Source organism: Micromys minutus (genome assembly GCF_963924665.1).
Source record: "Micromys minutus genome assembly, chromosome: 25".
Taxonomy (NCBI): Eukaryota; Metazoa; Chordata; class Mammalia; order Rodentia; family Muridae; genus Micromys; species Micromys minutus.
The window spans coordinates 1,953,754-2,007,763 of record NC_137960.1 but is presented as its reverse complement, the minus strand read 5'-3'; the positions used below and the strand labels follow the sequence as shown (position 1 = coordinate 2,007,763).

General features: G+C 48.6%; 2 protein-coding genes and 3 pseudogenes across 6 annotated transcripts; 4 read left to right on the top strand and 1 right to left on the bottom strand.

Annotated features, from left to right (window-relative positions):
- The first annotated feature begins 407 nt into the window (after positions 1-407).
- Positions 408-4,257, top strand: LOC308437027 (H-2 class I histocompatibility antigen, D-B alpha chain-like; annotated as a pseudogene). Its single transcript has 7 exons — positions 408-471; positions 588-941; positions 1,126-1,401; positions 2,920-3,195; positions 3,323-3,439; positions 3,617-3,649; positions 4,031-4,257. The product of its transcript is annotated as an H-2 class I histocompatibility antigen, D-B alpha chain-like (transcript).
- A 10,344-nt stretch (positions 4,258-14,601) lies between these two features.
- Positions 14,602-18,405, top strand: LOC308437028 (H-2 class I histocompatibility antigen, D-D alpha chain-like; the record flags this gene model as incomplete). Of its 2 annotated transcripts, none has more annotated exons than XM_080938072.1 (7): positions 14,602-14,705; positions 14,906-15,175; positions 15,389-15,664; positions 17,195-17,470; positions 17,598-17,714; positions 17,893-17,925; positions 18,298-18,405. In XM_080938072.1, the coding sequence occupies 7 exons, from the start codon at positions 14,633-14,635 to the stop codon at positions 18,300-18,302; spliced, it is 1,050 nt and encodes a 349-aa protein (XP_080794198.1). In that variant the 3' UTR covers positions 18,303-18,405. The 2 variants fall into 2 exon arrangements, with proteins under 2 accessions (XP_080794198.1, XP_080794197.1); XM_080938071.1 differs by having other exon boundaries at positions 14,642-14,705; positions 14,846-15,175.
- Positions 18,406-19,113: 708 nt separating this feature from the next.
- On the bottom strand, positions 19,114-19,722 carry LOC308437052 (cytochrome c oxidase subunit 5A, mitochondrial-like; annotated as a pseudogene). Its single transcript has one exon. The product of its transcript is annotated as a cytochrome c oxidase subunit 5A, mitochondrial-like (transcript).
- A 16,264-nt stretch (positions 19,723-35,986) lies between these two features.
- On the top strand, positions 35,987-39,123 carry LOC308437037 (H-2 class I histocompatibility antigen, Q10 alpha chain-like; annotated as a pseudogene). Its single transcript, XR_013975674.1, has 5 exons — positions 35,987-36,176; positions 36,378-36,647; positions 36,847-37,122; positions 38,626-38,901; positions 39,028-39,123. The product of XR_013975674.1 is annotated as an H-2 class I histocompatibility antigen, Q10 alpha chain-like (transcript).
- An 8,553-nt stretch (positions 39,124-47,676) lies between these two features.
- On the top strand, positions 47,677-51,535 carry LOC308437023 (H-2 class I histocompatibility antigen, D-K alpha chain-like; the record flags this gene model as incomplete). Its single annotated transcript, XM_080938067.1, has 8 exons — positions 47,677-47,749; positions 47,950-48,219; positions 48,444-48,719; positions 50,227-50,502; positions 50,630-50,746; positions 50,924-50,956; positions 51,139-51,186; positions 51,320-51,535. The coding sequence occupies 8 exons, from the start codon at positions 47,677-47,679 to the stop codon at positions 51,322-51,324; spliced, it is 1,098 nt and encodes a 365-aa protein (XP_080794193.1). The 3' UTR covers positions 51,325-51,535.
- Positions 51,536-54,010: the final 2,475 nt, after the last annotated feature.

Sequence of the window (54,010 nt, the reverse complement as noted above, 5' to 3'; positions counted from 1 at the left end):
CTTCAGTTCCTACCTCTAGAGTCCTGCCTCAAAGTCCTGCCCCGAATCACTTCCATGACAGACTGTGATGCGGAAGTGTAAACATAAAGAAATCCTTTCTTTCTCATGTTGTTTTTGGTCACAGCCATGGAAACCATCACTAAGACGCCTCACTCTGCTCCTCAGACACCACCTTCTCCTGCAGCTCAGTCCTGTCCTTTCCTTGTCCTGGAGCAGCACCCACAAGGCTGCACAGAGCCACCTATACAGCTCCTGGGGCTCTGATGCCCTCTCTGACCTCCTAAGGAAGCAGGTCTCAGGTACATTGGGCGGTGCTCTCAGGGAACCAATCAGTATCTCCGCGGGCCATGGTTATAAAGTCCAAGCAGCACTTGTGACTCAGATTCTCCTAATCTCAGATGGGGGCGATGGCACCGTGCACGCTGCTGCTGCTGCTGGCGGCCGCCCTGGCTCCCACCCAGACCCGCGCTGGTGAGTGCGGGGTCAGAAGGGAAAAGGCCTCTGCAGGGAGGGGCGGGGGCGGCACCGGGGAAGCCGCGTCCCTGCGTCGCCCACCTGACCCTCCGCCCTTCTCCACCCGCGTCCAGACCCCGCGCCCTGCTCCCCTCCCGGCCCGCGCACCCGCCCGGGGTCCCGGGAGGAGGTCCGATCTCACCGCGCGCCGCCCCCAGGCTCACACTCGCTGCGGTATTTCAAAACTGTTGTGTCCCGGCCCGGCCTCGGGGAGCCCCGGTACATCGCTGTCGGCTACGTGGACGACACGGAGTTCGTGCGCTTCGACAGCGACGCGGAGAATCCGAGATACGAGCCGCGCGCGCGGTGGATGGAGCAGGTGGAGCCGGAGTATTGGGAGCGGGGCACAGGGAGAGCCAAGGGCAAACAGCAGTGGTACCGAGTGGGTCTGAGGACGCTGCTCGGCTACTACAACCAGAGCGAGGGCGGTGAGTGACCCCGGGTCGCAGGTCACGACCCCTCCTCTTCTTGACATCCTGGACAGAGTCGTCTCAGATCCCAAGTCCTCGGTTCTTCAGGAGAACCTATCTGGACCGGTTTCCCTTTCAGTTTGCTAGAGTCCTTGGTGGGCGGGGCCGGGTGGTGGGCGGGGCTGACCGTGGGGTCCCGCAGGCTCTCACACCATACAAAAGATGTCTGGCTGCGACCTGGGGTCAGAAGGGAGTTTCCTCCGCGGATATAATCAGTTTGCCTACGACGGTCGCGATTACATCGCCCTGAACGAAGACCTGAAAACGTGGACGGCGGCGGACACGGCGGCGCTCATCACCCGACACAAGTGGAAGCAGGCTGGTTATGCAGATTATTACAAGGCCTACCTGGAGGGCGACTGCATGCAGTGGCTCCGCAGATACCTGGAGCTCGGGAAGGAGCTGCTGCTGCGCTCAGGTGCTGGGGCCGCGGGCAGCTCCTCCCTCTGCCCTTGGGCTGGGGCTCAGTCTTGGGGAAGAAGAAACCCTCAGCTGGGGTGATGCCCCTGTCTCAGAGGGAAAGAGTGTCCCTGGGTCTCCTGATCCCTCCTCTCAGTGACTGCACTGACTCCCAGGGCTCAGCCTTCTCTCTGCAGAGTTCAAGTCTGTCTCATGAGTGCGGTGGTGGTGGAGGAGAGAGTTTCCTACCTAAAGACAGGGGCTTCCTAATGTCAGCCATGGCCTCTCACTGACCAACTTCTCTCCCCACAGCAGTCTGTGGACACTGACTCCTGTCCTGCTGAGTGTGTCAGCCCTCACACCTCAGGACCGGAAGTCTCCTTTCCCTGATAGGAGAGATGGGCTCCACTACACTAGGCTGGTTTCCCCAGTTTCTAGAACTTTCCAAGGAATACATTCTTGCAGATTTTCCCCTGTCTCTGAGGATTACATTTCTTCAACACCCCATTACTATCCACTGTGGTGGTGAATGGTTACATGAGCTCTTATGGGGTACCTGGAGGAATATAAATTGCGGAATTTCTTTTTCTTTTATTTTCTTCTCTTATTTTTTATTTAATTTTTTAATTTTGTTTTTTGAAGGTGTTATTTTGCTTCTAGCCTGTTTTTGTCTGAACTGCATTGATCCAGTTTCTCCACGCCCTTGTATTAGCATTGGTATCATTCTCCCATGTGCCGTGGTTAACTGCTAACCTGGATAATTAGACAAGTTCAATCAGGGTTCTCATTAAAGAAGAGATTCTTGTGAACTTAGATTGTTTCCTGTCAGAACTAAACATCCAGAAGCCTCCTGCTCTTCCTCTGCCCCCACAAGTCACAGTTCTCCCCACAGTGAATCAGGAATTGGACTTTCTGAGTGACAGGGTCTTTTACAATCCAGGGCTGGAGTGAGAGGGAGGATCCACACACCCTGTGAGCCCACTGTGTTCCAGTGAGTGCTGCACTGGGTCCACAGCACACTCCAGGGATCCTGTGTGACACCTGTACATTCTCACTCCAGAGTCAGGATCTGGGAGTCATTTTCTCTGGCTGAGTGTCAGAGTTCACCAAATTTCTACTACACACTTTTTGATGGTTGATCACTTGGACCAACAGTTAATGCCCATCAGCAAAATGACCACAGTGTTAGACTCTCAGTGGTGGCAGCCTTCCAGCAGCACATGGCCCTATTTTGTAATTTTAATATGAACTCAAACATATTAAATTATTTATTTTCCATTCATCTTCCATTTGGGCTCCCTGTCTCATGCTATAGAGCATCACATGAGGACGGCCATGTTGATCCACTGGCTCCTGTGGATTCCCTCTTAGCTTCTGAGTCCCTCAGGAAAATGTGCAGTTCTGTGCTGAGGGACCAGCTGTACCTGCAGGTCACTAGTGTGATGACAGTCGAAGAGTCATCGTTGATTTAACCTGTGTCTTGTGTAGATCTCAGTTGATCTTATTAACTGTGTGACTTCTTGAATCTTCCACACAGATCCCCCAAAGGCCCATGTGACCCATCACCCATGACCTGAAGGTGAAGTCACCCTGAGGTGCTGGGCCCTGGGCTTCTACCCTGCTGACATCACCCTGACCTGGCAGTTGAATGGGGAGGACCTGACCCAGGACATGGAGCTTGTGGAGACCAGGCCCTCAGGGGATGGAACCTTCCAGAAGTGGGCATCTGTGGTGGTGCCTTCTGGGAAGGAACAGAGATACACATGCCATGTGGAACATGAGGGGCTGCCTGAGCCCCTCACCCTGAGATGGGGTAAGGAGGCTGTATGTGCAGAGCTGGGGTCAGGAAAAGCTAGAACCTTCTGCAGACCCTGAGCTTGTCAGGACTGAGAGCTGTGGTCATGACCCTCACCTTCCTTTCCTGTACCTGTCCTTCCCAGAGCCTCCTCCATCCACTGACTCTAACATGGTGATCATTGCTGCTCTGGTTGTCCTTGGAGCTGTGGCCACCATTGGAGCTGTGGTGGCTGTTGTGATGAAGAGGAGGAGAAACACAGGTAGGAAAGGGAGGGTCTGAGTTTTCTCTCAGCCTCCTTTAGAAGAGTGCTCTGCTCATTTATGGGAAACACAGCCACACCCACATCACTACTGTCTCCAAGTGGGTCTGATGTCAGTTCTGGAAACTTCCCAGTGTCTAGATCTTCCTTGAAGTCTCACAGCTTTTCTTCTCACAGGTGGAAGAGGAGGAGACTACACTCCAGCCCCAGGTGAGTGTGGGGGTGAGATTGTCCTGAGGCCAACGGAGTGAGGTTGGAGGTTTTGGGAATTTTGGAATTCATAAAGACTCCTCCACTGAAATCTTCAGGGGCCTGAGTTTCACCTTTGTAGGAATACATACATATACACAGATACATCCACATTAATATACACATACATATATGTATAAATTTGTTTTGTTTTACCATAGGCAGGGACAGCCCCCAGAGCTCTGATGTGTCTCTCCCAGATTATAAAGGTGACACTGTGGGACCTGAATGGGGAGGGGAAATGTGGACATGATTGGGTTTCAGGATCTCCCAGAATCCCCTGTGAGTGGTAAGTTGTTGGGATGCTGACTTCACACTGATGGTTCGTGACTCTTTCTTTAGCATGAAGACAGCTGCCTGCAGGGGACACAGTGACAGACGCTGTGTTCAGGTCTCTCCTGTGACATCCAGAGCCCTCAGTTTTCTTAGACAACCTTGTCTGATGTTCCCTGTGAGCCTATGGGCTCAGTGTGAAGAAATATGGAGCCTAGTCTGCCCTGCCCACCAGGACCCTGTCCCTGCACTGCCTGTGTTCCCTTCCTCAGCCAACCTTCCTGGTCCTCCAAACACTGGGGACATCTGTATCCTGTGAGCTCCATGCTGCCATGAGCTGCAGCTCCTCACTTCACACCAGAACAAAACTCTGAATGTGAACTTGATTGTTAACATCTTTGGCCTGAGGGTTGATTGATTGTTAAATTAATGGATTAAGAATAGATTTTTTTTTTTTGGTGTGTGTGGTGATTTCTGCTTTTTTTCAGTGTTGCTGCTCTGCATTGTGGATGGCTCTGTATTACAGGAGAGAAAAGTCCTGCTCATAGGCCTGTGACCATTTAAATCATCTCATATTTAAAGGAATAAAGACACAGGGTCAGAAACTGAGGAAAAATCTGCAGCTCAGCGAGGAAACTCTATTTCCTTAACTATATCTGAGATATCTATTCATAAGCGTGAAACTACAACTCAACTGGCAGCTCTTTAGAAATCCTTTCTCTGTGTCAGTCTTCTGAGCTAGTCTGCGTATCTCTTGTCCTCCTCCAAATATTAGATGGCTCCTCAGCTCTCTTTCCTAGATTTCTGTTTTACCTGTGTCCTGTGAGATGCTTCTCTGTGGTTCCTGCAAGGGCTGAGAGGAACTGCCATCACTTACCTGGAGCCCCTTCCATAGAGTCTCTTTAAAGATGAGGAGGGAGAGGGAGAAAGAGAGAGTGCTCTGTCCAAGGTCCAATTGTTTATAAGGAAGTCCAGCTCCGACTATACACCCTAGGCAGGCTGAACCATGACACTGTTATGGGGTTTTTCTGTTCAGGGATTGGTGGCTTTTTTCATGTTTTTTTCCTTGGCATCAAGCCCATGGATTAGTGTGGGTCATCCTTCCCAGATGCAGCTGGCTTTTGCTGAGGTTCCATTTCTATGAGGACTGGAGGGGACTGGAGAGGTGTCACCACTGAGGACAGCTCCTGAGGTGTTTCACCAAGGCAGCAGGCTGAAGCAGGAAAGAAGTTTCCCACCATGGACAGCTCCTGCGATGTCTGCAGGCTGAGGAGATGTCATGGAGCTGCTATTTCAACAGGAGCCCCTGTTTGGACAGCTCCTGTGGAACATTTTACTGAAGTGGTCCATAGGCTGGAACAGGAAGGAAGGGCCTGCCGCCACTTTGAGGGATTTAGCATTAGAGACCACAGTGAGCCAGGATAAGCCCTTTGTCCCTGAGCTGTGTCTTGTCAGATATTGAACCACAGTGATGAAAATGGAACTCTATTAGTTACTTTGTGTTGCTGTGATAAAACACATGTCCAAGGAACCTTATAGAAGGTTCATCTGGGTATTAGGGTCCCAAAGAGTTAAGAGTCCATCAGCATCATGACAGCAGACACAGACATGACAGCAGCAACGCTGAGAGCTCACACCTCCAACCATGTCCCCCAGCGACACACTTCCACCAGCAAAGCCACACATCCTAAGCTTGCCCCAACAGAGCCGACTGGGAACTAAGTATTCAAATGACGAAGAATATGGGGATCATCTTATTCAAAGGACCACAGTAACTAATACAGTGACCCCCAAGCTCGCAGTGCAAACATGGGATCTTCCAGGTGTAGTGCCAGGGAAATGTTAGTGATCCCCCAAAACCAGTCAGGAGCTGATCTGATGTGATCTCAGTAGAGCCTTTTTATTTGATCTAGCTTGGGCTTATCAGGGCACTGCAATCATGCAGTACTGTTTTAGTGATGAGGAACCGTGAATATGTATCTGGGAAGGCTTTATAGTAAGCAGCAAGTTGGGGTGAGTGTGCAAACATCTAATTGGGAATTTACTACGGCCTTTAATATAACTGGCTGGTGCTGGGAGTCATATCATAAACTTAATTTCTGTTTCCCTCTGTATTGGTGGTCATTAGACAGGGTTGGGCTTGTAATCTGGAGTGCAGATTGGTTGGAAGTATAACCAGGAGATGTAAGTCCTGTTGTGGGTTAGTCTAGAGACTGGAACTAGGCTCAGGTTTTGTTGGGAGGTAACTTGAGAACTAATGCTCAGAACCTCTCTGTTAGTTTGCCTGATTTCAGTTCTCTAAAATGAAGTCTGAATTTAAAAGCTTTGACCTCTCATGGGCAGCAGCTGGCTGACACTACCACAGGTCGGACCTGAGCAGGAAGGCTTGGTTCTCCAGAGTCACCCAAGGCAATGCTGGCACCTATCTGACCAGTAAATGCTTTTTCTAATGTCATGGTGGGTACCTCTTGACTGTGCCAAGTCCAGGAATGAAGAAGCTTTTTAAAGGATACATCCAAACAAACCCAGTGTTCTGGTAACCATTGAGATGGCTCAGAGTGTAAACGTTCTTGCCACCAGGCCTGGCTCCCTTAGTTTGATCCACTGAAGCCTCATGGTGAAAGGAGAGACCTGACTCCCGTAAGTTCTCCTCTGAGCCTCACACGGCATCACACACATCCCTACACATAACTATTAAATCAGTGCAATAAAAATAAAAAGGAACCATGATGGCTTCATGTTGAAGGACACAAAAACAAATATGTATAAATTTGCCTCCTGACTTTCCAGGGTGCAAATTTTCCTATGTTCAAACCCACATTGTGATGAGAAGCTTTTGGAATGATTGAAGGGCAAACCATGCAAGGATAAGCACAGTATTTAAAACTATTTCATGTGTTGTGAATTTAAATTATCGCTGTATGTGTACAGTGTGTGAAGGAGGGCACTCCCCAGCTGCGGTGTGTGTGTTGGGGCAGAGGGAGTCAGAAGACAACATTGGGGATCCAGTTCTCTCTTTCCATGAGGAGTCACCTCACTATCCTGGCCTGTGTGCCACTGCCCTGATTATGGAGGTGTTGAGAATTTGAACCCAGGGCCTGTGGTGTACAAGTTGAGAATTCTAGTCACCGAGCCACATTTCCAATGTTTGAAAACCATTCAGTAGACAAAGGATTTCTGTTATTTCAAAGGCCAGCACTAAAGCTTTTATCTAGAGATGAAATTAGAGACTAGCTGTTAGAGACAGACATGGGTGGACTACAAGAAGAGCTTTAGTAATGCAGCCAGCTGGTCTGAGGACCTAATCTTGGAATACCAGGCCTGAATTGGAAATTTCTGGATTCCTTGGAGACTCAGTTGTGCCGTGTGATGTTTTTCTGGAAACTGTCTTATGAGATAATGTATTTGCTGAAGCAGACACATGAAGTTGTCTGGAAGCTGCCTGGAAAAGGGGGAATGTGATGCTTTGCTAGAGTTTGAGAGATGTCCTCTTGAGAAAACACATTATATTTGGAAAAGGTTTAAATATAACCCAGCAGAGCGCTGACGATGCTGTGTGGCATTGGTTCACCTTGCCTTCTTTGCTGCTCTTCCTTGGGCTTTGCTGAGGCTGGTCTTCGCTGGTGATGCCCAGGCATTGGTCAGCCTTGCCTTCTTTGCTGATAGTTTGTCTTGACTTTGTAGAAAGAAATGAATCAAAGAACTTCTGGTGGTGTTCCAGCAGCTTCCTTCTGTTCCTGCAGACTGAGGCCAGTTGGTAGAGCTTCAGAGTTGCTTCTGGATTGAAAGACCATTGCTCACAATCATGTGAACTCGTTTACTGATATCCTGACAATACAGATTGGACTCTCTCCAAAGGACTATTTCTATACAGGTCCGCATCTTCCTTTGCCCCCATTAACCTTTCCTTTTACTACTTCTGTTGGGCGGTGAGCTAGAAAAGAAGTTAAAACATTTAAGTAAGCTTATTAAAGTAGGTTTTCTAAATATAAACTCACACAGGGCATCTGGACTGTTCTGTGTGTGGGTTATGTGACCAGTGCTGCATTGGTGCTGGAGGACATCCGATGTTGGATAGACTGAGCACTGTGGGAACAGATTGGGAAGCTCCTTCTCTTGGACTCTGCGACCCTGAGGAACCCAGGGATTCTCCTGTTCAAACTTTCTTTGCGGGTTAGTTAGGAGGCTCAGGCTTGAGTGAGGTCCTGTGCCGCAGAGAAAAAAATCACACAGAGCCAAAGCATGAAAATAAAAATGGTGTCAATTCCGAGTAAAATATGGATCTGGAGAAATTGTTCAGAGGTAAAGAATGCTTACTGCTGTCCCAGAGGACCTGGGCTCAGTTCCCAGCTCTCACCCACGTGTAACTCCATCTCAGAGGGGATAGGGCGCCCTCTTCTGGCCGCCTGGGTCACTCCATGCACGTGGTGAACACACACACACATGGAGGCAAAATATCCATATATATAAAAATATTTTTTAAAAGAACAAAATAAAATGGAGGTAAATAAGATTTCTTTAAAGAAAGAGATCCCTGAACAATATTGGGAATCACTACTGCAGGCAGGAATACCTCCTAACCTTAGTGCAGGATGCTAAGGTCCTACGCACTAGATTTACACACTGATCTTTGGGATTCAGCAATGAAAGAGAAAATCTACCAAATTCCCCTAACAAGTGGCCCCTAATGCTACTGCTCAATGATGACTATATGTTTGTTCATTTATACTGTTTGTGTTGTTATGTCTTGTTTTAGTTCATGTTGACCTTGAATTCTTTTTTTTAAAGATTTATTATCTACAGTGTTCTGACTGTATATGTGCATGTCCGCCGGAAGATGGCGCCAGATCTTGTTATAGATGGTTGTGAGCCACCATGTGATGTCTGAGAATTCAATAACTCAGGACTTAAAGAAGAGCAAGTTAGTACTCTCAACCTCTGAGTGATCTCTCCAGTACTGACCTTGAATCTTTGATCCTCCTGCCTCACCTCAGCATGCCAAGTACCACAATCACATTATTAGTGTGTGTGTGTGTGTGTGTGTGTGTGTGTGTGTGTGTGTGTGTCACAGTGACTGGAGAGTGTGGTGTTGAGTATGAAGAGAGCATAGGCGAAAGAAACCCTGCCTTCCCCAGAATTCAAAGCTCACAGCCCCTTAGGTGATCCTGAACCAGACCGGCTCCTACTCCTGTGTCCTGCTGCCCCCTGGCGGCCTTCAGCGGTATCGCGGCTCCCAGGGGTCGTGAGGACAGACTGGGCTGTGTCAAATGTCCCTCCAAGACTGCAGACTGTGGAGTCCAGGAACTGCTGGCCGGCTTCACATGCCCCGGAAACTGTCCGGGTCACACAGAAGGGCCACACTGAGGAACCGCGAATCCCCTGCACAGCCCCCCACATCGGAGCGTTGGTTTCTTTTACTTTTGTTGTTGCTGTTGGATCCAGACTCTGGTTATCTGGTGGCTTTGATGGCTCACTCTGGAGCCTGAGCCTGAGAAGCTGGAGGGTTCTCCAAGTTCCCCATCCCGTCTTACTGTGGCCATGATATCTCCTGAGCCTGCAGCCATCTCATCAGGTGTCTATGGTTGGGAATTGCCTGTCCTGCCTCTAAGTCATGTGGGCTTCTTTCCAGGCTTCTCGGCTTTGTTTCTAGCTCTTAAAGGTGCTAAACAACCTTCTTCTAAGAGTGTATCTTCACATCAAACCTGTTCTTGTAGAGCAGCACATAGGACCTATCAAACGACCTGTGCTGTGTTCCTTCCCCTCCCTCTGTGCTGTTCCAAATCCCTGGCTTCTTCTGTCATGGCAGCCATTGCAATTTAGGACCAGCCTGGAGATCAGCTGTTACCAACCCTCCTCAGTCCTGGGAAATAATTCTATTATGAGGAGTCTAATTATTTAGAGTTTGATTCACATAGGGCGAGTGCATCCCATAAGACACCATTGCCTCTTCCAAATGCCTTACATCCACCATTTCTATAGCACCCCATCCTATGTTGTCAGAACCCTGTGGATCATCTCCATTAGTGGGCATAAGCTGTGTCACTCCTTGGAATGCTGTTGGTGATTCTGTGACCCAGGACAGCCTGTCTCCAAAAGGTGCTGTGGGTTTATCTCTGTCTCCTGAACATGGCTGTCTCATCCAACCCGCCTCCCATTCCCCATTTTGGCCTGACTGCCCTCTGACCCAATTTCTCCCCCTCTTTTTCCCTAGGGAAAACTCTCTCTGTGTGTGTCTCTTTCTGTCTCTCTCTGTCTCTGTCTCTCTCTCTCTCTCTCTCTCTCTCTCTCTCTCTCTCTCTCTCTCTCTCTCTCTCAGTCACTGGGAATGAGCATATTTGTTCTCCATTTCCTGACATTTCACAAACTTGTCTGCCTCTGTGCTAGTTTCTCTAGCTGCACAACCGGCTCTGTTACTTTCTCAGAAAGCAGAGAGAGGAACGAATTCTCTTCTTTTCCATTTTTCTTCATGTTTTGATTCACAAGCTTCTCCATTTCTCCCTGTATTTATTCCAGTTGCTCAGTCAAGTCCTTTTCATAAACAAAGTAGCCAATGTGAGTGAAAGTGGAAAGAAAACTGCAGCTGAAACCCTTGTGGGGTGTGGCCCAAGAAAAGCCTTAATAAACACTTTGTTTGCTTTTTTTTTTTTTTTTTTTTTTTTGAAACAAAGTATCCATCCTTCCTTTTCCTGCCTTTTGTTCTATGCTACTGGAAATCAAATCTCCCTTTGTAATGCCCAGGTAGGACAACAATTGTAAAGTGTGTGTGTGTGTGTGTGTGTGTGTGTGTGTGTGTGTGTGTGTGTGTGTGTATTTTCAACAGTAACCCGTTTTCTTAACTGACTTCCAGCCCTCCTCTCAGTTTCAAGCCCAGCCTCTTCTAACATTTCTCGCCATCATTCCTCCCTCAGTCCCCAACAGTCTTCTTAAACACTCCCTTATCCCAGTGTTCCCAGTACCAACAGCTCCAAATGGTAACCTGTAGTTCTTAAGCAGCGCACTGCAAAACCCTTCAGAGCTAGATGCTTCCTGAAATTAGATTTCATGCACCTGAAGAGGAAGGTCGTGATGCCTGGATTTGCAGGAATAATCTAGTGAGCATGAAAGAACAAAAGCCAAAAGAATTAGAGACTTGGAACTCACATTTGGAGATTCTGAACCAAAGATACCAGCTGTCCGGTTTTGGACTTCTTGTTATTTAGGAAAGAAAAAAGATCTTTTTTAATGCATGTATACTTGAATTCATTTATTAAGTATAGCTGAAAAATCCATTAAAATGTAGCCTTTAAAGTCAAGGTAACCTTACAGCCATCAGTTATTAAATATCAGTTACAACCTTGTGTGAAGTCATGGACTCTAGCAGAAAGCCTACCATTACCATTTCTAACTACATATTCTTACATGCACAGAAAATGAGGTTTGCGCACCTCACCAAAGAAACTTCTTTTTGCAGAAGATGGAGACTCTTATAGAAACTCAACAATCAGTCAAAAATACAAAGAGCATCTGCTTATGATGTGTTCAGCACCAACACATATGTTTACAAGACAACTCCCGCACTTAAGACTCAGGGAACACTGGTCTAATAGAGGACATAAAAAGTCTAAGGGACAGAGGACCAGAATGTCTGCTGTAAGGTATTTCCTTCTACAGGGATACAGATTGTATAAGCATTAGATGTAAAACCCAACAAACAAACAACAGACCTTTATTACCTAATTAAGACTTGCATGGTGGAAACACCAGTTGACATTTCAGCACGGATCAGGGAACTCTTGCAAGGTCCCATCATAAGCAACAAGTAATTAATGTCTGCTGAGAAAGAGAGAATAAATCTCTTCCAAAGATAAGCCGATCACTGTTTTTCTGATCATCCCTAAAGTTTTGAGCAATATTATTGTAAAGGGTATAATAATGACAATGACTAAGGAGGAGCTGATGAGCCTGAGAGGATGTTGGAGGCACAGAAGGATTTGGAGGGGAGAAGGAATGAAAGTGATGTAAAGACTCATATTTAAAATTCTCAAAATGCAAATTAAAATAAAATACACATTTGGTTGTGTTCATGGAAGGGAACTATTTATAGGTTCTTGAAGCAAATTCTGCAGCGATGACCATTTCTTACTCTCTGAACTATTAAAAACTCTTAATACTGTTTTCCATATCAATAAAGGTGACAATGAGAAACAAAAAAATAAAATAAAATAAAAAATAAAGAAAGAAAGAACTGTATTCCATCTTCCTGGTCCTAACACACCTGAAAGAACCATCTAATCTATATTCAGACGACACTTATGTGGTCAACTTCCTCCCGTGCCTAGCCTGCTCCCATGTCAGACTTGGTGGGAACCATCTTTCCCTATTATTCAATAAGATTTCAAAAATACTATATACTAGAACATATCCATTTTTAATCAACCATGTGCAGTCACACTCATCCTTCATCAGACTCCTCTCTGATGGCAACACATCAGCCAGTAAGACCGCTAACGAACTCCCATCAGCTGACCCATGTTAACCTGAAAATAAGACTGCTAACGAACTCCCATCCACTGACCCATGTTAACCTGAAAGTAAGACCGCTAAGGAACTCCCATCCACTGACCCATGTTAACCTGAAAGTAAGACCGCTAAGGAACTCCCATCAGCTGACCCATATTTACCTGAAAGGCCTTCAGCTCAATTCCCCAATACCTCCATAAAATAACTCAAACGTACCCTCAGAACTTGCTCCTTCTCTGCCTCTCTAATTCCCACCCCTGCTATAAAATTGGATACCAAACCCAGAGGCCATAAGGCTAATGCCCCCTTCCAAGAATAATGTCACCCACATCCCATCATTTGGTACACAAAAATTTGTATTTGTAACCATTGGTACCTATTCCAAAAAAATTAATTAATTGCACTTTCCACTTTGCTATCATGGGGGTCCCTCTTCATAGCAAAACTAATACTAGGCCAACATTCAAGGGCCATCTATTATAAAATTTCTTCAAGACGTGGAAAATTGTCCACCATAATGGTGTTCCTTACATCTTTAGGGCCAAGCTGTTATTGAAAGAAGAAGTCAAACACCTAAAAAAAGTACTTAAACACAAGGATCCCACCACCAAATACTGGATTAAACCTGGTACTATTTACACTGAATGTGTTCAACTTCTATGCCCAAGACAAACCTCCCCTTGTCTATCACTGGAGTCCACCACCACATATACCAATACAAACCCATTTGACAGGTACAGGAGGGGACAGATACCCTATTGTATACAGGAAGGGAATTTGAATGTATCTTTTCACAGGTCCAACGTCACACTGTCTGGGTCCCTGCCTGCAATGTCCGATGAGACCCCTCCAGTCAGAAAGATGGAGCACCTGGGGATCACAGAGAAAACAAAGAGGAGACCACGCAGACACCCGAGGGCACACAACCAGATCACCTGGAAGGACACTCCTGTCCTCATGGATACAGCTCGATGTAGCTGTTCCCCCTCAACCCCCCAGAGGCTCCTTCTCCACCATTCTCATGACTGTTGTAACCCTGCTGACCTCCATGGCTAGCCGCACCCCTCCTGATACTTGTTTAATGTCAGGGAAACCTCCTGGGAGGAACCAGATCCTCGGGGATGGAGACTGACTGCTCACTAGCAGATGTGAGAAACCCATCATGACTCCTGTGCACGAATGCCACTGCTGATTCCTTTGCTTGTTTCCTTGACAACCAGACCCGCCATGCCTTAGGAACGTTAATACCTATGAAGGATGTCCCTATTGGTCAGGTAGGTTAAAGGGGGGGCATGGGACATACCACAGGACAGATGTACACAACCCTACAGTTCCTGATGGTAACCACGTTTGGATAAACAGTGGAGAACCTTGGGACAAACTGTGGAGAATGGGGGGGATTCATAAAATTTATGTTCCCGTTGATACCAAATCCTCTTCCCAGAAGACAAGGGGGTCTACGGTGCAGAGACAATGACCCAAGTCCACACAGACAATCTCAGGACCGGGAATGAAGATCCTTGTAAATCAAACACCCATCTGGAGCTACAGAAGCTTCTTCTGTGAATAAACAGGAGTCTGGGTCTTAGCCCGAGGGTGAGAAGACAGATCCTGGGGGAAGAGGCAAAGTCTCCTCTTTACAGATGAGAGTCCTGCACTCAGGCTTGGCAGTGTGAACCGCCCTCTGAGGAGAACAGAGCCTGGTCTCTGTAGGGTCCTTGTGGGGCTTGTGTAGCCATGGTATACCCGGAAGTGGCTTTTCTTCTAGAAGACTCCAGGGTCTGACTCTGAAGAGAAGAAGGAAGAGGAAGGGTGGAGGAGAGGACAGTGAGAGTCTGGCCTGCAGGTCTCTCCTGTCGTCTGACAGATTCTGGATTAGAAAGACAGACACCATGACAAACAGCGCTCTGTCCACAGCACAGGATTCAGGCAAAGTGTCAGTCCCCAGGCAGTGAGGTCTGGGCAGGGAAGCCCAGGGCTGGGGATTCCCCATCTCCCCAGTTTCACTTCACCTCCTAACCTGTGTCAAGTCCTTCTGCCCGGACACTGATGACGCGCCGGCGGATCTCATTCCTATTGGGTGGCGAGATCCCGGGAAACCAATCAGCATCTCCGCGGGCACTGACTCTACAGTCCCCGCAGCCCGCGGGACTCAGACGCCGGTGATCACCGATGGGGGTGATGGCGCCGCGCTCGCTGCTCCTGCTGCTGGCGGCCGCCCTGGCCCCGACCCAGACCCGCGCGGGTGAGTGCGGGGTCGGGAGGGAAACGGCCTCTGCGGGGAGGGGCGGGGGCGGCAAGGGGAAGCCGCGTCCCCGCGTCGCCCACCTTACTTTCCGCCCTTCTCCACCCGCGTCCCGACCCCGCGCCCTGCTCCCCTCACGACCCGCGCACCCGCCCGGGGTCCCGGGAGGAGGTCGGGGTCTCACCGCGCGCCGCCCCCAGGCTCACACTCGATGCGGAATTTCCACACCGCCGTGTCCCGGCCCGGCCACGGGGAGCCCCGGTTTATCGCTGTCGGCTACGTGGATGACACGGAGTTCGTGCGCTTCGACAGCGACGCGGAGAATCCGAAAGCCGAGCCGCGCGCGCGGTGGATGGAGCAGGTGGAGCCGGAGTTTTGGGAGGAGCAGACACGGAGAGCCAAGAGCAATGAGCAGAGTTTCCGAGGGAGTCTGAGGACCGCGCTCTGCTACTACAACCAGAGCGAGGGCGGTAAGTGACCCCGGGTCGGAGGTCACGACCCCTCCACGTCCCAACACTCAGGACGGAGACGTCCGGGGTCCCAAGTCCGAGGTTCAAGAGTAGAACCGACCCGGACCGGTTTCCTTTTGGTTTACCAAAGTTGGCGGGCGTGGCCGGGGCGGGTGGGCGGGGTTGTGACCGAGGCCGGGGCGGGTGGGCGGGGCTGACCTCGGGGTCCCACAGGCTCTCACACCTTCCAGTGGATGTATGGCTGCGAGTTGGGGTCAGACGGGCGTTTCCTCCGCGGGTATAATCAGCACGCCTACGACGGCCTCGATTACATCGCACTGAACGGAGACCTGAAAACGTGGACGGCGGCGGACACGGCGGCGCTCATCACCCGACGCAAGTGGGAGCAGGCTGGTGCTGCAGACAGATTCAGGGCCTACCTGGAGGGCGAGTGCATGCAGTGGCTCCGCAGATACCTGGAGCTCGGGAAGGAGACGCTGCTGCGCTCAGGTGCTGGGGCCGCGGGCAGCTCCTCCCTCTGCCCTCGGGCTGGGGCTCAGTCCTGGGGAAGAAGAAACCCTCAGCTGGGTGATGCCCCTGTCTCAGAGGGAAAGAGTGTCCCTGGGTCTCCTGATCCCTCCTCTCAGTGACTGCACTGACTCCCAGGGCTCAGCCTTCTCTCTGCAGAGTTCAAGTCTGTCTCAGGGGGAAGGAGAGTGTTTCCTGACAGAACAGCGGGGGCTCCCTGCTGTCAGCCATGGTCTGTCTCAGGCAGCTTCTCTCTCCACAGCTGTGTGTGGACACTGACTCCTGTCCTGCTGAGTGTGTTACACCTCAGGACCAGAAGTCTCCTTTCTCTGATAGGAGACATGGGCTGCACTACATAAGACTGTTTTCTCCAGTTTCTCGAACTTTGCAGAGAATACATTCTTGCAGATCCTTCCCTGTCTTTGGGGATTGCATTTCTTCCATGCCCCATTTCTCTCCATACAGTGGAGAATGGTCACATGAACCCTTTTGGGGTACCGGTGATAATATAAATTGTGGAATTAAAATTTTTTAAAAATTTTTTTCCTCTCATTTATTACTTTCCTTTTTATTTACTTTTTTTTTTTTGAATGTCTCATTTAGGGTCTACTCAGTTTTTGTCTGAACTGCATTGATCCAGTTTCTCCCCACCCTTGTATTAGCTTTGGTATCAGTCTCCCATGTGCCAGGGTTAACTGCTAATCTGGATAATTAGACAAGTTCAATCAGGGTTCTCATTAAAGGAGAGATTCTTGTGAACTTAGATTGTTTCCTGTCAGAACTAAACATCCAGAAGCCTCCTGCTCTTCCTCTGCCCCCACAAGTCACAGTGCTCCCCACAGTGAATCAGGAATTGGACTTTCTGAGTGACAGGGTCTTCTACAATCCAGGGCTGGAGTGAGAGGGAAGATCCACAGTCCCTGTGAGCCCACTGTGTTCCAGTGAGTGCTGCACTGGGTTCCACAGCACACTCCAGGGATCCTGTGTGACACACATGTACCTTGTCACTCCAGAGTCAGGATCTGGGAGTCATTTTCTCGGGCTAAGTGTCAGAGTTCACCACATTTCTGCTACACACTTCCTGATGGTTGATCACTTGGACCAACAGTTAATGCTGGTCAGCAAGATGACCACAGTGTTAGACTCTCAGTAGTGGCAGCCTTCCAGTAGCACATGGCCCTAATTTCTAATTTTAATGTGAACTCAAACACATATTAAATTATTTATTTTCTATTCCATATTCCATTTTGGGCTCCCTGTCTCATGCTATAGAGCATCACATGAGGACGGCCATGTTGATCCACTGGCTCCTGTGGATTCCCTCTTAGCCTCTGAGTCCCTCAGGAAAATGTGCAGTTCTGTGCTGAGGGACCAGCTGTACCTGCAGGTCACTAGTGTGATGACAGTTGAAGTGTGAGACACACAATTCAGTGTCATCATTGATTTAACTGTGTCTTATGTAGATCTCAATTGATCTTATTAACGATGTGACTTCTTAAATCTTCCACACAGATCCCCCAAAGGCCCATGTAGCCCATCACCCCAGATCTGAAGGTGAAGTCACCCTGAGGTGCTGGGCCCTGAGCTTCTACCCTGCTGACATCACCCTGACCTGGCAGTTGAATGGGGAGGACCTGACCCAGGACATGGAGCTTGTGGAGACCAGGCCCTCAGGGGATGGAACCTTCCAGAAGTGGGCATCTGTGGTGGTGCCTTCTGGGAAGGAGCAGAATTACACATGCCATGTGGAACATGAGGGGCTGCCTCAGCCCCTCACCCTGAGATGGGGTAAGGAGGGCGTGGGTACAGAGCTGGGGTCAGGGAAAGCTGGAGCCTTCTGCAGACCCTGAGCTGGTCAGGGCTGAGAGCTGGGGTCATGACCCTCACCTTCCTTTTCTGTACCTGTCCTTCCCAGAGCCTCCTGCATCCACTGACTCTAACATGGTGATCATTGCTGCTCTGGCTGTCCTTGGAGCTGTGGTCGCCATTGGAGCTGTGGTGGCTGTTTTGATTAAGAGGAGGAGAAACACAGGTAGGAAAGGGAGGGTCTGAGTTTTCTCTCAGCCTCCTTTAGAACAGTGCTCTGCACATTTATGGGAAACACAGCCACACCCCACATTGCTACTGTCTCCAATTGAGTCTGATGTCAGTTCTGGAGACTTCCCAGTGTCAAAATCTTCCTTGAACTCTCACAGCTTTTCTTCTCACAGGTGGAAAAGGAGGAGACTACTCTCCAGCTCCAGGTGAGTGTGGGGGTGAGGACATTGGAGTGAAGCTGGAGGTTTTGGGAATTTGGGAATTCATAAAGGATCCTCCACAGAAATATTCAAGGGCCTGAGTTTCACCTTGCTAGGAATACATAAATATACACAGATACATCCACATTAATATACACATACATATATGTATACATTTGTTTTGTTTTACCCTAGGCAGGGACAGCCCCCAGAGCTCTGATGTGTCTCTCCTAGATTCTAATGGTGACACTGTGGGACCTGACTGGGGAGGGGCAATGTGGACATGATTGGGTTTCAGGAACTCCCAGAATCCCCTGTGAGTGGTGAGTTGTTGGGATGCTGACTTCACACTGATGGTTCGTGACTCTCTTTCTCTAGCATGAAGACAGCTGCCTGCAGGGGACAAAGTGACAGACAGTGTGTTCAGGTCTCTCCTGTGACATCCAGAGCCCTCAGTTTTCTGAGACAACCTTGTCTGATGTTTCCTGTGAGCCTATGGGCTCAGCATGAAGAAATACGGAGCCTAGTCTACCCTGCCCAACAGGACCCTGTCCCTGCACTGCCTGTGTTCCCTTCCTGGTCCTCCAAACACTGGGGACATCTGTATCCTGTGAGCTCCATGCTGCCCTGAGCTGCAGCTCCTCACTTCACACCAGAACAAAACTCTGAATGTGAACTTGATTGTTAACGTCTTTGGCCTGAGGGTTGATTGATTGTTAAATTAATGGATTGAGAATAGATTTTTTTTTTGGTGTGTGTGGTGATTTCTGCTTTTTTTTTCAGTGATGTTGCTCTGCATTGTGGATGGCTCTGTATTACAGGAGAGCAACATCCTGCTCATATGCCTGTAACCATTTAAATCATCTCATATTTAAAGGAATAAAGACACAGGGTCATAAACTGAGGAAAAATCTGCTGCTCGGCGAGGAAACGTTATTTCCTTAACTCTATCTGAGATATCTATTCATAAGCCCGAAGCTACAACTCAACTGCCAGCTCTTTAGAAATCCTTTCTCTGTGTCAATCTCCTGAGCTAGTCTGAGTTTCTCTTGACCTCCTCCAAATCTAAGATGGCTCCTCAGCTCTCTTTTCTAGATTTCTGTTGTACCTGTGTCCTGTCAGATGCTTCTCTGTGGTTCCTGCAAGGACTGAGAGGAACTGTCATCACTTACCTGGAGCTTCTTCTATAGAGTCTTTTTTTTTTTTTTTTCAGGTCAAACTCATTTCCCTTTATTAAAGTCCAAGTTACTATTACATGGTTTGATACTCAAAGGAAAATTTGTTCAAATAAAACATTTTCAGGCAACTGTTTCAATCAAGTAGCAATAGCAGTTAAGTCCTTGGGAAGCCCATCAAAGGGAGTTTACACTTTGTCAAGGCCCAGTTCCTCTGGAGTGGAGATTCCCAATTCATTTAAAGTTGGTCTAAGTTCCTGGATGACATAGGGGTAGATTTCCTTATGAGGTCCTGCTTTGTCTTTAACAACGTCCAAGATGCGAACAGCACTAACAAAATCATTTAACCATCTACATGCCCACAAGGCAGCATCAATGATTTTGGGATCAGGAACCAGATCATAGCCAACAAGTGTATTCATCCCTTTACAAATTCCCAGGGATCAATGTCTGGCTTGTTGAAGTATGTCACCCAGCGAGCATCAAACTTCTCATCTGTCTCGTGTGACCCATGAGAATAGCAGCGAATGGAAGAGACAGCAGCGGCAGGGCTGGGACCCGAGACCGGGTGCTGGAGGCCTCGGGTGGCTGCGGCTAGGGTACAGCGACGGAGGGCAGCGGAGAGCATGACAGCAACAGCAGCGCTCTGGCTGGGGCCGAAAAGAAGCCGGTTATAGAGTCTCTTTAAAGCAGAGGAGAGAGAGAGAGAGAGAGAGAGAGAGAGAGAGAGAGAGAGAGAGAGAGAGAGAGAGAGTGCTCTGTCCAAGGTTCAATTCTTTATAAAGAAGTCTAGCTCCGACTATACACCCTAGGCAGGCTGAGCCATGACACTGCTATGGGATTTTTCTGTTCAGGGATTGGTGGCTTTTCTCACCTCCTTTCCCCTGGCATTGGGCCCATGGATTAGAGTGGGTCATCCTTTCCAGATGCAGCTGGCCTTTGCTGAGGTTCCATTTCTGTGAGGACTGGAGGGGACTGGAGAGGTGTCACCACTGTGGACATCTCCTGATGTGTTTCAGCAAGGCAGCAGGCTGAAGCAGGAAAGAATTTTCCCACCATGGACAGTTCCTGGGATGTCTGCAGCCTGAGGAGATGTCATTGAGCTGCTATTTTAACAGGATCCCATTTTGGACAGCTCCTGTGGGACATTTTACTGAAGTGGTCCATAGGCTGGAGCAGGAAGGAAGGGCCTGCCGCCACTTTGAGGGATTTAGCATTAGAGACCACAGTGAGCCAGGATAAGCCCTTTGTCCCCGAGCTGTGTCTTGTCAGATATTGAGCCACAGTGATGAAAATGGAACTGTATTGGTTACTTTGTGTTGTTGTGATAAAACACATGTCCAAGGAACCTTATAGAAGGTTCATCTGGGGATTAGGGTCCCAAAGAGTTAAGAGTTCATCAGCATCATGACAGCAGACACCGGGCATGACAGCAGCAACAGCTGAGAGCTCACACTGCCAACCATGTCCCCCAGTGACACACTTCCTCCAGCAAGGCCACACAACCTAAGCTCGGCCAAACAGGGCCAACTGGGAACTAAGTATTCAAATGACCAAGAATACAGGGTTCATCTTATGCAAAGGAGCACAGTAACTAATACAGTGACCCCCAAGCTCTCAGTGCAAACATGGGATCTTCCAGGTGTAGTGCCAGGGAAATGTTAGTGATCCCCCAAACCAGTCAGGAGCTGATCTGATGTGATCTCAGTAGGGTGTTTTTATTTGAGTTAGCTGGGGCCCATTAATGCACCACAGTCATACACGTCTGTTTTATTGATGAGGATTCCTGAATATGTATCGGGAAGGATTTATCGTAAGCAGCAGTTGAGGGGTAGAGTGTGCAAGCATCTTATTAAAAAAGTTGCTACGGCCTTTAACATAATTGGCTGGTGCAGGGAGTCATATCATAAACATAATTTCTGTTTCCCTCTGAATTGGTGGTCATTAGGCAGGGGTGGGCTTGTAACCTTGGGGCACAAGTTTGTCATGGGTGTAACTTGGAGATGCAGGTCCTGTTGTGGGTTAGCCTAGAGACTGGAGCTAGGCTCAGGTTTTGTTGGGAGATAACCTGGGAACTAACACTTGGAACCTGTTAGTTTGCCTGAAATCAGTTCTCTGGAATGGAGTCTGAATTTAAAAGCTTTGGCCTCTCACAGGCAGCAGCTGGCTGGCAGTGCCACAGGTGGGACCTGGGCAGGAAGACTTGGTTCTCCAGAGTCACCCAAGGCAATGCTGGCACCATTCTGACCAGTAAATGCTTTTTCTAATGTTATGGTGGGCACCCCTTGTCTGTGTCAAGTCCAGGAATGAAGGAACTTACCAAAAAAAAACATTCAACCCCAATTGTCTCCAGGATGACCATCAAGATGTCTCAGAGTGTAAACGTTTTTGCCAACAACCTTGATTCCCTGAGTTTGATCCACAGAAGCCACATGGTGAATGGAGAGACCTGACTCCCGTAAGTTCTCCTCTGAGCCTCACACGGGCATCACGCACATCCCTACACATAATTATTAAATCGTTGTAATAAAAATAAAAAGGAACCATGATGGTCCCATGTTGAAGGACACAGAAACACATACATGTAAGTTGTGTTCAATTTGCCTCCAGATTTTCCAGAGAGTGAAATTTCCTGTGTCCAAAACCCACATTGTGATGAGAAGCTTCCGGAAAGATTGAAGGGCAACTTGTGAGAGGATAATCACAAGATTTTTAATTATTTTACATGTTACATATTTAAACTATCGCTGTATGTGTGTAGTGTGTGAGAGGGCACTCCCCAGCTGTGTGGTGTGTGTTGGGGCAGAGGGAGTCAGAAATACTTTGGCCATGCAGCCAGCTGATCTGCGGACCTAATCTGGCCTGAAATGGAAATTTCTGTTTTTTTTTTTTTTTTTTTTTTTTTTTTTTTTTGAGACTCAGTTGAGTTCTGTGATATTTTCATGGAAACTGTCTTATGAGGGGATGTTTCTGCTCTATGAGGACTGTGTGTTCGTTCACTTATGCTGTTTGTGTGGTTATGTGTTGTAGCTCAGGTTGGCCTTGAATTCTTTTTTTAAAGATTTATTTATTAAATACAGTGTTCTGACTGCATATGTGGTTGCTGCCAGTAGAGGGCGTAAGATCTCATTATAGATGGTTGAGCACCGCCATGTGATCTCTGAGAATTCAGTTCAGGACCTAAGGAAGAACAGTTAGTGCTCTCCACCTCTGAGTCATCTCTCCAGTCCTGACCTTGAGTTCTTATCCTCCTGCCTCACCTCAGCATGCCAAGTGCCGGGATCACTTTGTTGGTGTGTGTGTGTGTGTGTGTGTGTGTGTGTGTCTGTGTGTGTCTATGTCACAGTGACTGGAGAGTGTGGTGTCGAGTAATAATCAGGGAAGAAGCCTGAGGTGTAATCTCACTCAGAAGTTGTGTTTCAGCCCGAAGATCAGAGGGACCCGTGAAAACCGCAGAACAGAGGATTTGGGGCTGAAGGGAAAATCCCTGGCTGCTTCGGTATGAAGAGGGCAGAGAAGAAACTCCCTGCCTTCCCCAGCAGTCAAAGCTCACAGCCCCTTAGGTGATCCTGAACCTGACCGGCTGCGACTCCTGTGTCCTGCTGCCCCCTGGCGGCCCTCAGCGGTATCGCGGTAGACAAGGGTTGTGAGGACAGACTGGGCTGTGTCCAATGTCCCTCCAGACTGCAGACTGCAGAGTCCAGGAATTGCTGGCCGGCTTCACGTGTCCTGAACCTGTCCGGGTCACACTGAAGAAAGGCCACAAAAAAAAAAGAGGGAATCCCCGCAAAGGCCCCACATCGGAGCGTTAGTTTCTTTTACTGTAGTTGTTGCTGTTCCATCCAGAGTTACCTGGTGGCTCCACTGGCACAGGCCAGAACTGGAGCCTGAGAGGCTGGAGCGTCCTCCAGGCCGTCCCCGCCCACTCCCCTCCCCCATACTGTGGCTCTCTGAAGCCTGCAAGCACAAACCAAACCTAAAGCAAAACTGAAACAGAAAAGGTAGATTGAGGAGACACAGACAACCTCCCATTAAGTTACGAACCTCATTGAGATTTTACAACTGATTCTTTCCAATGTGTACACTCTGGGTTGAATTTTTGTTGGCTTATTTTATAATGCAAATGGTGAACAGAATATCCTGTATGTTTCTTCAGAAGCAATCTGCAAACCTCAACAAGGCAAATTTGTTTTAGTTTTTCACCAAACATTTTTCCTAAAGTATCTGCATCAGAATCAGCCACCAACATATCATCCGTGTAGTGGTAAATAATGAATTGAAGAAATTGCCTACAAAGTATTTCTAATAGTTGTTGCATTAAATACTGACACGGTGTTGGAGTGTTTGACATTCTCCGTGAAGAAATTTCCACTGGTACCATTTTACAGGTTGAGCATTATTATATATATGTAGTATGAAGACAAGCTTTCCTTAGTTGAGGCTTTTCTGCTTGTTTCTTATTACTTAACTGACCTGAGGCAAACAGCTCATACTTTTTGCTATAAGGTCTCAAGTTGGTCCCATTTTTTTTTCTGTTGACAAGAAATTGCCTTGGATATCTCTCTTGGACCTACACTCATTGGTCCAGTGGCAGCCCTTCTCACAGAGCCTGCACAGCCCTGGAAGCCTAGGCCTTCTTTCTGGTTTATATTCAGAAAATCCATTGCACTTCGAGATGCCTTGTTCACAATTTTGTTTCAGATGAGCACACTTCCCACAGTTAAAGCTGGGGACATTTTGAGATCTGAGAACTTTACCATCTTGTTCAAAGTTTTTTTTTAGTGTCTTCCACAGTTAAAGCACCACAGATTTTGAAATCTAAACTCTTTAATGAATTGCTCAATTATTGTGGCATTACAGATGCTAAAGCCAATACTGGTTTTCTCTGTGATCCACAGTTCCAAAGGTGCTGCCCTCAACTTTAATGGCCTGACAACATTCTACATTCCACATTGGCATTTTCAAATGCCAGGGTCTCAATTAGCACTTGCTTTGCATCAGAGTCTGACAAAGCTTTGTTCACAGCTGAAATTAATCTTTGCAAAACAAAAAACAAAAAAACAAATTCAACAAAGGCTTCTCCTGAGACTTGCTTAAGTTTTCTAAATGATGTGGGCTTCTTTCCAGGTTCCTAAACTTTGTTCCTACCTCTTAAAGCTGCTAAACAACCTTGTTCTAAGAGTGTGTCTTCAGATCAAACCTGTTCTTGTAGAGCAGCACATTGCACCTATCAACCGACCTGTGCTGTGTTCCTTCCCCTCCCTCCTCTGTGCTGTTCCAAATCCCTGGATTCTTCTCTGTCATGGCAACCTTTGCAATTGAGGACCAGCCTGGAGATCAGCTGTTACCAATCCTCCTCAGTTTTGGGAAATAATTTTATTCTGAGGAGTCTAATTATTTAGAGTTTGATTCACATAGGGCGAGTGCATCCCATAAGACACCATTGCCTCTTCCAAATGCCTTACATCCATCATTTCTATAGAACCCCATCCTATATTGTCAGAACCTGGTGGATCATCTCCATTAGTGGGCATAAGCTGTGTCACTACTTGGAATGCTGTTGGTGATTCTGTGACCCAGGACAGCCTGTCTCCAAAAGGTGCTGTGGGTTTATCTCTGTCTCCTGAACATGGCTGTCTCATCCGACCTTCCTCCACTTTTTCACATTGATGTGACTGCCCTCTGACCCAGTTCCTTCCCCTCTTTCTACCTGGGGAAACTCCCTCTGTCTGGTTCAGTCACTGGGAATGAACCTATTTTGTTCTCCATTTTCTTGTATTTGATATTTGTCAAACTTGTCTACCTCTACTCTAATTTTTCTACCTGCACAACCAACTCTTGTACTTTTTCAGAAAGAAGGTCAACGAATCCTCTTCTTTTCCCTTTTCCTCCATGTTTTGATTCACAAGCTTCTCCATTTTTTCCGTATTTTTTCCTGTTGCTCAGTCAAGTCCTTAACCGTTTTTTATAAACAAAGTACCTGATATGAGGAGGAAAGGAAAACTCTGGCCAAAATCCTTGTGGGGCATGGCCCAAGAGAAGCCTCTACAAACTAGTGTTTGGATTTTTGAAACAAAGTATCCGGCCCTCCTCTGTCTGCCTTATTTTGCTCTAAGGTACTTGAATTGAAATCTCCCATTCTGCTTTGCCAGATTCTGGGCAGCACTTATAAAACTTGTGTTTTATTTCCAAACAGTACTTAGTTCTGGTGTCCCTATGCTGTGAGCTGCAGCCCATCCAAGCTTCAGCCAGGGCCTCCTTCCTGCCCCAGCAGACCTTGAGATGACCGGCCCCCGGACCTGTCTAAACTGGTGTCAAAAGGGTGGGGCCATAACATCTCAGCCTGCAGCCATCAGAAGAACTGTCCATGGTTAGACATCACCTTTCTGGCCTGAGCCTAGCCATGTAATGAGGAGCTATTCACCATGGGGCGCCTTTCCTTCCTCAGCCTTGATGAAAAGCCACCTCAGGAACTGTCCCAGAGGAGCTGTCCTCAGTGGCAGTACATTCTCTCCTACCTGATTAGCAGCTCCACAGACATGGCACTGTAATGTTAGATTTTTCTCAGCATTACTTTTAAATCAGGTTCTTAATGCTTTAACCACCCTTCTGGGCCACAACCCACCAGGGGTAATGGAAAAGAAAGTTTATGAGGCTACAGGGGAAGTGGACCTGTATAAAAACTGTTCTTTGGAGCAACTCCTATTGTTTGAAGTGGTCAGCAGCAGCAGCTCGATCCACTCCCAGTGACTTCAGGGATACACCAGCAGTCGAGGTCATTGGTGTTGGGACAGCAGCAAGGGTGGCACAAACTTGCAGTAACAGCCCAACCTCAGCCATATTGGCATGAGTCAGCAGGAGGGATTGGGACCAGCAGACACTAAAGTTCTTTGCCATGCCTCTCTCAATGATCAGTGAAATGCAAGACCAAGAAGCATCCCAAATGAGCCATGCAACAAGCCAAGCCTCCTGTCAGTGTCACTGGGTCCTGTTCACACTCCCTCTAAACATCACAAGTCTTACCTGTGTCTTTCCTCAGCATGTGTGAGTCAGTCTTAGCAAAGCTCCATGTAAGTCTGTATCATTCCCAGATTGATGCCAACCTGCCAATCAGCCTGAGTCCACTGAGGCAGCTAGGAGCTGACAGCTCACCACAAGAAGATTCCCGGTGCGTGTCTCTCTATAGAACCCCAACAAATGGAGCTTCACAGAAATGTAAGTTGAACCAACACCTGTGTATTGTTATTGAAGATTCTTCATCACGGGATCTTTAAGGTCCTCGCTTTAGCAGAACATCCTTTCACCTGTGTCTGCTGCAGGCAAATGTTCCTGCACATGTTTGCCACAACAAAACACACTGCAACAAAAGTGACTTTCTAAAGAAACCAAAAGTTTCAACTTCATGTCACCTCAGAAAGGCTGGTGCCAGCTGGGAAGAACTTCCCACCCTCACCCATGGAGGCTTCCCCTCAGGGCCATGTGGTTCCTGAGGTCCTGTGTCTCAGGTGCCCTTCCACTGGAATACCTTCTCCCTCAGAGCTGTGTGATCCTGGGCTTGAATCTAGGATACCCTACTATGTGAGCAGAAACACATTCTGGTGCAGTGACTCTTTTAGGCTATCTGCTGCATGTGCTCCCCCTAGTCCTAGGGTCTAAGCCCAACTATGAACCTCTCCCTCATCTCCAGTCGGCCAGCAGGAGTCACCTTCTGTCTCACTGATTGCTTACAATTTCATCCATTAGTGACAGTTAGGAAAGCTTCCTCTTCATGAAGTGCAAGTTTCTGCTTTCTCTGGGAAGTTAGTTATGTCAAATGAGGGTTGGCTGGGGCACACAGGTGAGAGGATGTGTTCCTAAAGCAGACATGTGAAGGATGTTTCACTGAAGCAGACACACGGGTGAAAGGATGTTTGGGTAAAGCAGGCATGTGAAAGGACCATGATGTCAATTAAGAAGGATTATAAATGAGACCCAACAGATGGTGGAAGACGCAGGTATTGTCACTTGGCCATTCCTTATTTGTCATTGTTTGTCATGACTTCATAGATAAAATGCTGGTGTCTGGAGGCTTCTTGTTCCGTCTGTGGATTTGGGCTAATGTCAGAGAGATGTAGAACTTTCTGGATATGTTACCTGATACAGACTCACATGGAGTTTTGATGAGACAGACTCACCAGGTGTTTGCTGAGCTGTGGGAGGACACGGGATTCTCAGAGGGAGTGTAACAGGACGCTGTGACACTGATGGCGGACTTGCAAAATGAGCTTTGCAACACTTCGGTGGTCTCCAGTCTCTGTCTTCCCTGATCTTTCTTCTCATTGAGAGAGTCACAGCGAGAGCTTCTCTAGGTGTTTCCACTGGTCCTGGTCACCCTGTTGACTCATGCTGACTCATCAGATTCTGACTGTTTCTGCTGGGTCATGCTGACTCAGCAGATTCTGACTGTTTCTGCTGGGTCATGCCACTGCTGCTGGTTCCTGTTTGCTGTCCTGAAAACACTGAACCGGACTGTGGGTGTCCTGGAAACTGAACATTGGAGTTTCCCAAGGAAGTATTTCTGACACCAATTCTTGAAAGGTGTTTGTGAGTGGGTTGAGCAGCCACTACTCATTTCTGTGAACTGAACATAGATTGGATTTGCAACCAAGAATTCATTTAAACAGGGCTGTTTCCCCTGTGTCCTAATAAATTGTCTTCTCCACTACCTTGATGGGTGATTGTCTAGCAGTTAAAGCATTTAGGAACCCTTATTAAAAGTGGTTTTTGAAAATTTAAAGCCTACATCTTCTGGTCAGTGTAAATTCCTCCTGACTCTGAGGAAGGGAATGTTGAGTATCCAGCCCCCCCCCCTCTGGTTCTCTCTGAGGTGGAGGAATCTTCAGCCACAGTCTTTAAGGCCACATCTGCCCCTCATCTCCTGACCCCATTCTCCTGCCATTGCAACTGCTATTCTGCTCTTATGTCTCCTGGGCCTGAAAGAGTTAAAGTTCCAAGTTAGCCCCCACAAACCCTGCCTTGAGAACAAATATGTCTCAGGCTGGGAACAAGTATGTCTCAAGGCTGAGAACAAAAACTGCAGACCACCTGGTCTTGATAAGGTCTGACCCTGTAGTCCAAAAAAAAACTAGTATGAAGGTCAGTATGCCCCAAAACAGAGTGATCTAGAGTTGAATCATATCCAAAAGCAGACAGAGAGTGCCAATTTGAATGAACCAATGAAATTATTATGTGCTTGTTGCTACCTGCTTATGTAATTTTCCCTATAAATATGTCTCCCTAATTGAGTCCAGGGAGGATGCCTCTGTCTCCTGAGTGAGATATGTATCGACACGGAGCTCTGTCATTAAACTACCTCGTGCTTTTGTAGCAAAAAGGTCTCTCGCATTTCATTGGGTAACTCCGTGTCTTGAGACTCGAGTGGGGGTCCCTAAAAGGGGGTCCTACAGGCCGTGGGGCTCCTACCGGCCCTTTGCCCCCCTTCCCTTCAGAGCTGCGATCATACAGCTTCTCTAGGCCCTTGTGGTTTTTTCTTTAGGTCCTAGTGGGACTGTGACCCTTCCTGCCCTCTCCAACCACTCTCACTTTCGAGCTGACTGTAAATTGCAACTGTAACCCTGAAACTTCTCTAGGCCCTTACAGCTTTAGACACTCCATTCCAACCCCTTTCCTCTGGACAAGATCCTCTATGAGAGCTCGGTTCTTGTTCTACTTCTGGCTTCTAACAAGTCCTGCTACCAGGCACTGAGATTCCTAAGCTAAGCCAGGCTACACTGATGGCTGCTGAGTTGTGTGATGACCCACTGAATGGCTTGGTCCTCATTTTGTTGTCCCTGACTCTGGGGGCACCCATGGCTGCCATGACATCCTGCTTCCCCTTTGTCCCCCTGGGGAGCAGGATCTTTCCAGCCCTCACATTCCTCTGTGATGGATGCTTCTTAGAAACCTCCACCTGGTACATCTGAAACCAAACGTGAGGAGCCATAAATTTCTTCACCTGTAAATCAAAATTGGCCTCAATTTACCTGAATTAAATAATATGAACAACCACCCAATGGCACCCTTGATCCTGATATTATTCAGGATCTTTACAAATACTAGGAGAAATTACAGAAATGGAGACTTCCCTATTCCCAATTTCTCTTTCCTACAAACTCTGTTTGTCTCTCCCCCACCATCACACTATGTAAACATCCTGTTTTCTAAGTTACCATCCATGGCTCTGTAAGTTTGTTGCAGTTTGGGATCCAGAAGTGTCTTCCTCTGTCGATAAGGATGCTCTCTATGTTGCAGGCCTCACAGACATCCTGAAGAAGCATCTGAGGTGGCTGAAAGCTCTTCCCCGAGTTACTCCCTTTCACACAGTCACGTGTAATGACAGCAGAGCCATAGTGAGCACCCTGGCTGCCATTGGGACTGAGCAAGCCAGACTGACGTACAGTTGGTGCAGGGGACTGGGTGCCTCCAGAGGGGATTCTCTATGCAAACCCTTGTAACAAGTGTCTCAGATCAGGTTTGCTGCCAGTAATAGAGTCCCAGTGACGACTTTTGACAGTGAAGTTGAATTGATGAAAGTCGACAGAGCACCCAAAGGCAAAGGTGGTTTTGGGGATTGACACTGAGACTCCAAAGCCGTTTGTCACCTCAGTGTTAAGTTTAGCGCTACACTCAACACCAGCAGGCTGCTCTTGGAACAGTCAGAAGAGCTAAATATTGACGTCATTTCTGTCAGCGTCCATGTGGGCAGTGGATGTGCTGACCCTGCGACCTTCCTGCAGACAGTGTCGGATGCCGGCTGAGCCTCTGACATGGGACCAGAAGCTGGTTTCAGCAGGTCTCTGCTTGATATTGGTGGCGGCTCTCCTGGACCTGAAGATACAAAGCTGACATTTGAAGAGTTCACCAGAGTGATCACCCAGCTCTGGACAAGTTCTTCCCACCAGACTATGGAGTGAGGATCAGAGCTGAGCCAGGGGGATACTATGTCATCAGCTGTCACACTTGCGGTGATCATCATTGCCACAAACAAAGAACAAAGAAACTATCAAAAAATTATATAGGGAGCGGCCCGGCTCTGATGAAGATGAGGGAAACCTTCCTGTGAATGACAGAGCGTGTGGACTGTTTAACTGCATTCTCTATGATCCTGCACATGTGGAGGCCCTGCTGCAGAAGAGACCCACGCCAGAGGAGAAGTATTATTCATGCAGCATCTTAGGGCCTCTCACAGGCAGCAGCTGGCTGGCACTGCCACAGGTGGGACCTGGGCAGGAAGGCTTGGTTCTCCAGAGCCACCCAAGGCAATGCTGGCACCCATCTGACCATTATATGCTTTTTCTAATGTTATGGTGGGCACCCCTTGTTTGTGCCAAGTCCAGGAATGAAGGAACTTTTCAAAGGAAACTTCAAACCCATGGTCTCCAAGAGGACCATCAGGATGGCTCAGAGTATAAAGGTTCTTTCCACCAAGCTTGGCTCCCTGAGTTTGATCCACAGAAGCCACATGGTGAATGGAGAGACCTGACTCTCATAAGTTATTCTCTGAGGAGCCTGCCATGGGTATCACGCACATTCTTACACATAATTATTAAATGAGTGCAATAAAAATAAAAAGAAACCATGATGGCTTCATGTTGAAGGACACAGAAACACATGTGTAAGTTGTGTCCAATTTGTCTTCAGACTTTCCAGAGGGCAGATTTTCCTGTGTCCAAAACCCACATTGTGATGAGAAGCTTCCAGAAGGATTGAAAGACAACCTGTGCAAGGATAATCACAGGATTTTAAATTATTTCATATTTTATGTATTCAAACTATCACTGTACAGTGTGTGAAGGAGGGCACTCCCCAGCTGCAGGATGTGTGTTGGGGGCAGAGGGAATCAGAATACAATGTTGGGGATCCAGTTCTCTCTCTTTTCTGAAGAGTCACCTCACAATCTGGGCCTGTGTGCCACCACCCTGATTATGGAGGTGTTGAGAATTCGAACCCAGGGCCTGTGGTGGACAAGGTGGGAATTCTAGTCACCAATCCACATTTCCAATGTTTGAAAAGCAGTCAGTAGATAATGGTATTCTCTTATTTCAATGGCCAGTACTAAAGCTTTTGTCTAGAGATGGAATTAGAGACTACCTGTTAGAGACAGACATGGTGGACTACAAGAAGAGCTTTAGTAATGGAGCCAGCTGGTCTGAGCACCTAATTTTGGAGAACCAGGCCTGAAGTGGATATTTCTGAATTCCTTGCAGTTTCACTTGGGTCGTATGATGTTTTTCTGGAAACTGTCTTATGAGAGAATGTTTTGCTGTAGGATAAACATGGATTTTAGGAATCTGCCTGGAAAGGGGCATGTGATGTTTTGCTAGAGTTTGAGAGATTCCTCTTGAGAAAACACATTATAATTGGAAAAGGTTTAAATATAACCCAGCAGACAGTGGACGATGCTGTGTGGCATTGGTTCACCTTGCCTTCTTTGCTGCTCTTCCTTGAGCTTTGCCAAGGCTGGTCTTCCCTGGTGATGCCCAGGTATTGGTCAGCCGTGCCTTCTTTGCTGATCCTTTATCCTGACTTTGAGGAGAGAAACGAACCAAAGAACTCTGGTGGTGTTCCGGCAGCTTCCTCCTGCTCCTGCAGACTGAGGCCGATTGGTAGAGCCTCAGAGTTGCTTCTGGATTGAAAGGCCATTGTTCACAATTGTGTGAACTCAATTGCTGAAATTCTGACAACACAGAAATCTCCCCAAAGGACTGTTTCTATACAAGTCCACGTCTTCCTTTGCTATATTAACCCTTTCTTTCTACTACCTCTGGTGTTGGGGTAGAAGAGAAGTTAATACAGTTAAATAAACTTATTAAAGCATTTTTGGCAAATATAAGCCCACATGGGGAATCTGGACCATTCTGTGTGTGTGTTGTGTGACCAGTGCTGCATTGGTGCTGGAGGACATCCGATGTTGGATAGACTGAGCACTGTGGGAACAGATTGGGAATCTCATTCTCTTGGACTCTGTGACCCTGAGGAATCCAGGGCTTCTCATAACCAAACCTCTGCAGGTAAATTAGGAGGCTCAGGCCTGAGTGAGGCCCCATGCTGCAGAAAAAAGAATCACACAGAGCCAAAGCATGAAAATAAAAATGGTGTCAATTCTGAGTAAAATATGGATCTGGAGAAATTGTTCAGAGGTAAAGGATGCTTACTGCTGTCCCAGAGGACCTGGGCTCAGTTTACAGCTCTCACCCACGTGTAACTCCATCTCAGAGGGGATAGGGCGCCCTCTTCTGGCTGCCTGTGATACTCCATACACTTGGTACACAGACTTGTGGAGACAAAATACCCATATACATAAATAATGTTTTAAAAGAATGAAAAAGAAATGGAGGTAAATAAGATTTCTATAGAGAAAGAGATCCTTGTACAATATTGGGGGTCATTCCAGCAGTAGGATCACCCTCAAACTCTAGTGCAGGTCTTTGGGATCCTCTGCACTTGATGTACACACTGGTCTTAGGGATTCGGCAACAGAAGGAAAAATCGACACAGGTCCCCAGAGTGGCCCTGATGCTACTGCTCTATGAAGACTGTGTGTTCATTTGTGCTGTTTGTGTTGATATGTCTTGGCATAGCTCAGGTTGATCTTGAATTATTATTATTTTTCAAGATTTATTTATTATATACTCTATTCTGCCTTCATATGTTCCGTCTGCATAAATCGACCAGAAGAGGGCGCCAGATCTCAGATGGTTGTGCGCCACCAAATGATTTCAGAGAATTCAACTCAGGACCTAAAGAAAAGCTGTTATTTAGTGTTCTCAACCTCTGAGTCATCTCTCCTGTCCCGACTTTGAATTCTTGATCCTCCTGCCTCACTTCAGCATGCTAGAGCCGGGATCACATGTGTGGTGTTCTGTGATGTGTCTGTGTGTGTCTATGTCACAGTGACTGGAGAGTGTGGTGTCGAGTAACAATCCGGGAAGAAGCCTGAGGTGCAATCTCAATCAGAAGTTGTGTTTCAGCCCGAAGATCATAAGGACCCGTGAAAACCGCAGAACAGAGGATTTAGGGCTGAAGGGGAAATCCCTGGCTGCTTCGGTATGAAGAGGGCAGAGGAGAAACTCCCTGCCTTCCCCAGCATTCAAAGCTCACAGCCCCTTAGGTGATCCTGAACCTGACCTGCTCCTACTCCTGTGTCCTGCTGCCCCCTGGCGGCTGTGAGCGGCATCGCAACTCGCAAGGGTCCTGAGGACAGACTGGGCTCTGTCAAATGGCCCTCCAGACTGCAGACTGCAGAGTCCAGGAACTGCTGGCCGGCTTCGCGTGTCCCAGTAACTGTCTGGGTCACTCTGAAGAAGGGCCACACTAAGGAACCGGGAATAACCTGCACAGCCCCCCACATCGAAGCGTTAGTTTTTATTTTGTTGATGCTGTTGTATCCAGAGTCAAAGGCATCCCGTATTCAATCCAGTTGCTTACTCAAGTCTGCCGTTCCTTTTATATACGATGTAGTCAATGTGAGGTAAAGTAGAAAAAAAACTGCAGCTGAAACCCATGTGGGGCTTGGCCCAAGAAAAGCCTCAGTAAACAATTTGTTTGCTTTTTGAAACAAAGTATCTACCCCTCTTTTTCCTGCCTTTTGTTCTACTCTACTGGAAATGAAAGCTCCCATTCTGCAATGCCCTGGTAGAGACCATTGTAAAGTTGTGTGTGTGTGAGTTTACAACAGTAACCAGTTCTCTTAACTGACTGCATTCCGTACTCCCAGGTTTCAGCCCAGTGTCTTCAAACATTTCTCCCCACCATTCCTCCCTCAGTCCCAAACAATCTTCTTAAACACTCCCTTCTCTCAGCGTTCCCAGTACCAAGAGCTCCAAACTGTAACCTGTATTTTCTAAGCAGCGCACTGCAGAACCTTCCGAGGAGCTGCAGAGCCCTCCTTCAGCCCCAGCTTTAAGATGCTTCCACAGATACTGTCAGAATTGGGGCCCCTGAAAAAATGTCTGCACCAAGGCATCAATCAGCCTGAAGCCATCACAGTCGTTGCCATGGTGTCTCATCTCCCTTTCCCCTAAGCAGGAGCTGCCCCTCAGGAGCAGGACATGGTGGTTCAGCTCCTCTCCATCCTCTCCCAGAAGCTCCACAAAGATGTCACCTCAGCAAAAGCCATCTGTGGCCAGGAAAGATTTTTCACTCAGGAGCCTGATGCAAGGGAGGTGGGGAGGGGGGCAGACAAAAAATCCTACCAATCTCTGTGCAAATCCAAAACCACACCACCAGTTCCTGTGCTTCCCACAAACCCCACCAACATTGATCAGGAAACTTATCAATCTGTGAATAGGAAAACCTACCACTCTTCAACCTTTTATGAACAAAACAACATAAAATGAAGAAAAAGAAAAGAACCTGCTGCTGAAAATGACACAGGGTATTTCCCAAAAATAGCCTCAGTAAACACACGGATGGTTTTGGAAACAAATATCCATCCCTCCTTTTCCTGCCTTTTGCTGAATGGTACTAGAAATCAAATCTCCCATACTGCAGTGCCCTACACTGGCACCACTTATACAATGTGTGCTTAGTCCAAACAGTCATCAGCTCTGTGGTCCCCAATCTGTGAGCTGCTGATCATCAAGGCTACATCCAGTCTCTCTTCCCTGCCCCAGCCTACACTGAGATGCCCGCACAGGAGCTGACAAAATGGTGGGGCCATGACATCTCCTCAGCCTGCAGCCATCACAGGAGCTGTCCATGGTTGGGCACCGCCTTTCCTGCCTCAGCCTACTGCTGTCATGAGGAAGTATTCCCCGTGGTGACACCTTCCATGCCTTAGCCTACAGACTTGGTAAAAAACCACCCCAGGAGCTGTCCCAAAGGTGCTGGCCACAGTGACAGCACCTCCTCCCCAGCCCCCAGAGCAGCTCCACAGAGATGGCGCTGTAGTGTTGTATTTTTCTAAACCTTACTTTTAATATAGGTTCTTAAATGTTTAACCTCCCTTCAAGGTCACTGCCCACCAGAGGTAGTAGAAAAGAAAGGTTATTAGGATGTTTGGGAAGTGGATCTGTTTAGGAATGGTTCTTTGGAGAAAATCCCAAATTTTCAGGAACTCAGCAGTTCTGTTCACAGGTCAGCAGTGACAGCTTGATGGGACATCCCACAGGACAGATGTACACAACCCTACAGTTCCTGATGGTAACCAAGTTTGGATAAACAGTGGAGAACCTTGGAACAAACTGTGGAGAATGGGGGGATTCATAAAATTTATGTTCCCTTTGATACCAAATCCTCTTCCCAGAAGACAAGGGGGTCTACTGTGCAGAGACAATGACCCAAGTCCACACAGACAATCTCAGGACCGGGAATGAAGATCCTTGTAAATCAAACACCCATCTGGAGCTACAATAGCTTCTTCTGTGAATAAACAGGAGTCTGGGTCTAAACCCAAGGGTGAGAAGACAGATCCTGGGGGAAGAGGCAAAGTCTCCTCTTTACAAATGAGAGTCCTGCACTCAGGTTAGGCAGTGTGAGCCGTCCTCTGCAGGAGAACAGAGCCTGGTCTCTGTGGGGTCCTTGTGGGGCTTGTGTAGCCATGGTATACCTGGAAGTGGCTTTTCATCTAGAAGACTCCAGGGTCTGACTCTGAAGAGAAGAGGAAGGGTGGGGGAGAGGACAGAGAGAGTCTGACCTGCGGGTCTCTCCTGTCGTCTGACAGTTTCTGGGTTAGAAAGACAGACACCATGACAAACAGGGCTCTGTCCACAGCACAGGATTCAGGCAAAGTGTCAGTCACCAGGCAGTGAGGTAAGGGGCGGGGAAGCCCAGGACTGGGGATTCCCCATCTCCCCGGTTTCACTTCTGCTCCTAACCTGTGTCAAGTCCTTCCGCCCGGACACTGATGACGCGCCGGCAGGTTTCATTCCTATTGGGTGGTGAGATCCCGGGAAACCAATCAGCATCTCCGCGGGCACTGGTTATAAAGTTCCCCGCAGGTCGCGGGACTCAGACGCGGGTGATCACTGATGGGGGCGATGGCGCCGCGCTCGCTGCTTCTGCTGCTGGCGGCCGCCCTGGCCCCGACCCAGAGCCGCGCGGGTGAGTGCGGGGTCGGGAGGGAAACGGCCTTTGCGGGGAGGGGCGGGGGAGGCACCGGGGAAGCCGAGTCCTCGCGTCGCCCACCTGACCCTCCGCCCTTCTCCACCCGCGTCCCGAGCCCGCGCCCTGCTCCCCTCCCGGCCCGCGCACCCGCCCGGGGTCCCGGGAGGAGGTCGGGGTCTCACCGCGCGCCGCCCCCAGGCTCACACTCGATGCGGTATTTCAAAACCGCCGTGTCCCGGCCCGGCCTCGGGGAGCCCCGGTTCATCTCCGTCGGCTACGTGGACGACACGGAATTCGTGCGCTTCGACAGCGACGCGAAGAATCCGAGATACGAGCCGCGCGCGCGGTGGATGGAGCAGGTGGAGCCGGAGTATTGGGAGGAGCAGACACGGAGAGCCAAGGGCAATGAGCAGATTAACCGAGTGGACCTGAAGACCCTTCTCGGCTACTACAACCAGAGCGAGGGCGGTGAGTGACCCCGGGTCGGAGTTCACGACCCCTCCACGTCCCAACACTCAGGACAGAGACGTCCGGGGTCCCAAGTCCGAGGTTCAAGAGCAGAACCGACCCGGACCAGTTTCCCTTTCGGTTTACCAAAGTTGGTGGGCGGGGCCGTGGTGGGGGCGGGGCCGGGGCGGTGGGCGGGGCTGACCGCGGGGCCCCACAGGCTCTCACACAATCCAGTGGATGTAGGGCTGTGAGTTGGGGTCTGACGGGAGCCTCCTGCGCGGGTATCATCAGATCGCCTACGACGGCCTCGATTACATCGCCCTGAACGAAGACCTGAAAACGTGGACGGCGGCGGACACCGCGGCGCTCATCACCCGACGCAAGTGGGAACAGGCTGGTGAAGCAGATTATTACAAGGCCTACCTGGAGGGCGAGTGCGTGCAGTGGCTCCGCAGATACCTGGAGCTCGGGAAGCAGACGCTGCTGCGCTCAGGTGCTGGGGCCGCGGGCAGCTCCTCCCTCTGCCCTCGGGCTGGGGCTCAGTCCTGGGGAAGAAGAAACCCTCAGCTGGGGTGATGCCCCCGTCTCAGAGAGAAAGAGTGTCCCTGGGTCTCCTGATCCCTCCTCTCAGTGACTGCACTGACTCCCAGGGCTCAGCCTTCTCCCTGCAGAGTTCAAGTCTGTCTCAGGGGGAAGGAGAGTGTTTCCTGACAGAACAGCGGGGGCTCCCTGCTGTCAGCCATGGCCTCTCCCAGGCTGGCTTCTCTCCCCACAGCTGTGTGTGGACACTGACTCCTGTCCTGCTGAGTGTTTTACACCTCAGGACCGGAAGTCTCCTTTCCCTGATAGGAGACATGGGCTGCACTACATAAGACTGGTTTCTCCAGTTTCTAGAACTTTCCAAAGAATACATTCTTGCAGATCCTTCCCTGTCTTTGGGATTTGCATTTCTTCCATGCCCCATTTCTCTCCGTACAGTGGAGAATGGTCACATGAACCCTTTTGGGGTACCGGTGATAATATAAATTGTGGAATTAAAAAATTTTTTAAAAATATTTTCCTCTTATTTTTTACTTTCCTTTTTATTTACTTTTTTTTTGAATGTCTCATTTTGGGTCTACTCAGTTTTTGTCTGAACTGCATTGATCCAGTTTCTCCACGCCCTTGTATTAGCATTGGATTCAGTCTCCCATGAGCCGGGGTTAACTGCTAACCTGGATAATTAGACAAGTTAAATCAGGGTCCTCATTAAAGGAGAGATTCTTGTGAACTTAGATTGTTTCCTGTCAGAACTAAACATCCAGAAGCCTCCTGCTCTTCCTCTGCCCCCACAAGTCACAGTTCTCCCCACAGTGAATCAGGAATTGGACTTTCTGAGTGACAGGATCTTTTACAATCCAGAGCTGGAGTGAGAGGGAAGATCCACACACCCTGTGAGCCCACTGTGTTCCAGTGAGTGCTGCACTGGGTTCCACAGCACATTCCAGGGATCCTGTGTGACACACCTGTACCTTCTCACCCCAGAGTCAGGATCTGAGAGTCATTTTATCTGACTGATAGAGTTCACCACATTTCTGCTACACACTATCTGATGGTTGATCCCTTGGAAAACAATTAATGCTGGTCAGCAAGATGACCACAGTGTTAGACTCTGTGGTGGCAGCCTTCCAGTAGCACATGGCCCTAATTTCTAATTTTAATGTGAACTCAAACATATATTAAATTATTTATTTTCCATTTATCTTCCATTTTGGGCTCCCTGTCTCATGCTATAGAGCATCACATGAGGACGGCCATGTTGATCCACTGACTCATGTGGATTCCCTCTTAGCTTCTGAGTCCCTCAGGAAAATGTGCAGTTCTGTGCTGAGGGACCAGCTGTACCTGCAGGTCACTAGTGTGATAACAGTCGAAGTGTCATTATTGATTTAAATGTGTCTTGTGTAGACCTCAGTTGATCTTATTAACTGTGTGACTTCTTGAATCTTCCACACAGATCCCCCAAAGGCCCATGTGACCCATCACCCCAGATCTGAAGGTGAAGTCACCCTGAGGTGCTGGGCCCTGGGCTTCTACCCTTCTGACATCACCTTGACCTGGCAGTTGAATGGGGAGGACCTGACCCAGGACATGGAGTTTGTAGAGACCAGGCCTTCAGGGGATGGAACCTTCCAGAAGTGGGCATCTGTGGTGGTGCCTTCTGGGAAGGAGCAGAATTACACATGCCATGTGGAACATGAGGGGCTGCCTCAGCCCCTTACCCTGAGATGGGGTAAGGAGGGTGTGGGTGCAGAGCTGGGGTCAGGGAAAGCTAGAACCTTCTGCAGACCCTGAGGTGCTCAGGGCTGAGAGCTGGGGTCTTGACCCTCACCTCCTTTCCTGTACCTGTCCTTCCCAGAGCCTCCTCCATCCACTGACTCTAACATGGTGATCATTGCTGCTCTGATTGTCCTTGGAGCTGTGGCTGCCATTGGAGCTGTGGTGGCTGTTGTGATGAGGAGGAGGAGAAACACAGGTAGGAAAGGGAGGGTCTGAGTTTTCTCTCAGCCTCCTTTACATCAGTGCTCTGCACATTTATGGGAAACACAGCCACACCCCACATCGCTACTGTCTCCAAGTGGGTCTGATGTCAGTTCCGGAAACTTCCTTCTGTTAAGATCTTCCTTGAAGTCTCACAGCTTTTCTTCTCACAGGTGGAAAAGGAGGAAACTAAGCTCCAGCTCCAGGTGAGTGTGGGGGTGAGATTGTCCTGAGGCCAACGGAGTGAAGTTGGAGGTTTTGGGAATTTGGGAATTCATAAAGGCTCCTCCACAGAAATCTTCAGGGGCCTGAGTTTCACCTTTGTAGGAAAACATACATATACACATATACATCCACCTTAATATACACATACATATATGTATAAATTTGTTTTGTTTTACCCTAGGCAGGGACAGCCCCCAGAGCTTTGATGTGTCTCTCGCAGATTGTAAAGGTGACACTGTGGGACCTGAATGGGGAGGGGCAATGTGGACATGATCGGGTTTCAGGAACTCCCAGAATCCCCTGTGAGTGGTGAGTTGTTGGGATGCTGACTTCACACTGATGGTTCGTGACTCTCTTTCTCTAGCATGAAGACAGCTGCCTGCAGGGGACTGAGTGACAGACGCTGTGTTCAGGTCTCTCCTGTGACATCCAGAGCCCTCAGTTTTCTTAGACAACCTTGTCTGATGTTCCCTGTGAGCCTATGGGCTCAGTGTGAAGAAATATGGAGCCTAGTCTGCCCTGCCCACCAGGACCCTGTCCCTGCACTGCCTGTGTTCCCTTCCTCAGCCAACCTTCCTGGTCCTCCAAACACTGGGGACATCTGTATCCTGTGAGCTCCATGCTGCCCTGAGCTGCAGCTCCTCACTTCACACCAGAACAAAACTCTGAATGTGAACGTGATTGTTAACATCTTTGGCTTGAGGGTTGATTGTTAAATTAATGGATAGAGAATAGATCTTTTTGGTGTGTGTGGAGATTTCTGCTTTTTTTTCCAGTGTTGCTTTGCATTGTGGATGTGTATTACAGGAGAGCAAAGTCCTGCTCATAGGCCTGTACCATTTAAATCATCTCATATTTAAAATAATAAAGACACAGGAAGCATCAACTGATGAAAAATTCTGCAGCTCAGCGAGGAAATGTTAATGATCCCACAAACCAGAAAGGAGCTGGTCTGATGTAGTCACAGTAGAGCCTTTCTATTTGAGCTGCCTCAGGCCCATCAGTGCACCACGGCAAAGCAGGGCTGTGTTAGTGATGAGGATCCCGAATATGTATTGGGCAAGACTTTATAGTCAGCAGCTGGTGGGGGGTAAGTGTGCAAGCATCTGATTGGAAGTTTCTTACAGCCTTTAACATAATTGGATGGTGCTGGAAGTCATATCATAACCTTAATTTCTACTTCCCTCTGCATTGGTGATCATTTGGCAGGGGTGGGCTTGTAACCTGGGGGTGCAGGTTTGCTGGGGGTGTAACTTGGGGATGCAGGTCCTCTTTGGAGTTAGCCCAGAGAGTGGAGCTATGTTCAGGTTTTTTTGGAAGATAACCTGGGAACTAATGCTTGGTACCAGCCTGTTTGTTTGCCTGAGTTCAGTTCTCTGGAATGGAGTCTGAATTTAAAAGCTTTGGCCTCGCACAGGCAGCAGCTGGCTGACACTGCCACAGGTGGAACCTAGGCAGGATTCTTGGTTCTCAAGAAGGCAATGCTGGCACCTATCTGACCAGTAAATGCTTTTTCTAATGTCATGGTGGGCACCCCTTGTCTGTGCCAATTCCAGGAATGAAGGAACTTTCCAAAGAAACATTCAAACCCAATTGTCTCCAGGGTGACCATCAATATGGCTCAGGGTGTAAACATTCTTGCCACCAAGCTTGGCTCCCTGAGTTTGATTCATGGAAGCCACATGGTGAATGGAGAGACCTGACTCCTGTAAGTTCTCCTCTGAGCCTCACACAGGCATCACGCACATCCCTACACAAAATTAATAAATCAGTGCAATAAAACTAAAAAGAAACCATGATGGCTTCATGTTGAAGGACACGGAAACACATGTGTAACTTGTGTCCAATTTGCCTTCAGACTTTCCAGAGGGTAAATTTTCCTGTCTCCAAAACATACATTGTGATAAGAAGCTTCCAGAAGGATTGAAGGGAAACCTGTGCAAGGATAATCACAGGATTTTAAATTATTTTACATGTTACATATTTAAACTATCACTGTATGTGTACAGTGTGTGAAGGAGGGCACTCTCCAGCTGTGTGGTGTGTGTTGGGGCAGAGGGAGTCAGAAGACAACATTGGGGATCCAGTTCTCTCTCTCCATGAGGAGTCACCTCACCTTCCTGGCCTGTGTGCCACCGTCCTGATTATGGAGGTGTTGAGAATTGGAACCCAGGGCCTGTGGTGGACAAGGTGGGAATTCTAGTCACCGAGCCACATTTCCAATGTTCAAATCCCGTCAGTAGACAATGGTATTCTCTTATTTCAAAGGCCAGCACTAAAGCTTTTGTCTAGAGATGGAATTAGAGACTACCTGTTAGAGACAGACATGGTGGACTACAAGAAGAGCTTTAGTAATGGAGCCAGCTGGTCTGAGCACCTAATTATGGAGAATCAGGCCTGAAGTGGAAATTTCTGAATTCCTCGCAGACTCAGTTGGGTTGTGTGATGCTTTTCTGTAAACTGTCTTATGAGAGGATGTTTTTGCTTTAGGAGAAACATAGAGTTTTCTGGAATCTGCCTGGAAAGGGGGCATGTGATGTTTTGCTAGAGTTTGAGAGATGTCCCTCTTGATTGAACACATCATATTTGGAAAAGGTATAAATATAACCCAGCAGACTGCTGACGATGCTGTGTGGCATTGGTTCACCTTGCCTTCTTTGCTGCTCTTCCCTGGGCTTTGCCAAGGCTGGTCTTCACTAGTGATGCCCAGACATTGGTCAGCCCTGCCTTCTTTGCTAATAGTTTGTCCTGACTTTGAGGAGAGGAAAGACCAACAAACTTCTGGTGGTGTTCCAGCAGCTTCTTCCTGCTCCTGCAGACTGAGGCCAATTGGTAGAGCCTCAGAGTTGCTTCTGGACTGAAAGGCCATTGCTCACAATTGTGTGATCTCATTGCTGATATCCGAACAACACAGAAAGCTCCCCAAAGGACTATTTCTATACAGGTGCACATCTTCCTTTGCTGTATTAACCCTTTCTTTCTATTACCTCTGGTGGTTGGTGGGATTGAAGTGAGATTAATACATTTAAGTAAATTTATTAAAGTACTTTTGGGCAAATATAAACCTACACAGGGCATCAGGACTGTTCTCTGTGTGGGTTATGTGACCAGTGCTGCATTGGTGCTGGAGGACATCCGATGTTGGATAGACTGAGCACTGTGGGAACAGATGGGAATCTCATTCCCTTGGATTCTGTGACCCTGAGGAACCCAGGGCTTCTCCCACCCAAACCTCTGCAGGGTAGTTAGGAGGCTCAGGCCTGAGTGAGGCCAAATGCTGCAGAAAAAAGAATCTCACAGAGCCAAAGCATGAAATAAAAATTGTGTCAATTCCGAGTAAACTATGGATCTGAAGAGATTGTTCAGAGGTAAAGGATGCTTACTGCTGTCCCAGAGGACCTGTGTTCAGTGGCCAGCTCTCACCCACGTGTAACTCCATCTCAGAGGGGATAGGGCGCCCTCTTCTGGCTGCCTGTGATACTCCATGCATGTGGAGCACAGACTTGTGGAGACAAAATACCCATATACATAAACAATTTTTTAAAAGAATGAAAAAGAAATGGAGGTAAATAAGATTTCTATAGAGAAAGAGATTCTTGTACAATATTGGGGGTCATTCCAGCAGTAGGAACACCCCCAAACTCTAGTGCAGGTCTTTGGGATCCTCTGCACTTGATGTACACACTGGTCTTAGGGATTCAGCAACAGAAGGAAAAATCGACACAAGTCCCCAGAGTGGCCCTGATGCTACTGCTCTATGAAGACTGTGTGTTCATTTGTGCTGTTTGTGTTGATATGTCTTGGCATAGCTCAGGTTGATCTTGAATTATTATTATTTTTCAAGATTTATTTATTATATACTCTATTCTGCCTTCATATGTTCCGTCTGCATAAATCGACCAGAAGAGGGCGCCAGATCTCAGATGGTTGTGCGCCACAACATGATTTCAGAGAATTCAACTCAGGACCTAAAGAAAAGCAGTTAGTGTTCTCAACCTATGAGTCATCTCTTCAATCCTGACCTTGAATTCTTGATCCTCCTGCCTCACCTCAGCATGCTAGAGCCGGGATCACATGTGTGGTGTTCTGTGATGTGTCTGTGTGTGTCTATGTCACAGTGACTGGAGAGTGTGGTGTCCAGTAACAATCCGGGAAGAACCCTGAGGTGCAATCTCACTCAGAAGTTGTGTTTCAGCCCGAAGATCATAAGGACCCGTGAAAACCGCAGAACAGAGGATTTAGGGCTGAAGGGAAAATCCCTGGCTGCTTCTGCATGAAGAGGGCAGAGGAGAAACTCCCTGCCTTCCCCAGCATTCACAGCTCACAGCCCCTTAGGTGATCCTGAACCTGACCTGCTCCTACTCCTGTGTCCTGCTGCCCCCTGGCGGCTGTGAGCGGCATCGCAACTCGCAAGGGTCCTGAGGACAGACTGGGCTGTGTCAAATGTCCCTCCAGACTGCAGACTGCAGAGTCCAGGAACTGCTGGCCGGTTTCGCGTGTCCCGGTAACTGTCTGGGTCACTCTGAAGAAGGGCCACACTAAGGAACCGGGAATAACCTGCACAGCCCCCACATCGAAGCGTTAGTTTTTATTTTGTTGATTCTGTTGTATCCAGAGTCATAGGCATCCCGTATTCAATCCAGTTGCTTACTCAAGTCTGCCGTTCCTTTTATATACGATGTAGTCAATGTGAGGTAAAGTAGAAAAAAAACTGCAGCTGAAACCCATGTGGGGCTTGGCCCAAGAAAAGCCTCAGTAAACAATTTGTTTGCTTTTTGAAGCAAAGTATCCATCCCTCTTTTTCCTGCCTTTTGCTCTACTCTACTGGAAATGAAAGCTCCCATTCTCCAATGCCCTGGTAGAGACCATTGTAAAGTTGTGTGTGTGTGAGTTTACAACAGTAACCAGTTCTCTTAACTGACTGCATTCCGTACTCCCAGGTTTCAGCCCAGTGTCTTAAAACATTTCTCCCCACCATTCCTCCCTCAGTCCCCAACAGTCTTCTTAATCACTCCCTTCTCCCAGTGTTCCCAGTACCAACAGCTGCAAACTGTAACCTGTATTTTCTAAGCAGCACACTGCAGAACCTTCAGAGGAGCTGCAGGCCCCTCCTCAGCCCCAGCTTTAAGATGCTTCCACAGACACTGTCAGAATTGGTGGCTCCTGAAAAAATGTCTGCACCAAGGCAACACATCAGCCTGAAGCCATCACAGTCGTTGTCCATGGTGTCTCATCTTCTTTCCCCTAAGCAGGAGCTGCCCCTCAGGAGCAGGACATGGTGGGTCAGCTCCTCTCCAGTCTCTCCCAGAAGCTTTACTAAGATGTCACCTCAGCAAAAGCCATCTCTGGCCAAGAAAGATTTTTCACTCAGGAGCCTGATGCAAGGGGGGGGGGCAGACAAAAAATTTTACCAATCTCTGTGCAAATCCAAAACCACACTACCAGTTTCTGTGCTTCCCACAAACCCAACCAACATTGATCAGGAAACTTATCAATCTGTGAATAGGAAAACCTACCACTCTTCAACCTTTTATAAACAAAACAACATAAAATGAAGAAAAAGAAAAGAACCTGCTGCTGAAAATGACACAGGGTATTTCCCAAAAACAGCCTCAGTAAACACAGGGATGGTTTTGGAAACAAAGTATCCATCCCTCCTTTTCCTGCCTTTTGCTGAATGGTACTAGAAATCAAATCTCCCATACTGCAGAGCCCTACACTAGGCACCACTTATACAATGTGTGCTTTATGTCCAAACAGTCATCAGCTCTGTGGTCCCCAATCTGTGAGCTGCTGATCATCAAAGCCACAGCCAGTCTCTCCTCCCTGCCCCAGCCTACACTGAGAAGCCCGCACAGGAGCTGACAAAATGGTGGGGCCATGACATCTCCTCAGCCTGCAGCCATCACAGGAGCTGTCTATGGTTGGGCACCGCCTTTCCTGATCAGCCAACTGCAGTCATGAGGAAGTATTCCCCTTGGTGACACCTTCCATGCCTTAGCCTACAGACTTGGTAAAATACCACCCCAGGAGCTGTCCCAAAGGTGCTGGCCACAGTGACAGCACCTCGTCCCCAGCCCCCAGAGCAGCTCCACAGAGATGGCGCTGTAGTGTTGTATTTTTCTAAACCTTACTTTTAATATAGGTTCTTAAATGTTTAACCTCCCTTCAAGGTCACTGCCCACCAGAGTTAGTAGAGAAGAAAGGTTATTAGGATGTTTGGGAAGTGGATCTGTTTAGGAATTGTTCTTTGGAGAAAATCCCACACTTTCAGGAACTCAGCAGTTCTGTTCACAGGTCAGCAGCGGCAGCTTGATTGGCTCCCGATGACTCCGTGGATACACCTGCACTCCAGGTCATCGGTGTTGGGACAGGAGCAGGAACAGGTCAGCTGAATCAGCATGAGTCAGCAGAGGGATTAGGACCAGCAGACACACTAGAGGTTCTTTGCCATGCCTCTCTCATGGAAGTGAAGATCAGTGAAGACACAAGACCAAGAAGCATTGCAAAGCAAGCTATGCAAGCAAGCCCAGCCTCCTGTCTCTGTCCACTGCGTCCTATTTATACTCCCTGCAAACATCACAGGTCTCCATGGGTCCTGCCTCACCACGTGTCCTGCCTCAGCATGTGAGTCTGTCTTAGAAAAACTCCACACAAGTCTGTATCATCCACAGATTGATGTCACTCTGCCATTTAGCCTGAGTCTACAGAGGCAGCAAGGAGCCCCCAGCACACATGTAGTTCACAATGCTTGTCTCTCTATGGAGGGCCAAAAAACAGAGTTCCACAAAACAATTTAAGGTGAACCAATACCTGTGTGTCTTCATCAAATAACCCTTGATCATAAGTCCTTTCATAGGCTTGCTTTAACAGAACATCCTTCTACTGTGTTTGCTCCAGGAAAACATTCCTTCACATGTTGTCACAACAAAACACCATAGAACACAACTGACTTTCTAAAGATACCTGAAGTTTTAACTTCACGTCACCTCAGAAAGGCTGGTGACATCTGGGAAGAGCTATCCACCGTCACCCATGGAGGCTTCCTCTTGGGGCTATGTGGTTCCTGAGGTCCTGTGTCTCTGATGCCGTTCCACTGGGATACCTTCTCCCTCAGACCTATGTGATTCCTCGGCTTCTGACTCCTGGGACATTCTCCATCTGAGCAGAAACACTTACATTTTGGTGTAGTGACTAGAACAGGCTCTTCTGGTGCCTGTGCTTCCTAAAGCCGACACGTGGAGGAATGTTTCACCACAGCAGACACAGGTGAGAGGATGTTTTCCTAAACCAAGCATGTGAAAGGACCCATGATGTTAATTAAGAAGGAATATAAATGTGACCCAACAGATAGTGGAAGAAGCAGATACTGGTACCTGGCCGTTTCTTACTGGTCATCGTTTGCCTGCAGATCTTTTGCTGAAAACTGCTCGATGTAGCTGTTCCCCCTCAACCCCCGAGACACTCCTTCTTCACCATTCTCATGACTGTTGTTACCCTGCTGACCTCCATGGCTAGCCGCACCCCTCCTGATACTTGTTTAATGTCAGGGAAGCCTCCTCGAAGGAACCAGGGAGTCTACTGTGCAGAGACAATGACCCAAGTCCACACAGACAATCTCAGGACCGGGAATGAAGATCCTTGTAAATCAAACACCCATCTGGAGCTACAGAAGCTTCTTCTGTGAATAAACAGGAGTCTGGGTCTAAGCCCAAGGGTGAGAAGACAGATCCTGGGGGAAGAGGCAAAGTCTCCTCTTTACAGATGAGAGTCCTGCACTCAGGCTTGGCAGTGTGAACCGCGCTCTGCAGGTGAACAGAGCCTGGTCTCTGTGGGGTCCTTGTGGGGCTTGTGTAGTCATGGTATACCCGGAAGTTGCTTTTCTTCTAGAAGTTTCCAGGGTCTGACTCTGAAGAGAAGAAGGAAGAGGAAGGGTGGAGGAGAGGACAGAGTCTGGCCTGCGGGTCTCTCCTGTCGTCTGACAGTTTCTGGGTTAGAAAGACAGACACCATGACAAACAGCGCTCTGTCCACAGCACAGGATTCATGCAAAGTCTCAGTCCCCAGGCAGTGAGGTCAGGTGTGGGGAAGCCCAGGGCTGGGGATTCCCCATCTCCCCAGTTTCACTTCTGCTCCTAACCTGTGTCAGATCCTTCTGCCCGGACACTGATGACGCGGCGGCGCATCTCATTCCTATTGGGTGGTGATATCCCGGGAAACCAATCAGCATCTCCGCTGGCACAAACTATAAAGTCCCCCCCAACCCCCCGCAGCTAGCGGGACTCAGACGCGGGTGATCACCGATGGGGGCGATGGTGCTGCGCACGCTGCTCCTGCTGCTGGCAGCCGCCCTGGCCCCGACCCAGACCCGCGCGGGTGAGTGCGGGGTCAGGAGGGAAACGGCCTCTGCGGGGAGGGGCGGGGGCGGCACCGGGGAAGCCTTGTCCCCGCGTCACCACCTGACCCTCCGCCCTTCTCCACCCGCGTCCCGAACCCGCGCCCTGCTCCCCTCCCGGCCCGCGCACCCGCCCGGAGTCCCGGGAGGAGGTCGGGGTCTCACCGCGCGCCGCCCCCAGGCTCACACTCGATGCGGTATTTCCACACCGTCGTGTCCCGGCCCGGCCTCAGGGAGCCCCGATACATTGCTGTCGGCTACGTGGACGACACGGAGTTCGTGCGCTTCGACAGCGACGCGGAGAATCCGAGGATGGAGCCGCGCGCGCGGTGGATGGAGCAGGAGGGGCCAGAGTATTGGGAGCGGAACACACAGAAAGCCAAGGGCAATGAGCAGAGTTTCCGAGGGAACCTGAGGACCCTGCTCCGCTACTACAACCAGAGCGAGGGCGGTGAGTGACCCCGGGTCGGAGGTCACGACCCCTCCACGTCCCAACACTCAGGACAGAGACGTCCGGTGTCCCAAGTCCGAGTTTCAAGAGCAGAACTGACCCGGACCGGTTTCCCTTTCGGTTTACCAAAGTTGGTGGGCGGGGCCGGGCCATGGCGGGTGGGCGTGGCCGTGGCGGGTGGGCGGGATCGTGGCGGAGGCGGGGCTGACCGCGGGGTCCCGCAGGCTCTCACACAATCCAGCAGATGTATGGCTGCGACCTGGGGTCGGACGGGCGTTTCCTCCGCGGGTATAATCAGCACGCCTACGACGGCCTCGATTACATCGCCCTGAACGGAGACCTGAAAACGTGGACGGCGGCGGACACGGCGGCGCTCATCACCCGACGCAAGTGGGAACAGGCTGGTGATGCAGATTATTACAAGGCCCAACTGGAGGGCGAGTGCGTGCAGTGGCTCCGCAGATACCTGGAGCTCGGGAAGGAGACGCTGCTGCGCTCAGGTGCTGGGGCCGCGGGCAGCTCCTCCCTCTGCCCTCGGGCTGGGGCTCAGTCCTGGGGAAGAAGAAACCCTCAGCTGGGGTGATGCCCCTGTCTCAGAGGGAAAGAGTGTCCCTGGGTCTCCTGATCCCTCCTCTCAGTGACTGCACTGACTCCCAGGGCTCAGCCTTCTCCCTGCAGAGTTCAAGTCTGTCTCAGGGGGAAGGAGAGAGTTTCCTGACAGAACAGTGAGGGCTCCCTGCTGTCAGCCATGGCCTCTCCCAGGTTGGCTTCTCTCCTCACAGCTGTGTGTGGACACTGACTCCTGTCCTGCTGAGTGTGTTACACCTCAGGACCGGAAGTCTCCTTTCTCTGATAGGAGACATGGGCTGCACTACATAAGACTGGTTTCTCCAGTTTCTAGAACTTTCCAAAGAATACATTCTTGCAGATCCTTCTCTGATCCTTTTGGGGATTGCATTTCTTCCATGCACCATTTCTCTCCGTACAGTGGAGAATGGTCACATGAACCCTTTTGGGGTACCGGTGATAATATAAATTGTGGAATTAAAAATTTTTTTAAAATTTTTTGCTCTTATTTTTTACTTTCCTTTTTATTTACTTTTTTTTAATGTCTCATTTTGGGTTTACTCAGTATTTGTCTGAACTGCATTTATCCAGTTTGTCCCCGCCCTTGTATTAGCATTGGTATCAGTCTCCCATGTGCCAGGGTTAACTGCTAACCTGGAAAATTAGACAAGTTCAATCAGGGTTCTCATTAAAGAAGAGATTCTTGTGAACTTAGATTGTTTCCTGTCAGAACTAAACATCCAGAAGCCTCCTGCTCTTCCTCTGCCCCCACAAGTCACAGTTCTCCCCACAGCGAATCAGGAATTGGACTTTCTGAGTGACAGGGTCTTTTACAATCCAGGGCTGGAGTGAGAGGGAGGATCCACACACCCTGTGAGCCCACTGTGTTCCAGTGAGTGCTGCACTGGCTTCCACAGCACACTCCAGGGATCCTGTGTGACACACCTGTACCTTCTCACTCCAGAGTCAGGATCTGGGAGTCATTTTCTCTGGCTGAGTGTCAGAGTTCACCACATTTCTACTACACACTTTCTGATGGTTGATCACTTGGACCAACAGTTAATGCCGATCAGCAAAATGACCACAGTGTTAGACTCTCAGTGGTGGCACCTTCCAGCAGCACATGGCCCTATTTTGTAATTTTAATATAAACTCAAACATATTAAATTATTTATTTTCCATTCATCTTCCATTTGGGCTCCCTGTCTCATGCTATAGAGCATCACATGAGGATGGCCATGTTGATCCACTGGCTCCTGTGGATTCCCTCTTAGCTTCTGAGTCCCTCAGGAAAATGTGCAGTTCTGTGCTGAGGGACCAGCTGTACCTGCAGGTCACTAGTGTGATGACAGTCGAAGTGTCATCGTTGATTTAACCTGTGTCTTGTGTAGATCTCAGTTGATCTTATTAACTGTGTGACTTCTTGAATCTTCCACACAGATCCCCCAAAGGCCCATGTGACCCATCACCCCAGATCTGAGGCTGAAGTCACACTGAGGTGCTGGGCCCTGGGCTTCTACCCTGCTGACATCACCCTGACCTGGCAGTTGAATGGGGAGGACCTGACCCAGGACATGGAGCTTGTGGAGACCAGGCCCTCAGGGGATGGAACCTTCCAGAAGTGGGCATCTGTGGTGGTGCCTTCTGGGAAGGAACAGAGATACACATGCCATGTGGAACATGAGGGGCTGCCTCAGCCCCTCACCCTGAGATGGGGTAAGGAGGCTGTATGTGCAGAGCTGGGGTCAGGAAAAGCTAGAACCTTCTGCAGACCCTGAGCTTGTCAGGACTGAGATCTGTGGTCATGACCCTCACCTTCCTTTCCTGTACCTGTTCTTCCCAGAGCCTCCTCCATCCACTGACTCTAACATGGTAATCATTGCTGCTCTGGTTGTCCTTGGAGCTGTGGCCACCATTGGAGCTGTGGTGGCTGTTGTGATGAAGAGGAGGAGAAAAACAGGTAGGAAAGGGAGGGTCTGAGTTTTCTCTCAGCCTCCTTTAGAAGAGTGCTCTGCTCATTTATGGGAAACACAGCCACACCCACATCACTACTGTCTCCAAGTGGGTCTGATGTCAGTTCTGGAAACTTCCCAGTGTCTAGATCTTCCTTGAAGTCTCACAGCTTTTCTTCTCACAGGTGGAAGAGGAGGAGACTACACTCCAGCCCCAGGTGAGTGTGGGGGTGAGATTGTCCTGAGGCCAACGGAGTGAGGTTGGAGGTTATAAAGTCTCCTCCACTGAAATCTTCAGGGGCCTGAGTTTCACCTTTGTAGGAATACATACATATACACAGATACATCCACATTAATATACACATACATATATGTATAAATTTGTTTTGTTTTACCATAGGCAGGGACAGCCCCCAGAGCTCTGATGTGTCTCTCCCAGATTATAAAGGTGACACTGTGGGACCTGAATGGGGAGGGGAAATGTGGACATGATTGGGTTTCAGGATCTCCCAGATTCCCCTGTGAGTGGTAAGTTGTTGGGATGCTGACTTCACACTGATGGTTCGTGACTCTTTCTTTAGCATGAAGACAGCTGCCTGCAGGGGACATAGTGACAGACGCTGTGTTCAGGTCTCTCCTGTGACATCCAGAGCCCTCAGTTTTCTTAGACAACCTTGTCTGATGTTCCCTGTGAGCCTATGGGCTCAGTGTGAAGAAATATGGAGCCTAGTCTGCCCTGCCCACCAGGACCCTGTCCCTGCACTGCCTGTGTTCCCTTCCTCAGCCAACCTTCCTGGTCCTCCAAACACTGGGGACATCTGTATCCTGTGAGCTCCATGCTGCCATGAGCTGCAGCTCCTCACTTCACACCAGAACAAAACTCTGAATGTGAACTTGATTGTTAACATCTTTGGCCTGAGGGTTGATTGATTGTTAAATTAATGGATTAAGAATAGATTTTTTTTTTGGTGTGTGTGGTGATTTCTGCTTTTTTTCAGTGTTGCTGCTCTGCATTGTGGATGGCTCTGTATTACAGGAGAGAAAAGTCCTGCTCATAGGCCTGTGACCATTTAAATCATCTCATATTTAAAGGAATAAAGACACAGGGTCAGAAACTGAGGAAAAATCTGCAGCTCAGCGAGGAAACTCTATTTCCTTAACTATATCTGAGATATCTATTCATAAACGTGAAACTACAACTCAACTGGCAGCTCTTTAGAAATCCTTTCTCTGTGTCAGTCTTCTGAGCTAGTCTGCGTATCTCTTGTCCTCCTCCAAATATTAGATGGCTCCTCAGCTCTCTTTCCTAGATTTCTGTTTTACCTGTGTCCTGTGAGATGCTTCTCTGTGGTTCCTGCAAGGGCTGAGAGGAACTGCCATCACTTACCTGGAGCCCCTTCCATAGAGTCTCTTTAAAGATGAGGAGGGAGAGGGAGAAAGAGAGAGTGCTCTGTCCAAGGTCCAATTGTTTATAAGGAAGTCCAGCTCCGACTATACACCCTAGGCAGGCTGAACCATGACACTGTTATGGGGTTTTTCTGTTCAGGGATTGGTGGCTTTTTTCATGTTTTTTTCCTTGGCATCAAGCCCATGGATTAGTGTGGGTCATCCTTCCCAGATGCAGCTGGCTTTTGCTGAGGTTCCATTTCTATGAGGACTGGAGGGGACTGGAGAGGTGTCACCACTGAGGACAGCTCCTGAGGTGTTTCACCAAGGCAGCAGGCTGAAGCAGGAAAGAAGTTTCCCATCATGGACAGCTCCTGCGATGTCTGCAGCCTGAGGAGATGTCATTGAGCTGCTATTTCAACAGGAGCCCCTGTTTGGACAGCTCCTGTGGAACATTTTACTGAAGTGGTCCATAGGCTGGAACAGGAAGGAAGGGCCTGCCGCCACTTTGAGGGATTTAGCATTAGAGGCTACAGTGAGCCAGGACAAGCCCTTTGTCCCTGAGCTGTGTCTTGTCAGATATTGAACCACAGTGATGAAAATGGAACTCTATTAGTTACTTTGTGTTGCTGTGATAAAACACATGTCCAAGGAACCTTATAGAAGGTTCATCTGGGGATTAGGGTCCCAAAGAGTTAAGAGTCCATCAGCATCATGACAGCAGACACCGGGCATGACAGCAGCAATGCTGAGAGCTCACACCTCCAACCATGTCCCCCAGCGACACACTTCCTCCAGCGAGGCCACACATCCTAAGCTTGCCCCAACAGAGCCAACTCGGAACTAAGTATTCAGATGACCAAGAATATGGGGGTCATATTATGCAAAGGAGCACAGTAACTAATACAGTGACCCACAAGCTCTCAGTGCAAACATGGGATCTTCCAGGTGTAGTGCCAGGGAAATGTTAGTGATCCCCCAAAACCAGTCAGGAGCTGATCTGATGTGATCTCAGTAGGGTGTTTTTATTTGAGTTAGCTGGGGCCCATTAATGCACCACAGTCATACACCTCTGTTTTAGCAATGAGGATTCCTGAATATGTATCAAGAAAGTGTCGCGTGCTTCACGTCCCGCCGGCAGAAACAGGCCTGCACCAACACAAGATTCTTCTGCGGACAACCTTTATTGTACAGCACTCTGAGCAGGGGACTTCTCTATAAGCAGGCGATCTCTCTAGGTGTTTGTCTGGTGGGATCTCCCTGGACAGGCGATCTCCCATGTGCTTGCCTGTATAGAGATCTCCTCCTAAACCCTCGATCTCTCCTGGTCAGGGCATCTCCCCTACCTGGTCTTCTCTCCCGAATCTCTCTTACCGAGTCTCTCTCTTTCGTCTCTCTCTCCACGTGGGAGAGAAATGCACTGCTATATATGCCTAAGAGACTTGTGTTGCTACCTGATTGGTGCATCCTCCAGTAGCTCATTCACATGTCCCGAGATTGGGCTATGACCATGTGGTTGCCAAGCAACACGAGGGGAAAGGTTTTTGTAGGCTGAATAATGGGCGGGAAGCTGGCACCATCTATTGGCGCCAACGGCTTCCTACAGTGAAGGCTTTATAGTAAGCAGCAAATTGGGGTACGTGTGTAAGCATCTCTTTGGAAAGTTGCTATGGCCTTTAACATAATTGGCAGGTGCAGGGAGTCATATCATAAACATAATTTCTGTTTCCCTCTGCACTGGAGGTCATTAGGCAGGGGTGGGCTTGTAACCTTGGGGCACATGTTTGTTATGGGTGTAACTTGGAGATGCAGGTCCTGTTGTGGGTTAGCCTAGAGACTGGAGCTATGCTCAGGTTTTGTTAGGAGATAACCTGGGAACTAACACT